At 42.9% G+C, this 68,958-nt stretch overlaps 5 protein-coding genes, 1 long non-coding RNA gene and 1 other non-coding gene across 11 annotated transcripts in view; 3 read left to right on the top strand and 4 right to left on the bottom strand.

Moving 5' to 3' along the window:
* Window positions 1–7,285: 7,285 nt before the first annotated feature.
* Window positions 7,286–22,206, top strand: LOC147166601 (uncharacterized). The gene is made up of 3 exons (XR_015096500.1): window positions 7,286–7,492; window positions 13,238–13,321; window positions 20,864–22,206. It is a non-coding gene; the product is annotated as an uncharacterized LOC147166601 (long non-coding RNA).
* Window positions 22,207–25,143: 2,937 nt separating this feature from the next.
* Window positions 25,144–29,645, top strand: atpaf1 (ATP synthase mitochondrial F1 complex assembly factor 1). Its single transcript, XM_086089725.1, has 9 exons — window positions 25,144–25,374; window positions 25,778–25,886; window positions 26,426–26,488; window positions 26,565–26,627; window positions 27,248–27,298; window positions 27,446–27,493; window positions 28,318–28,413; window positions 28,546–28,653; window positions 29,095–29,645. Exons 1-9 carry the CDS (start codon window positions 25,160–25,162, stop codon window positions 29,278–29,280), a joined length of 939 nt encoding a protein of 312 aa, XP_085945851.1. The 5' UTR covers window positions 25,144–25,159; the 3' UTR covers window positions 29,281–29,645.
* On the bottom strand, window positions 29,000–42,266 carry rhpn1 (rhophilin, Rho GTPase binding protein 1). Of its 3 annotated transcripts, none has more exons than XM_086089723.1 (16): window positions 42,019–42,260; window positions 41,812–41,881; window positions 41,099–41,214; window positions 40,340–40,468; window positions 39,771–39,846; window positions 38,853–38,930; window positions 38,565–38,689; window positions 37,011–37,177; window positions 36,553–36,740; window positions 36,317–36,473; window positions 34,857–34,973; window positions 33,906–34,100; window positions 33,759–33,835; window positions 33,537–33,683; window positions 32,756–32,947; window positions 29,000–30,453 (listed from the first exon to the last, which is right to left on the bottom strand). In XM_086089723.1, exons 1-16 carry the CDS (start codon window positions 42,039–42,041, stop codon window positions 30,244–30,246), a joined length of 2,067 nt encoding a protein of 688 aa, XP_085945849.1. In that variant the 5' UTR covers window positions 42,042–42,260; the 3' UTR covers window positions 29,000–30,243. The 3 variants fall into 3 exon arrangements, with proteins under 3 accessions (XP_085945849.1, XP_085945848.1, XP_085945850.1); XM_086089722.1 differs by having other exon boundaries at window positions 32,756–32,950; window positions 42,019–42,257; XM_086089724.1 differs by lacking the exon at window positions 29,000–30,453 and having other exon boundaries at window positions 32,762–32,947; window positions 33,759–34,100; window positions 42,019–42,266.
* Window positions 42,267–43,078: 812 nt separating this feature from the next.
* On the bottom strand, window positions 43,079–43,150 carry trnah-gug (transfer RNA histidin (anticodon GUG)). The gene has a single exon. It is a non-coding gene; the product is annotated as a tRNA-His (tRNA).
* A 2,136-nt stretch (window positions 43,151–45,286) lies between these two features.
* On the bottom strand, window positions 45,287–56,316 carry cherp (calcium homeostasis endoplasmic reticulum protein). Of its 2 annotated transcripts, XM_086090087.1 has the most exons (20): window positions 56,166–56,316; window positions 54,400–54,573; window positions 54,213–54,251; window positions 52,068–52,243; window positions 51,388–51,525; window positions 51,155–51,306; window positions 50,884–50,995; window positions 50,652–50,741; window positions 50,043–50,217; window positions 49,778–49,929; window positions 49,070–49,315; window positions 48,811–49,003; window positions 48,242–48,495; window positions 47,984–48,117; window positions 47,819–47,905; window positions 46,903–47,076; window positions 46,704–46,814; window positions 46,062–46,156; window positions 45,789–45,974; window positions 45,287–45,530 (listed from the first exon to the last, which is right to left on the bottom strand). In XM_086090087.1, exons 1-20 carry the CDS (start codon window positions 56,188–56,190, stop codon window positions 45,493–45,495), a joined length of 2,751 nt encoding a protein of 916 aa, XP_085946213.1. In that variant the 5' UTR covers window positions 56,191–56,316; the 3' UTR covers window positions 45,287–45,492. The 2 variants fall into 2 exon arrangements, with proteins under 2 accessions (XP_085946213.1, XP_085946214.1); XM_086090088.1 differs by lacking the exon at window positions 54,213–54,251.
* A 2,017-nt stretch (window positions 56,317–58,333) lies between these two features.
* On the bottom strand, window positions 58,334–61,054 carry rpl36 (ribosomal protein L36). The gene is made up of 4 exons (XM_086088719.1): window positions 60,941–61,054; window positions 59,726–59,820; window positions 59,504–59,638; window positions 58,334–58,451 (listed from the first exon to the last, which is right to left on the bottom strand). Exons 2-4 carry the CDS (start codon window positions 59,816–59,818, stop codon window positions 58,362–58,364), a joined length of 318 nt encoding a protein of 105 aa, XP_085944845.1. The 5' UTR covers window positions 59,819–59,820; window positions 60,941–61,054; the 3' UTR covers window positions 58,334–58,361.
* Window positions 61,055–62,400: 1,346 nt separating this feature from the next.
* The window catches only part of lmnb2 (lamin B2), a 7,810-nt gene continuing 1,252 nt past the window's right edge, over window positions 62,401–68,958 (top strand). The window contains exons 1-12 of one of the 2 annotated variants that reach the window (XM_086088717.1): window positions 62,401–62,894; window positions 64,572–64,708; window positions 64,970–65,126; window positions 66,122–66,247; window positions 66,343–66,441; window positions 66,515–66,586; window positions 66,735–66,860; window positions 66,948–67,168; window positions 68,274–68,481; window positions 68,550–68,657; window positions 68,737–68,856; window positions 68,941–68,958. The exon at window positions 68,941–68,958 is cut by the window's right edge and continues 75 nt beyond it. In XM_086088717.1, coding sequence (XP_085944843.1) covers window positions 62,676–62,894; window positions 64,572–64,708; window positions 64,970–65,126; window positions 66,122–66,247; window positions 66,343–66,441; window positions 66,515–66,586; window positions 66,735–66,860; window positions 66,948–67,168; window positions 68,274–68,481; window positions 68,550–68,657; window positions 68,737–68,856; window positions 68,941–68,958 — 1,611 coding nt within the window. In that variant the 5' untranslated portion in view covers window positions 62,401–62,675. The remainder of the gene's footprint in view (window positions 62,895–64,571; window positions 64,709–64,969; window positions 65,127–66,121; window positions 66,248–66,342; window positions 66,442–66,514; window positions 66,587–66,734; window positions 66,861–66,947; window positions 67,169–68,273; window positions 68,482–68,549; window positions 68,658–68,736; window positions 68,857–68,940) is intronic. The other variant, XM_086088718.1, reaches the window with a different exon arrangement.

Genomic DNA, 68,958 nt, shown 5'->3' on the forward strand with positions numbered 1-68,958 from the left:
GCAAAGTTTCCAACCCATCCGGCTTGCCTTCATCTCTCTCGAACTATCTCCCTTATTTGGTCTTCTTGAAATTCCTCTTAGGAGATTATCCGCAGGTAAGCTTGTTACCTGCGCCGGCTCGCGTCAGCAGCTCTTCCGCCTGCACTGACCACACGCGGATGAAGACACTCGCAGAGAGAAAAGGCGAAGGGGGGGGGGTTTGAGGGAGCGTCGGGGTGGGGGCTGGCGGGGGCTCCAAGACGTGACAAATGGTACGAGGGTGAAGGAGAGGAGGGGGCCGTCGGGAGAGGGGTTCGCTAGTGGCCACTAACAAACCATGACAACATCATAAGGCTGAGCAGATGACTCCAGTGGCTCGACACGGGGGGGGGGGGGGGGGGGGGGGTGAGGTGGGGGTGGGAGTGGGGGGGGGATGAGATGCTCAAAGCTGTTATCTGGCAACGGCGACCCGCGTGCCTCGTCTCATCCTCACCAGCTGCGGTCGCCGGCCTCGTCACACACGCTGCAAGCGAGCCCAAATTGATTGCAAACACTCAGCGAAAAAAAAGCAAATGGATGGAAATGCGCGTATGGATTTTCTCTCTGTCTCTGCGTTTATGACTTTTTGCATAATCTATTCAACATTTATCGGTTGAACAATTTTATATATATTCCATTATATTTTTATTTTTATTATTTATTTATTTATTTTATTTTTTTTGAGTATTTTATGTTCTTATTTGTTTATTCATCTATTATTTATTACATTTATTTATTTATTTTATTTTTTTTAAGAGCTCAGTATTGTTCATTCGGAAATGTCATCATCCATTGCTCTTTTTTTTTTTTTTTTTTTTTTTAAATATATATATATATATATATATATATACATTTTTTTTTTGTGTGTGTGTGTGTGGGTGAGTATGTGTATGTGCGTGCGTGCGTGCGTGTATTTGTTAGCTCACCAGAAAACCTATTAGAAAAAATCTCATACCGTTCACCTAAACCGAACACCAGGAGACCCGAGGAAGGACCAAAGAAAACCAAGGAAGGTGAAATCCAGCACCGACCCGACACCCCCCACCAGAACTCGTCCCCAGCCCAAGAAACATCCAGACCCCGACAAATCCCAAAAACATAAAATCAGGGAGGCCTCAAGAGACCAAAGGAGGATTACATTTATATTTGTTCATATTTCCATAAAAGCAAAGGGTTAGCCGCTTGTTTCTCTGCGACGCTGAAGTTTGCCGACTTCTGCCGTCTTCGTCAGGACTCGACAATTCATTTCGTAAAGCCGGGAACGCTTGTCAAGGCCAAGCCGGCATTGCGAAGCTCAACTTGAGCGATTTAAAGTGTTTAGAAAAAGCATTTTGTCTTGTTTCAAAATATCGTGACGTGTCGATATCAGAACCAGATTTCCAGTTACGGAACAGGAAGTAAGAATGCAGCTAACATTAAAAGCGCTGTCGTCATGTTTCGCTAGTACCCGCTTACTGCCCGAAGCCAGCTGGGATAGGCTCCAGCACCCCCCGTCACCCATGTGCGGTTAAGAAAATGGATGGATGGACAACCTTCAAAATAAAAGCATGTCATATTTGATGTTTTATTTTGACTTCACTGCGAGGGATGGTCAGAGCCCGTTTGGCCCGTGGGCCGCACTTGGCCCAAGTCTTCTCTGCGTGGATGTCGACGATGATTATTATTATTATTATTTTTTTCCTAAAGGGAAACGTCGCAAGAATGTTCTGAGGATTTTTTTAAATTTGGCAGAACGCACGCACGCATATTGGCAAGTCTGCTAAACGTGCACGTGCACAATCACGGCCGAGTGCGCACGTGAGACGCTTTTCCCGACTTTGGGATGGCGGTCTTAACAAGAGCGAAGAGAGAAAGTGAAAGGAACGCACGCTTTGAGAGGTTCGGGGAAAATCCGCTCAAATCTTTCCTCGTCAATGTTGACGTCGGACTCGGACCAACACTTTCTTTCTTTGACATTTCATTTTTTCTTGTCTGGGGGAGGAAAGATGGCGGACGCCTTGTCGGTTGAGATCTGCTAATATTTCTCTCCTTTTTTGTTTTCTTTGATCGGCCGCGACGTTCATTGGAGGAGACGATCGGCACTTGTTCAGGTTCGGTTTTTTTGTTAAAAATGAAATGTCAGCTCGATTTGACAACGCGACGGTTCGACTGCGAACCCGACGATCCTGAGGGAGAGAAAAAGACAATTGATTCTCCGAAGCATTAATTAAGCGTCCTTGTCCCTTTCGTGCTTTTCATCTCGCAGGAAAAAGCGAGTGGGGAGGCGACCTCGTCAACAAAGAGGCGGGGCTGAGGCCACCTGGGAGACGAGGGTTCGCCCGCCTCACCTGGCGGCTCACTCAGGTGAATTCATTAGCAGCCGCACGTCTGCAGTCCTCACCTGAGTCGCATTCTTCACTTCCAAAGGTGTGAAGGGTTTTCAAAAGATGTTTCGTCTCAACCGTCATTAAAATTCTCATCCGTCATCCAATTGTAAGTACAATTGAAATGTGTAAAGAAATTGTTAACCGCAATCAACTAAATAACTGAACGTGCGCCTTCCGTCTCTAAAACTGACTCTAATTGTTGTGAAAATAATTCCTTCATTTTCAACGTTGTCAGTTTGCATGCATGAGCTCGCTTTCGGGTTCATTTAAAAAGGTATTTATTTTGGTTTTGAAGAAAGAAGGTCAAACAATCATTTGGGAATTGTATCATTATTATTATTATTATTTTTATGTATTATTATATTGTGATTTTTTTCCCAACTTCAACTCATGAGGCTCGTAAAAACATGAGCTGTCATTATAATGCGCTGCCGATCTACAAGCACAATAATATACCGTTTAACCGATTGACGAAGGTTCCAAATTGTTAGCCACGCCCACCTGCAGTTTATGCTCAACAGACTTTACACCTCTGACATCTCATTGAACGTCCATTTTGATTCCACTTTCGCTCTAAAAGCGAGCAAGCTTCAGTTCTTTCATTGTGAATTCGAACCCTCCTGAATGTCAAGCGGAAATTCTCCGTCCATAATGACAGTAAATCCGCCTTTGATTGATTAGCAAATAAAGTTAAGTGTTGCCGCTAATGTAGCATTTGACGCTTCTGGTACGGAAGCTTTTCGCATTCTAATCACTAATGTGCAATTAAAGGCGGAATGAAAATGCCAGCAGAATAAACGTGCAAAGCTCGTAACTGCGGTCCCGTATCAGCTCGGCCAGGCCGGAGCAGTAAACGTCCTGTCCGTCTTCCCGCCGATCATTTTTCAATTCCGGCCTCAATCGTACGCAGCGTCTTAACGATGGCGGTCATTAGACGGCGGCTGTGGGAGATGATTTAAGCGTTGGCGAGCGAAAACAGGAAAATGGAGGAGAACGTTGATTGATCGGCGGCTCATAAAAACGGCAGCGGCGGGTTCGAATCATGAGCTTCCTTTTGGAGTTGCTTAATACAATGAGTCTGACGTTGCTGCCGGGTTTCACCCGCCGATAAATAGTCCCCGTGGCCCACTATTATTACACCAGGGGATAACCGAGGAAGAAACGCAGACCCGTGTGTGCGTGCGTGCGCGTGCGTGTGTGCGTGTGCGCATAAACAAGCAGGTGGAGAAATGATTAGATTTCCATCATTAATGGCGTGCGCGCATGGGAACATTCGCGTGCGCGTGCGCGTGCGCCGCAAGAAGTGCATTAAAGGCACATTGACGACGTGGCAGCTCGCGTCATAAATCGGATGAGGTCGACGGCGGCCGTTGGTCTCGTGCAGAAAGGGACCCCGCCCCGCCCGGCCCCGCCTCCATGAAGACCCAACATGGACACGTCTCACTCCGCCAGCGACGGCGATTTTACGGCATTTGAGACATTTTCAACTCGCGCGGGACGTCGCGCTCAAAGGTTGCGCTCAACAATCCGACGGTCAAACGTGCTTAAGCGTACTTGCAAATACGTTCGAATGTACTCGTCGGCTAAATGCTAAAAACGGATCTTTTTTTTTTCCCTCATGATGTCACTGACTTGCGCAGATGCTCGCCCAGTTGCATTGTGGGAAACCATTCCGAGCGCAAATCATGAAAAGCAGACATGATGATGAAACCATTAAAAATATGAATAAACGTTGTTGAATTAACTTTCAAACATATTGGTATGCGCTAAAAATGCTACATTTTTAGCATTTGATCCACGAGTACAGAAACGTATCAACATATTGAAATCGGTTCGAACGAACTTACAAATACACTCCGACGTGTTTACTCCACTTTGGCAGTTTCGCACGTCTTTATGTTTTTTATTCTTTTCCAATCAGTAGCAGAAGAAAAGTAAGAAAAGTTTCACGAAATGCGGCCATGTTTTTTCCCAGTGGACGCACAAACTGCGCTGACCTCATGTCGCAAATCTGCGTTATCGACGCCATCTACTGGCGGTTGTGCATCAGTAAAGTTTGAAGATCGTTTCGTAAGTTATAGACACCAAAAAATACAAGAAATAAAGTCACCACGCAGGAATATTCGTAACTTGCTTCATGTGATCTTGTTCAGTTTCTGCTATTTTTGTTTCGGGATTCAGAAGTGAAACGCGAAATGCTGCCAGCTCAGGACTTAATTAAGATGAAGGCACACTTTTTTTTCAAGGGAATTGCTGCTGAATCTTTAACCACCATTTTTGGCTCTCATTTTATATATGAAATTCCCTGGCGGCCATTTCAGAGCAATTTTCACATTTTCAGAACTCACAAAATATTGTGCTCAACGAGTGAATCTGCGCATCATCGACCAAATGAACGAATAGATTCTGTCCTTTCACCAGAATTTTTTTGATTCTGCCTTATTGGGTTCTTTTATAATCATCGGCAGAAAAAAGGTAGGCTGCTGAAAATGCGTCCGTTTCTGCCAGCGGACTCACAAATCGTGCAGTTCTCATCTTGAAAATGGGGCACCGACGCCATCTTCTGCTGCTTGTGCGTCATTGAAGTTGTTTGAAATTTGTAGTGGAACCTCCGCTCAACGCCATTGAAAAAACCCACAATGGACGCAAGCATTTTTATCAATGGCAGAGAAAGCGTTTGACTTTCTGACTGCAAATTCCATCTGCGTGTATTTGCAGGGAAGGTTGTCACACGTGCACGTACTTTCATGTTACGCATCAAAGTCGACAAGCGTTACTAAGGTGAGACTTTTTGGTCCCCCCCCCCCCCCGCAGTGGCGCAGGGCCGCCACATGAGCGTCACCGTCACAACAAGCGGACGCTCGCAACGGAGACGGCGAGCGCAAGTCGTCACAATGCGCCGGCGTTCCGAGACGGCCGCGCGTGAGGTCGCGGCTCGTTGCGGCGCAGCATGTTCGCCAGTCAGCGGCTGTCTGCCAGAAGCGACGGGTGCAGCGGAAGACGAGCGCGGAGGGGGGGGGGGGGGGTGGTTGGTTGCTGGCGGTCCGCGTCTCCGTTCGCTTTGCTTGACAACATGCGGGAAAACGACGACGGAATTTGGAAGTCAGCTGTTGCAGGACGGAAGAAGTTGCTGTTGTTTTGTAAATGCTTAGCGACGATGAAGTCGGAATGTTGCAGAACAGTTTTCTGGCGGCGTGGCGGGTAAAGCCCGAATCGCACTGGCCGGCGAATGCGTGCCAATGTCGCAAATTGTTTTTGTCTTTGGTTCGTAAAAGCTTGCAAACGTGTTCACAAAAAGTTTTACTCGGCACAAACGTTTGTTCTTGTCGGATTGGCGAGGAAATGTTGAGCATGTTTGAGATTTCGCTGTTTCTTGCACGCGCGCAAGTCAATACCCTGTTGCATTATGGGAGGAAAATGCCAACGCGCACTCATGCACGGTAGACATAACAAACCAGAAAAGTTGCAAGCAAACAATATTTTGTACTTAATTCTCAAACATTTTCCGTTTCGTTCGTGCAGATGTTCGTAGCATTTCGCTGCTCGCGTACGTTCAAAAGCATTTGCAAGCACGTCTGCGCATAATTCATAACGTACAAAATATACTCACAAATGCTCACTCCACGTTGGCACGTTGCTTCATGCTTATTTGTCCTTGTTTTAGTTCAAATAATTGTACAGCCTGAAACAAAAAAAATTTGCTTTTTAAGCTAACAGTAGAAAGATTTCCATCCAAAAGTTTCAAAAATTGGAAGCGAATTTACTGAAAATGCGCAAAACGAACATGCGACTTCTGCCCGTTTGCATTTGTTGTTCTTTTGCGAATATTGAGCGCTGACTCCGCCGCTGTAGGTGGCGCTGTGCACCATAGAGACGTGATCCACCGCTCATTTAAAAGAAGAAGAAGAAGACGACCAGGAAGCGACTGCGCCGTGCGATGACGTCGTGTGAGTTTCCGTAGCGTTTCTGAATATTCGCTTCTTTAATTCATTCCAAAAAGATTTTTCTGTTTTGTTGTCCACCAAAACAGAACTTATTTTATCGTCCGCCGTCGCTTCGTGACTATTCACGTTTTCCTTTTTTTCGATACGCTTCAAAATCCCTCCAAGCGTAAAAACGTGTTTGCCAATTTTGGGCCCTTTTTTCAAATTTCCATTTCAGTTTTATTTTCACATTTCCTGAAAATGTGGACAAAAATGGGTCTCACAAATCCCCGGCTTGGACAAAAAGTCTTCCGGTAAGTACGACAATCGACTGAGTTGCGTCCAAGCGTCAATTTTTGCTGTTTCAATTTCCTGATGTTTGCTAAAGCGTCGTCTCGTGAGCTTTCGGCCGACAAGCGAGTTCAGCCGCTCGTCTGCGCAACTTGCTCAAAATGCTTCGTAAGCACTTCATCACAAATGCTTGTTGTTTTGCCCCCCCCCCCCATTTCTTGTTGCCCCCCCCCCTTCTTTATTTAAAGGGAAACCTGTATTCTGACAGCCATTAAAAGAGCGAAGAGGGAAAACATCAAGCCAGAGAAGCTCGGCACTCTAACGCTGGCAAACCTGCGGTCATGGCGCACGCGCGCACGCACGCACGCACGCACGCACGCAGGCGGGCGGGAGGTGCGCTTGTTATCCGCTTCAGTCTCGTTTGTGTTTTCTCCTCAGCCGCCATCTCGTATCAAGACAATCAATTATGGATCAAATGCCGGCTTCCTTTGCATTCATCGCAGCTGTTTTATTCATGCGTGATTTCCTCCCGCGCTCCAAAAGAGCGAAATGTCTCACAATGACTTTTGTAAAGGTTTGTGTTGATTTACCCACAATGCACCACAAAACGATAAGCAAATCAAATGCAATGCTTTTCAACGATTGGTGATCTCAGTGACGAGTTTGAGCAGATTTGACGGTCGATGTGCGTTTGCGGAAGAACGAGATTGACGTGCACGTCGAACGGCGTCCACTCTTCGTCCGTCCGTCCGTCCGTCCGTCCGTCCGTCCGTCACTCTCATTCATAATTGATGGCCTCGGGTTCGCCTGCTGCTGCGCGGCCACTTCCTTCCTCTTTGCAATAGGAAGCAGGTGTCGATAAGGACAGGAAGTGAAAAGTGCCGGCAACCTCAGGTGAGTCGCGCACTTTCGGTGTTCGATATCCCTGACACACGTTTTTGTTTCTCTCTCTCGCGCGCGCGCGCACACGCAGGACGTAAACATCGCCACGCGTGTCCTTCTGCTGACGCTCCGAAGAAGTAAAACGTGCCTGACGTGTCTGCATTCTTACATTCGTGACGTCAACGACCTTCCAAATGGCACCTGCCGGCAAATCAAATGACATCAAACATATTCACGCTGATCTCGAACCGCGGCTGCACGATGACTTTTTTTTTGTACACGATGTTGTTTTTTTTGCCTTTTTCCATGCGACCCATTCCGATGTGGTGCCGCCACGTTTTAATCAGAACGGCTGTTTTGCAGACAACGTGCAGATCGAACGTTCATAATAAATATTGACGAGGTCAAGACACAGCAACGAAAAGCCGTCGTTCATTTCATGCAATGAAATTCTGGAATTTGCAAGACCAAATAGCGGAAATGGATTTTCTCCCTCCTAAATTCTCCCAAGCTGACGTGAGATCAAGTTTTGGGAACTTGGTAGCGGATTGTGATTGACGAAAGGCGGAATCCGTCAATGCCGAAGCATTTTTCTTTTCTGCTCTTCCTACTCGAACCCACGCTCGTATTTTCAACGCATTCGAACGTAGATTTGCAAAAAAAAAAAAGGTCTCACTTTTTCCGTCCAAATTTTCTGCTTCTCCTCCTTTTGAATGTCTTCCGGGTCGTGACTTTTACGTGAGCGTGATGAGATCGACTGCGACGCGCCGGAGTTGAAAAGCGCCGGAGTTGAAAAGCGCCGGAGTTGAAAAGCGCCGGAGTTGAAAAGCGCCGGAGTTGAAAAGCGCCGGAGTTGAAAAGCGCCGGAGTTGAAAAGCGCCGGAGATGAAAAGCGCCGGAGTTGAAAAGCGCCTGCCTCAGCGGCCGCCGCCGCGCGGTCAACATCAAAATATCAATAAGCTCTTACAGCATCGAAGAAAACGCCTCAATGTGACACTTCGCCTCGGCTTTTTGTTCGCCGATATCACTCAAGCACTTAAAGTTGCCGTCCGCCGGCTGGAGACTTTCAAGCGGCCATTAGCGGACGCTTTTGGCCTCGATTTGCCTGCTGCTTTTCTTCGCCCTCTGCCGTAGACTGCGCCGATTAACGCTCGATATAAAGTGGCCGGACGGTGACGCGTCGTCCATCCTCGTTTCTTTTTGACCACGTGAGCGACGCCGGGTTTGAGTTATTATCGCGGTTAAATAAGAAGCCTGCACGAGTTGTTCCTATTTTATGAGGGAAACGGATACCAAAGCCGCAGAATGTTTTGCAATCTTAAAAAAAAATGTTCATAACCGCAACTTTCATGGAACTTGAAATAACAACTTCCAACTCTCGGGATTTCAAATGCGCCAAAGTCAGAGTGAGAGTTGGAGTTCGTTTTGTTGGTGATTGTCGTGTCGTAATTCCCAACTGTGAGCCAGACCAACACATTATCGAGTATTGAGACCGAGACGAGATCAAGACTTTTGGGAATTCCAGACTGAGACGATACCAAGACTTTTGGTGGTCTGGACCAAGACAGAACCAACACTTTTGGGAATTCCAGACTGAGACGATACCAAGACTTTTAAGGGTCCAGACCGAGGCAAGGCCAAGGCTTTTGGAGTTCTGGACTGAGACAAAACCAAGACTTTTGGGGGTCCATACCGAGACGAAACCAAGACTTTTAAGGGTCCAGACCGAGGCAAGGCCAAGGCTTTTGGAGTTCTGGACTGAGACAAAACCAAGACTTTTGGGGGTCCATACCGAGACGAAACCAAGACTTTTAAGGGTCCAGACCGAGGCAAGGCCAAGGCTTTTGGAGTTCTGGACTGAGACAAAACCAAGACTTTTGGGGGTCCATACCGAGACGAAACCAAGACTTTTAAGGGTCCAGACCGAGGCAAGGCCAAGGCTTTTGGAGTTCTGGACTGAGACAAAACCAAGACTTTTGGGGGTCCATACCGAGACGAAACCAAGACTTTTAAGGGTCCAGACCGAGGCAAGGCCAAGGCTTTTGGAGTTCTGGACTGAGACAAAACCAAGACTTTTGGGGGTCCATACCGAGACGAAACCAAGACTTTTAAGGGTCCAGACCGAGGCAAGGCCAAGGCTTTTGGAGTTCTGGACTGAGACAAAACCAAGACTTTTGGGGGTCCATACCGAGACGAAACCAAGACTTTTGGCGATCAAGACCAAAACAGAACCAAGACTTTTGGGGGCCCAGACTGAGACGAGACCAAGACTGCATACCAAAGAAAAATCACAAAAACAACAGAACAAAATGACCATTATGTTGTTTTTGATCACGTTTGCAACAAAAACAAGTTCTATGTTTTTTTTTACGGTACAACGAAACGAATGTCAAATGTCGGCAACGTGTCATTCAAGACCACCACAACACTGTTTATTAATGCCTTCCCTTCCATATACATATATGAAGGAAATGAGTTTTGGACTGGACAGACCGACCAGGATATGATGAGGGACAAAATGTGACGGTGAACGATTGCTCTGTGAGAATTATTATTGATGATTCAGCCCGTCAATTATTCATGCGGCGTGAAAGGCGCGGTGTCTCCGACATTCAATCCTGACGAGATCAATGAGCTGGCGTGCGAGCCAAGCGAGGGAGGATGAGCGGCGAGAATGCACAGGAAGGAGAGTTGACTTTGACCACAGGAGTTCTCGGGATCCCAGTTTGTCGGAAAAGCTGGAGAAGGCCGGCGAGGCGGCCATCGGCGAGGCGGCCATCGGCGAGGCGGCCATCGGCGAGGCGGCCATCGACGAGGCGGCCATCGGCGAGGCGGCCATCGACGAGGCGGCCATCGGCGAGGCAGCCATCGGCGGGGCGGCCATCGGCGACGCCGAGCGACGATGCTCAAAACCGTTGGCCGTCACGTCGTCTTCCGTTTGATGCCGACGCAAAAAGTGGCCGTCGTGCAGTCAACGCCACAATTAGTGAAGCTGATTAGGATCACCTGGGGGACAAAATAGCACATATGACGGGAATGAGCTGCGGGTCAGACAAACAAATGCGGACTCGTCAGACCACAGCGCACTTTGATGTATGGCTTTGGTTTTACATTTGTGGCAAGTTGTTTGAAATTGAAATTGAGATTTTCATGCTTGAGGGATTGAAAGTCACTCGCATTCAACGTTGGCGTTTTTGGCCTGAAAAGATTTCTGCCGATTCTCCAAATCTTTTGACGGACCCGAAATGAACAAATCTCTCAATTCACTGCAATTGCTTTTAAACGGTTGGAATATTTCACCAAATACTGAACTTGGCTCCATCCCCGATTGTCACCAATTTCAGGGATGCTCCTTTCGTCCAAAATCAGGACGCGTCCTTTTGACATTCCTTCTTTTTGTCGCCCCTCTGCCATCTTTGTTCGGCACGTGTTGCAGGCGTCAAATTAAAAATGAAAGCATGTTTAACAAAACAATAACCGTCATCGCTTTTTCTGTAGCGCATTCAATTGTTTGAGAACGATTTTCCAATCATTGCATTTGGCTTTTCTTTACATTCTACGCATCATCGCAATTCGATCGTACGTGTGCGCGCCGAAGCAAAATGCGATCCTCAGCGACAGACTGCCAAGGCCACTCGACTCCCGAAATTCCGCATCCTCCGCATCCTCCACGTTCGCTGTTGTCGTGTTGTTGTGGCGCTAAAAGGGGACACGTCTCATGTCCGGCTGTCCCCCGGCAGAGACGGATGTCCGCAGCCGCCACACCTGATGAAGACTTCGCCAAACAACAACAATCAAAGCCACCTTGACTTTTGTAGGCTGAGTTCGTCCGCTGACGTCGTTTAGTTGTGTTTTTATTGGCACTTCGCGCGCTGCGAGTCGTCAGACGGCGTCGCATGCAATCAGCGTGCGCGCACGCACACGCACGTCTCGGCGGGTTGGAGGCGGTCCGCGCCGTCAAGCAGGGTTCGTGTCTGTGCAGCGTTTCTCCACAAGTGACACGCAGACGCGCACGTTACCTCGTTGGGCACTTTTTCCACCGTTTTTTTTATATCTTTTTGTTTGCGTCATCATTTTACGCCGTTCATAATATGATACAAAAATATGACACAAAAATATGACACAAAAATATGACACAAAAATATGACACAAAAATATGACACAAAAATATGACACAAAAATATGACACAAAAATATGACACAAAAATATGACCTTTGTCTATAATGACGGAGAATCTCTGGGTTGCTTTAGTTGGGTTATTTTAAAGCGGTGCTAAAGTTGCTGGTATGCAGTGCCAGAGGAAAGCCATAAATTACAGATAGACCGATTTTTTTCTGGGCTGATACCGATTATTAGGAGTCAGGGAGGCCAATATTGGAGCTGATATTCATTTTCAGCAAAAAGAGGGGGAAAGTATCGGTGTCAATTTTTTTTAGAATGTAGCTAAGTTTCATCATTATTCACAAATCCATTTAGAAAAGTGAGTAATTGGGCTTTTTTGCAACATGGCCCTGGTTGATCTCTTATACTTTGCTGCCACCTGCTGGCCGTAATAACTACCATTGCTGTAATTGTCCTCTTCTGGTCACAGGCTGCATCAAAGCCTTTTTTATGCTATAGCATTAAAAATACGTTTTTGGGACAATATCTAAAATACAACGTTGTGTTTGGGAGCAATTGAGTTAAATATAAATATCAATATTGACTTTGTTGTAATGTCTTCAAGCAAAAGCATTTTTATTGAACAATTTTTCTGACTTGTCAAAATGTAAAAAAAAAAATTAAAATCTTAGACAAAATCCTTTTAAATGTTCCGAGAGCTTCCAAGGTTATCGGTACGTCTTAAAACGTTACATGGGAACTTAAACTTAAACTTAAACTTAAAGTCAATACCATATCTTGCTATAGATTTCTACAGTAAATATTTCAAAATACCCGAAGTCTTAAACGTTCACATTTCTTTGCCGAACAAAAACAAATTGTTCAGCATCAGCATTTTTTTATAAAAAAAAAAAAAACTGAAAATGTAAATAAATAGTTCCCTGACATTAAATTGCTTTTAGATGTACTTTTTAATCAGCTGACAGATTTGCCGGGCTTCCCGTGGAGACGTCCGACCTGCCCGTCAAACGCGAGGCACGTTTATGGTTGCGCAACGTTGACCCCTTTCAATATTTCATGTCTGCAGTTTTGCTGCTTTGTTGTTAAACTTCGCTTCAGGTTGAAGCAATAAAGATGATCAACGGTTGATGATTGCCGCAAAATGGAAATCAAATCGTCTGCTTTCATTTTTCATGAATTGTATTTGATTGGAGACCATTTGATTGAGTGCATACAATTTATCAGAGACAGAAGAATATTTGGATTCCACCTTCCTTGGTTTTCTTTGGTCCTTCCTCTGGTCTCCTGACGGCGGTGTTCGGTTTCGGTGAACGGTATGAGATTTTTTCTAATAGGTTTTTGGTGAGCTAACAAATACACGCACGCACGCACGCACGCACGCACATACACATACTCACCCACATACAAAAAATATATAATATATGTGTATATATATATATATATATTTTTTTTTTAAATATATATAAAAAAAATACAAAAAATAAAATAAAGAGCAATGATGATGACATTTCCAAATGAACAATACTGAGCTCTTTATAGAAAAAAATAAATAATAATAAAAATATAAAAAAAAAAAAAAAGAAGAATATTTTCTAATGGCCTCATTTTCTGTGTTCTTTTCTGCGCTCGATCAGACTTTTGTGACTCGCAGCGAACGACGTCATTGAGGCCAACGCGGATCACAGAACTCCGTTGAGTGACAGCAAGGAAGCCGCCAGGTGAATTCCTCCGTCTATTTATTCATAGCTGAAGAGTTAAGCAGGGTCGGTCGGGGGAGGCCTCAAGGGCGCGCTTTGAGTCAAGAGGCGTGTCTGCAGTATTTGAAATGAAAGCCACGAATAGTTGGTGTGAAGTGGTTCCGTATCGGCCCAGCAGGCTCGCCGGGCCGCCGGGAACGGGCGACGCGGGCAAACCACGATTGGCTTCATTTGCAAGGAGATGCCGACGGGCGCGCCAGACGTCTCCCCGAGAAGCTTGCGCAATGGAGGTGTCACGCATCCCCTTGCTAGCATGCTGGCGCTAATGCTAATGCCGATGTCAAGGACCGTCGGTCGGTCACGAAGCAAGAACATTTTAGTTAACAGAAAAGATCAAACTAAAATTCAAAAAACACTCGTTAACAAAATGGAATAAAAACGGAAACTACATTTTATGTTTACAAAGTAAAACTAACTCTGATTATAGCGAAAATGTCCTGCCCTCATTTGCGCCCCTAAAAACGTTCTATTTTAAATATTATCACGCTCCCAAAAACGTATTTGTACATTTTTTATATATTTTTCTTTTTATGCAAGAGCATCCAGAAGGCTTTGATGCGGCCTTTGAACTGAATGCTTGAAGCAATGGTCGTTATTGCAAAAACGGCCAACGGGTGGCAGCACAGTATAAGAGATCAACCAGGGCCATGTTGCAAAAAGCTCATTTGGTCTGTGTTTTCAACAGGAATGTGAATAATGATGAAAGTAAGAAATGTGTTTTTCATGTTACCGCGGTGTTTATTAATTATTGCGCGCAAGTAATACACTTTAAAAATAATAATAATACCGAAAGTAACTAAAGATAAATAACTAAAACGAATCCAAACTAACAGAAGCAGCCTGAAACCTAATTGAATGAAATAAAAACCGTCCCAAACGAACGATTCCGCACACGTTGCAATTACTTGCGCAACACTTATTGTGCTGTGACGTCAAATATTTCTTTCCGTATGTTTGAGCGAGAGAAAATTCAAGCTATAATGTGAAAATGCGAAGCAACTTTCTGATTGTCTGAAACGTCTTTGCCGCCATTTGTAGCATGCGTCGTGTATTGGAGCTGCCGGTTGTGGTTCGAAGCTCAAAATGAAGAAAGCATCGAAGCTGCCATTTTTGGACAGAAAGTCATCGAGCGACCAAACCTGCAAAATATGTTTTGTCCACCGGCGGCCAAATGTTTTGTCGTTGAAATCTTTTTTCTTTCTTTTCTTTTTTTTTTTGCTTCTTCCTCTCCTTCTTTTCGTTTCTTTCTGTGAAGTGTTGGTTGCATTTCCGAGGGTCGTTTGCATGTTAAAATGAGATTATGAGTTATAAGGGACGCGCTGTGGATGCTGAGACAAGGAGAAATGACCCCCCCCCTTGCACCCCCCCCCCCCCCCTGCCCCATGCAGATGGGGTTTGATGTTTAGTCGATAGCTTTTCTCCTCGGGAGAGCGAGAAGGTGCAGACGGGCGTCCATGGACCTTGATATTACGTTGTATGGAAAAGGCATTATTTTGGAAGATTAACTTACCTGGAATGGTCGCCCGGAAATCATTTGGGCGTGAACTCACCTTGAACATCCTCATTCTTATGTAGATGATCGCCATCAGCGGTAATCAATGAACGGACCGAGAGGCCTTGGGGCTCTGGAATGTTACTGCATGCGGACGTTTTCCATTTCGAGCGCGTTTGCGGATGTCGGCTCGCTTACGGACAAAGAAAAAAGGCTTGTATTGATGATCAAGCTGGTTTTTTTTCACGATCGTTCCAAAGAGATTGCTTTCATATCTTGCTTGTAAAATGCTTGAATACCAAAGCTTTTCATTTCCACTCACTGAGACATTCAATATTGCGCACAAAAAATGTGTACAGTCTGAAGACATGGATTGTCCAAATTTGGGTTAAATTTCCGGTTTCGGAACAATTCCGGATCACTTGTTTACATGCATGAGTTCGTTAATCCCGTATAAATATCTCAATCTAAACCTGCAAACAACATTTTTCAAACGTATCAAATGACTTTCAAATAACAGAAAGTCTCCAAATGATTTCCTTGACTGCAGTAAAGCCGTCAAGAAAGAAAGAGAGCAATGAACCGACCTTGGGCCTGACGTCAGCCGTCGGCGCTGAGGGCCCTTTTCTGCCTCTTGCAAAGCGATCGGTGAAATCGAATGCGCGAATGTGTTAAATGTGACTAAACGTGCGCAGTGAGCCGACGCAACGTGCGTGGCCGCACTTCAACGATATCCTCCACTCATTCATATTTATCTGCAGCAGATATCTGCGCCCGCCCGCGCGCAGACGTTCCGCTGCAGCCAATCAAACGCTCAGCAGAGCAACCGCAAGTTTCGCAGTCGTTGATGTTGTGATTTCGCAGCAACGTGTCCTTTTATCGTGTTTGCACTTCAAATCTACGGTGTGATAAAATATTACATTCGAGCTAAATATTCCAAATGCTATTCATCTTAAACTAATATTACACCATGTGCATGTGGATGCGCTTACGCCGTCCTGCCAGTAGGAGGCGTCCAGCCAGCGCGCCGCTGTGCGTACGTTCGCCTTAAACGGACTTGACATCGAGTTGACAAACAATCTCTCAGTGTTACTGCTCTGCTTTTATGTTTCTCCCCCCCACACGCAAACATAAGCTAACATTAGCCCCGCCCCCTCCCCCGCCATTGCCCGCCTCTGACAGCCTGATCAATTCCCCATCAAATGCTAATGCCGCGGTTTAACTCAAGTGTGGCATCTTAATTAGAACGATAACTGCACGCTGTCAGGGTCATCGACTGCGGCGGCCGCCGACCGGCGATGCGCATTGACAGACTGCCAGCGCGCGAGTCGGCTGGGGGAGAAAAAAAAAACAAAAGAAACAGCAGCGAGAAGCACACGACGTCGAGAGGGACGAGCAACTTTGGCGACAAAACATCCCCAAAATGTCTGCAGCGTCGCATGACTCGAGGTGACGGCATCACTCGGAGAAAATGTTTCATTTGAAGCGGTAAAAAAGTTCCAATGCGGGACGTTTAAAAGACGTTTCTTTGGGAATGAATGATGCTTTTAACATTTTAGTGCCAAAGATTTTGCCATCGAACCGACTCCCTGTCAAAAAAAAAACACTGGAGATGCAAATATATTGAACTCATTGACTGGCAGCCATTTTCAAACCCCTTCACTCCCGACAGAATATTGTGTTCTATCGCTACAAAAACATGGACACCTACCAAAAGAAAGATTAGAGTCTCCTCTTTCTTTAGGAAAAAAAAAGTCTATTTCTATCTGTTTCCATTTTGCAGCCATTAGCATTAGAACGTAGCTAAGTTTCATCATTATTCACAAAAACAAAGAGTGGGGGAAACAGCTTGTTTGCAACGCGGCCCTGGTTGATCTCTTACACTCTGCTGCCACCTGCTGGCCGTTTTTTTTGTGATAACTACCATTGCTTTAAGCGACCTCTTCAGGTCAGAGGCTGCATCAAAGCTCTAGCAGAAAAAAAAAACATTTGTAAAAACAAAACAACATATCAATGTTTTTAGGACCATGGCAATATTTGAAATTGAATGTTTTTAAAACATTTTTGGGAGCAAACGAGTTAATTTAGATTTTCACAGTGAACCGATGGATGAATTTCTTCCTATTAGTTCCCGTTTCCATTTACAACATTAATGACCACACTGTAAAAAGCACAACTTTTTGAGCAAATCATTTTGCAACTTTTTTTTTTTTTTTGTGAAATGCGGGAAAGCCAATTTTCCAACATTTCATCGACTTGCCCAACTTCAAGTTTGACCTTTGACCATTGTGGAAATATTCCTGTTTTTGTAATCCACATCAAATCTCGCATGAGTTTGCGACATGATCACGCAAAGTCTTACATGAGATTCGCGACCAGCGCCGCTCATTTTCATTTGCTTCGTGTCACGGACAGAAAAAGAAAATGAGGAGCCGACGTGGGCCGCAAATAAACATGACGTTTGTTCTCATGTGGGAAAAAACCATCAAAAGAATCCGTCATTGCCGGCGTTTGTCGGCTCGCGCTTCGGAGGGGATTTTCCTCATGACGTATTCATGAAGCTGCGGCGGCCCGCGTGTGTGCGTGCGTGCGTGCGTGCGTGCGTGCGTGCGTGCGTGCGTGCGCGCGCGCAAGAGAAGCGTCTGAAATATTTACACCTTTGCGTGCATTTCACACTTGACCCGCGAGCCGTCGACAGCAACGACGTTACGCAAAGGCGAGACTTGAACCCGCTGAAAAGTCCACGTTGTCTCATTGTCACCGTCGACCGTCAAAAGAAAAAAAGATCCGATGAGTTGGTTTGGGGAGAAGTGTGCTTGAATCCGCACTTCGGCGTTGATGCCTCAATTTACAGTCGGTTCAAAGGTCGTCCTTAAACTTCTGTAATCCAACGAGAAGAAGATTATTCAAATATTCGTGACTCCGACGACCTTGAAATGTTTGCTTGTTGAATGCGTTGTTCCATTTTAAGTTGGGATCATCCTCAATTCAGTCTCATTATCCCTTCAAAGTCTTTGGGAAAATTACGGGCATTAAGGCTCTTAGCGCCGAGCGTAGCCACCCGTTAGCATCTCAGTCGCTAATGAATTCAAGTATGCTGACTTAAGTCCGTTCTTTGGAACGCCATCTTGCAAGAAGCAAGTTTGATGAGAAACCGGGGCGGGATTCCATCACGCTTCCTTCGTCCCACTGCTTTTCAGCCACGATTGCAAAGAGGAGGCTCAAGTCACATCTCTTCGGTTTGGATTGTAAGTCACTCTTTTAATTGATCGTTTTTAGCTCCTTTTGTCCTTTAGCTTTGCTTTTAGCCTTTTATTTTGTTGTCTCCTCGCTTTTAGCGCCAGTGTCGGGCCGGAGGATGTCATCCCTCTCAGCGTGAACGAGCTCACCTTGGGTGCTTTTCCTCACATGGTTTCTCTGTGCCCTACCGTCAAGACATTTCCTTTCATTTTGTATTTTGGATGTTTTAATTACACAACACTTTGAGTTGCATTTTTATGTATGAAAAGGGCCAGATAAAGAAAGTTTCATTTGATTTGATTTTTTTTTTTTTATGTGAAAAAGTTCTTTATTTGTAGAACATAAATTGAGCTATGTAATTAATTAATTATCTCTTGGCTGAAATAAATGGAGGATAAAATATCAGCAGGGACACGTGCAGGAAGTGCCAACCTTAATGTCAATTTTAACCATCCAGCTCAGCGGTTAGAAAAAAGAATAATGGTTTCGTAGTACAACATTGAATTTCAACCCTGTTGGGTATTTGATGACAAAGTTCGATCAAAATAAGAAAAAGTCAACAATTTGTGACGAAGGTTTTAGGAAAAACAAAATCTGTACATTTGTGCGTGCGCGTGAAGCACGAAAGCTCGTGGCAAGACCGGGATTTAAACTCATTCTGTCGACAGCGCCGTCAGATAACAAGCTGAATCAGCACACGTGGATACGCGCACGCGCGCGCACGCACACACACACACACACACACACACACACACACACGCTCACCTGCGAATGCAAAGAGTGACAGCCGGCGGTTTTCTAATGAGCAGCAGTTCCAACTGACAGCTCACTTTAATGCCTTGCTTGTTCTTTGTTCGCTGGACGCCGCTTGGAAATGTGAAGATGGAGATCTGGCAATTGTGATCGGCCACAAGATGTTCCTCATCAAGCAAGTCTTCTTCATTTGCTGATTCGGGTGCTGCAGAGGTTACCGTGTCCTTTTGAGGGAAAAAAAAAAAGGTAACCTCGGCTTCGTTGTTTTGTTTGCGTTTTCGACATGAGTTCGGAGGTGAGATAAGAGCAAATGAAATTTTGGAATTTGAAATTGTCGACCACATCCGTCGTGGCCAGAAATTCTGCAGCACCTTCAATGTGACTGTTGGCCTCCATCGGTCGTTTTCTTCTCGTCTTTTCATCCATTTGTTTGAGCCGGATTGCATAAAAGCACTCACGTGAGGTGAGAAATTTGGACCCAAAAGCATAAAAGACAGGAAAGCTAAAAAAAAACAAAAAAACATACAAATCGTCAAAAACAAAAATACAAAGTAACAACAGAGAGCAGGGCTGGATTTGGATGGCCCGGAAGAAAAATCCTGACCAAGAAACCTCAAACGTGTCCCTCAACAATCTTTCTTCCTCACTCCGCCTCGCCCGACCCGTCGGGCCGGCTTCGTTGCCTTTCCTTTCTGCAATGTTGCAGCTGGAGGTCGTTTCTGTTGGCGCGAACCACAGCGTGACCCCGCTGACCTCTCTCCTTATCTTTCCGGTCCCACTTCGGCCGCTGAGCCGCTCCCTTTCCCCACGGAGGAAGCAGAAGACGAGGTGCACGTGCGTCCGTCCGTCCGTCCGTCCGTCCGTCCGTCCGTCCGTCCGTCCGTCTCTCTCCATTTCACTTGATCTGGTGTGCATTAGCGGCGGCCAACGTGACAGCTGTCAGCGCCGCCGCTGAGCGCGCTCCAAATGCTCGCCTTCCCTTCGACCTTGAAGAGAGGCAAGGACGCCGTCGCAAGGAAGTCAAAAGAAGACCTTTTCTCGGTCTCTCCTTTGGTCTCTTGAGGCCTCCCTGATTTTATGTTTTTTGGATTTGTTGGAATCTGGATGTTTCTTGGGCTGGGGAGGAGTTCTGGTGGGGGGTGTCTGGTCGGTGCTGGATTTCACCTTCCTTGGTTTTCTTTGGTCCTTCCTCGGGTCTCCTGGTGTTCGGTTTAGGTGAACGGTATGAGATTTTTTCTAATAGGTTTTTTGGTGAGCTAACAAATACAAGCACGCACGCACGCACGCACGCACGCACACAAAATATATATATATATATATATATATATATATATATATATATATTAAAAAAAAAAAAAAAAAGAGCAATGATGATGACATTTCCGAATGAACAATACTGAGCTCTTAAAAAAAGGAAAAAAAAGAAGAAAAAAAAAAAAGGAAGTCAAAAGTGATGGAGGAGATTGTGGAAAAACGAGGAGGAAAACGGGATTGTCATTCTCAGCTTTGATTGTCGTTCTTTGTCGAGATTTCTTTCGAACCCAAACTTCGAGATGTCCTCGACGCCAGCGCATCAGCAAACACCCCAAAAACTGTTGGGTCAAAAATAACCCCATTTTTTGGGGCTAAATAACTCAAATGAATAAAATTTGGGTTGGTTATTGATTTAATTTGACCCAATTTTGGGGATTAATTGAATAACCCAATTGAATATGAGTCAAAATTGAACCCAATTGAACCTTTTGAGTTATTTCACCAAACTTTGATTTGTATCTAACCCAAAATGTTGGGTCCAATTCAATTAAAAACAAACCAGTGGTACAGATTATTTTGTCATTTTGTTTATAATTTGGGGGATTATTAGTTTAACCAAAAAGTTGGCCCAATGAATAACCCCAACAATTTGCCCTGTGCCTTTTTGACCCAGGCTTTTTTTTTTTTTTTCACTCTGCTGTTTTTTTGAATGAAGAGATCTTGTGACAGGTCTGACTCCTGGTGATTTCTCCAACTTCCCAAAGGTCAGAGGTCAAGGGGGTCATCAAGTGTCCTTTTGTGAAGATGCAGACTAACTCAGGATGCCTGCGACGTTGAAGCTACGGAGGATGACAGAAGAAAGAAGAGAAGAAGAGAAGAGAAGAAGAGAAGGCTGGGAAAGGGCTTGACTTCAAATTAAGGGAAAAACTTGAAGTTTGGATTTGAAGTTTTGACTTTGTGACGTCAATCTTGAAAGTTTTCCCACATATATTCAATATTGTGTTAAATCTTTTGACTCTCTTTTATTGGTAAATTATGCAAGCTACCTGAATATTGTTTTTTTTTTTTTTATCTCAGTATGGTGTTTTATACAAACCCATTCGAATTTTTGGATGAAACAGTTGAATTATCATGTTCTCTATTTGGGCTGCAGGTGAGCTGAAATCCATCACAGCTGATTTTGAACTGCTCCATTTTTTTGGGGTCAAGATAATTATCATGGTTATCATTTATTTATTTATTCATGAATTGCCAAAAGCTGCAAACAAAATTTTTGTTTTCTGTTTTCCAACCCTTGAAAGTGCAGTTTGTATAATTTGGCCTCCCGGTGCCCTCAGAGCAAATTGTCGTTTTTTTTTTGTTGTTCTTGTTTTTGTGTGAGCAGCGCCGTCTGCTGGTGACTAGAAGAACTTTAAAAGCCACCTTGGACTATTGGCAGCATTCAGATCAAATGTATCTTGCAACGTATGTATATTAAGTATGAATTGAATAATTGACTTGGTATGCATTGCTCTTGCTAAAGTTGTATTTAAGTTTTTCTCAGTGTTTGACTTTCTGTGTGTAAAAGAAATGTCTAATATTTTTTTTATTATAAAAAAATAAAATTAAAATTAAAATAAAATATATATATATATTTAAAAAAAAATGTCTAATAAATTCAGAAATGCAAATAATGAATTCAACATGCAAGTCCATCTGGACTTTGAATTTCAAAAAAGGATATTTTGAATTCATGTCAAATAGAAGGACAATATATTTAGACCTTGTTTGATCTTTTTCAAGCTCCACTCATTTACTTTAATTTATTCTTACTTTTACAAAAATTGCCGAGGGTTCCGTCTGTTCTCTTGAAGCATAATGTGTGCAAGCTTAATTGTGTGTCCGGATGTGCGAGAGAGGCGTTTCAAGCTTCCGGAAAAAGACCCATGAGGGCCTCCTGCAGGGCTCCTAAAATCCCTCATCGATGGCAGCAAGAGGCCATTGAAGACACGGACGGCCCCTCCTCCGTAAGCCCCGCCTCCAAATACCGAAAGGTCAACTTATTGACCTTTCCATGTACGCTCAGCCCTGCAACAAAGAACAACAACAGCATGCAGCTTCCACGCCACCTTTCACCGTCATCTGAAGATTGTACTAATAAGTGTGTGCATCAATAAATAACACACACACACACACACACTCAGAGTTGTCGGCCGCAAGTGCGGCAGAGTCAGTGTCTTGATTCCTAGACACACTCATGCACTTTTAATGGGATGCTTTTCGAAAACGCTGGGACTCCGCCGCCGACCGACCGACCGACCGACCGCAACCTTTTCCCACTCAGTGTGCATGTGAGGGAGAGCCGAACTGCGTGTGCGTGTGCGCGCGCGCGCGCGTGTGCGCAGGAAGTGTGAGTAACGATCATCTGTCGACCCAGGGGTACGATTTCAACTTGCCAAAGGGAAGCTAAGTGAATGGTCCCAAGACCCCGCAAACCCCAAGGCCTGACATGAAACCGCAGCCGCCACGCATGAAAATCTCACTTCACTCGCCGCGCCAACATTTCACATGTGCTTCAACCTTCTCAAATGTTTGCATTCATTAAAAAAAAACACCAATTCCTCACGTTGTAATCCATTCTACAATTTTTTTTAATTTCATAATACATTTTTATTTATTTATGAAATGATAGCACTGACAATGATAACATCTCGAGCTGTTTCTGCACTTTTCTAGAATAATCATTTAAAAAAACAATCATTTGGCAATTTTTCCTTTTATCTGAAATGGAAGTCATAAATTATTATTATTATTGTAGTTTCCTATGGTGGCTTTTTTTGCACAGTATTAACATTTATGTAATTTAAAAATGTTCCATTATCCCCCAATGCAAAAGTTGTTTTGACTTTATCTCCGACAGCACTTCCTATTTCCATTCATGTTTGAGCAAAAAAATAAATAAAACAATTCAGCTCTTAAAAACTTCCAACCCAAAGGTTACAAAAAAAAGCTGTTATAGATGTAAGTGATTTGTTGGAATACTTTTGAAAAGCAGGCTAAATAAAAAATGAAAGAAGCCAGCAGCTGCTGCTCCATATTTTTTTACGAGAGCACTTAGAGGGAGAATGCAGAGGAAATACAGTAGATGTGTGTGCGTGTGTGCGTGCGTGTGCATGTGTGTGTGTGTGTGTGTGTGTGTGGACATGAGCTTACACGAGCAGAGGACCAAATGTTTGTGGTTTTGCCTTTTGCTTTATTTATTGATTGATTTATTTATTTGTTCTCTTGCGAAGGGGATTCCATCTGAATTATGGAACAGTCCCCTTTCTCTCCTTAAGTAAAAAATAACATCTGTCCGGCAAATGGAGAGCTTAGTGTTTCTGTATAATTAATGATAAAAGCCTCCAGAGCCGCACATAAAATATACATCTTCTACATGGGGACCCCCCCCCCCATAACAAAGAGCAAGAGAATGAAGACAGGAGGAGGAGGTCAGTACAAGGAGAGAAAGCCAACGTAAATGCAGAAAGCCAATGAAGATAATTGTTTGTTTCTATTAAAAGATTTGTAATCGGGGATCATCAAAAAGCGTTTTGTAAAATGAAGGCCTTGAATGTATTAAAAAGCATTCAATACGATGTCCAAAGGGATGAAAACTGAAATACAATTGATGTACACAATGCAAGTGATCTGAATTGAAATTTAGCGTTCCTGTCATCGACGTCCAGCATGAAACACTAATGCCATCTAGTGGCAGTCAATTACCTCAACACAAATCTATGACTGTGTTTCACACTCCTTTTAACTTTTTAGTAGATCTTTTTGACTTCAAATAATTTTATGAATTATTTGTTATAAAATAACTGAATCAATGAACTGAAAGATACAACCGCATTTCTTTTGGTAACCATATTTGTCCATTTTTATGTTAATTAACAAGAGTATAAAAAACTTGCAAACAATATTTTATTAATAAATCCCAATATAGGATAGATCTTGTTTATGATTTTAAAATGTGTTAGTTTCAATTTCGGCAACTCTAGCCATATTCTCTAAATACTTTATTTATGTTAGCTGAATTTGCTCAATTAAAACCCTGACAAACTGTCCCTCTACTATAGTTGTAAAATATTCTGCTTTCAAAATATCTTTCCGTAAAAAAAATGTAATCACATTTCTTATCAAACAGATTACAGTTATCGATCAATAGACTTGACAATACCTTCAAAGTATTATTATACACCAAAAAACTCTCAATCAAGTGAATCAAAGGCAAATTGATTACACTGCAGACTTTTGTATACTCGAAAACAGCTTCACTGATATTTATCTATATAGTCTGAGTAACTTGATCAAGTATTTTGAATATGCAGTAAATCAGTTTCAAATGTAAAAATATAACACTGATTTTCTATTGAAAATCACTATTGTTCCACAAAAACAATAATTTATGAGAAAAAAATGTGTATCATTTCCATGGAGAAAAAAAAGAATTTGTTTATGAAACTTAATAGGGATTATTTTCACGTGACAATCACATTTGAATACAAAATCCAAACATGCGATATTTTTAAACAAAGACTTTGGAATGTGGTACCACAAACATGGAGTTGGGCTGTGACAAAAAAATATTTGAATACAAAAACAGACACATTATTGCATTGCATTGTTGGAATGCGGGACATATGGTTTATGGACCTCAACTGCCTTTATTTTATTTTATTTTATTTTATTTTATTTTATTTTATTTTATTTTATTTTATTTTATTTTATTTTATTATATTTTATTTTATTTTATTTTATTTTATTTTATTTTATTTTATTTTATTTTATTTTATTTTATTTTATTTTATTTTATTTTATCTTATTTTATTTTATTTTATTTTATTTTATTTTATTCTATTCTATTCTATTCTATTCTATTTTATTTTATTTTATTTTATTTTATTTTATTTTATTTTATTCTATTTTATTTTTTATACTTTTATGTACTCTGACGGCGATCAGGCGAGCTGTTTTCGCTTTTGCTTTTCGCCCGGAACCTTTCAGACACGAGTCGGCTCGCCGCCGGAGCGAAATTGATGTCGGACAGAAGCGATGGCAAGATGGCGGCCGCCCTGCTGCAGATGACTTGTTTGTACAGGGGGATGTTGGCGGTGAGGGCGACCGGGATCAGGCCTCTGATTCCTGGCCTGGTCCCGGCTCACTTTCGGGCCTTCTCGGTGCGAAAAGAGCCGCAGTTGGAGGACAATCCTTACTACAACAAATACCAGGAAAAGATCCAGAAAATGCGCAGGTCAGTCGGCGACGCAGGACGCGGAACGCGGTCGGGAAAACAACGTGTGGAAAAGGAGGCGGAAGATGCAAGAACGTAAAACTGGCCAGCATTTGAAGACGCTCAGTAGAGAAATGCACGTGAATAGGAACGTGATTGCAGAGCAAAAAAAGTGGCATTGTGTTGCTGACATTTGTCAGTTGGTGTTAATTCTTCAAATGCGGTGGATTTGTGAGGCATATTTTTAGCCGAGAAATCTAGTGTCTTAATAACGGAAGTTACAGCCATTTAATGAACTCGAGACTGTGGCGGAATTTTCCGCGTCATTCACGCGAAGCTCCAAAAAATGCGAGGCTTGCTCGGTAATCGATACTGAGGCTGCACTTTGTCTGATCAGTTATTTTGTGGGCGTGTCTATTTTCAGGTCCGATCCTCAGGAGTTCAAGACCCGAATGGAGAAACGCCAGCAGTCCAAGGAAGAAGTGCTGGGACACTCCAAGCAAGCCGACTTTGTCCGAGCGATGGAGGAGCAGGTGGAGCAAAATCAAAGACGCCACAAATCCGGCATTCGACTCTTATCGGTCTCAATATTTGGCATTTTGAAGAGTGTCGGCATCAAAATGATATTTTTTACAAATCTGTCTGCCGATAAAATCTCACTGAGCGGCAAATGTTGGCCAACTTTGTGAGTTTTTTTTTTTTTTTCAGGTCTGTAAAATGATCACAAAGAATTTTTGAACCTGTTCAGACAAATTTTCATCTTTTGTAACCTTTTTACGACGAAAACTCCAAATTGGCTTCATTTGCAAGCATTCGTCACTCGTTGAAGGGAGCAATTGTTGTCTTCATGGAACTTTTTATTGACGTATTCATTTATTTAACTCCCTGCACTTTTTGTTTTTGTTAGAAATTTAAACTAAATTAAGAGAAAGTTTAATATTTCAGTTATGTAAAAAAAAAAAAAAGTGTTGACTGGTATGCCATTTGAAAATGTTCATTTTGAAAGAATTCTTGATGCTGATTGTTCAAAATTCCCACAAATAATATGAGTGGACGTTTTTTGTCTTTGCAGTCGGAACGTCGCGACAAGCTGGCGGCTGACCGTGAGACGTCGGGAACGTTCGCCAAAAATAAGGTGTGGCTTATGCTTTTCTTGGTGATGATGATGATGATGATGATGATGATGATGATGGCGGCATTCTGTGGTGTAGTCGCTGGACTCCATCCTCAACCTGGAGCTGATCCGGGACAAGACAGGTGAAGAGATTGCGCAGGTGAGACTCATTCAAGGCGCATCGCGGTTGGTTGGCAAACTTTGAAAAAAGAAAAAAACTCATTAAATGTTCTTCTTGATTTCATCAAGCGTGCGTGCGTGCGTGTCCGGCAGATGGAGAGAAAAAAAAAGAGTCGCCGTTAGTGCAACACTGTCGTCAATGTTTTAAAAAAAAAAATTTTTTTTTTTGTGATTACATTTTGGTGCCAATAAAGTTTTTGTGTGTGTTTTGGACGAGATTGCATCTGTCTTTTCAAGCCTGCAGTATTTTATTTATTTTTTTTCAATTTTGGTGAAAGACGGCCATCGAGCCTTCGACATGCAAATCATCTTTCCAAAAATCTGAAAATAAGGCAATATTATTATTCGTAAACCAATTTTACAGCACAAATCTGTAACTTTTAAGAACCATCCAAGTATATTTTGTCAAGTGTTAAAGCACATTCATTAGCAATCAGTTAATTGTGAAAAATAACAAGATCTCAAACGAGCCGATTTCAAGAATGGTGTCGTCACGGAAACCATTCAAACGTCTTCAACAACTTGTCCGGCGTTCTTGCGAGAATGCGTTGTGTTGATTGTGTTGATTGTGTTGATTGTGTTGATTGTGTTTTGTGTCAGCTTTGGATGACATATTTTGCCGCCAAGGACACCGTCAGCGCCGTCATCCCCGTGAGTGCCAGTCCCGACCGCTTCCGTTTGATCGTCCGCATTTTATTTGCGGAATGTCCTTCTGTTCGCTTAATATGCAAATTGAGTTGATGGTTTGAAAGTGGAACTTGTGAACGAAGCGTGACAGCGTTTGCGTTTGTTTTTCAGAGGCACGCGTTCGAGCTTATCAAGACTCGGGCCACGTCGTGTCCCATGGTAAGATCACGTCAAGCATGTTGCTAGGGGTGCGAACCTTTGACTGTCTCACGGTTCCATTACCGTTTTTGGGTCTGAGATTCGATTCAAAACCATTTTTTGATCCAAAGTGAAAGTTTCGATTTATTGATGTGCATAGAATCGTCATGATCGACTCCAGTCTGGCTCGCTAATGCTAATTAGCGCGCTACTTCAGGAACGTTTACAGAGAAGCTTGTTAACGTGACTCGCCGGCATACGCTCGTCCGACGCTGCAAAAAAAACTACTTTTATTGGCATACCTTGATCGTGACTTTTTCCTTTTACTCTCTAATGTGACTACGACTTAACAGTGTATCAGAACGAGCGGAACCACACTGCCCCCAAGTGGCCAAATCGTGTACAACATGAACAGCGCTCCCAATAAAGGCGCACACAGACAAAGGCAAGACCGTATGAAATAATTAAATGGATTTGGGGACATTTAAAATGGATTCTGAATTGTACTAAAGGAGAATCGTTTTTGCCAACAAACTTTATTTGGGCTGAGTTGAGAGGAAGAAGTAGGGAAGCTATTTGATCATAATAAAATAAAGAAATACTTTTAAAATCCACCCAAAGGCTTGTGTATAAACAAATATGAAGACAAAAGATGGCGTCGCTGTGGATTATGATTGTCTAAGCATAAAATTAGGTTTCAGTTTGTTCATTTTTTTAACATGTTCTATTTTATTTCATTCATGAAAACGTTTTTTTTCCCCCCAATTTTAGTTTACGTTAACTGAAATAAAGTTGCTAGTTGCTAGCTGACGTGTACTTTTGTGTTTTCCTCTTTTGTGCCGCAGTTCTTGTTTGCGTTGCCACAGAAGGAAGGTTACGAGTTCTTAGTGGGTCAGTGGTCCGAGCACCAGCTGCATTTCACCTCCCTCATTAACATACAGGTGAGCCGCTTCATTAAGCATTTAACGCCAGCGCGCTTGTCAAGCCAAGCGCATGGTAAAAAGGGGGAATTGACAGCAATTGTCCGACCGCGCCCATTTGTAAAAAGTTGACTTTTTTGCGTAACGCCGCAGACTCACGGCGCCAACGCTCCCAGCCAGCTGATCCTTCATCACTACCCCGACTTGGCGCAGCGCAAAGGCATCGTGCTCATGACGGCAGAGTTGGACCCCAAATTCATCGTGAGTTAGCAAAGCAACAATTGTGAGCGGTTTACAAACTCAAAATGGCCCCAGACAAATGCAAGGAGCTGATGAAATTACAAATCCTGGTCCAGAAAGTCAAAGTCCTGCCACAGTTTGGCTTTAGCCTCAGGTGCTAGCTAGCTAGCTAGCAGGTAAACCAGCACCATGGGAGCTAGCTAGCGAGCAGCTGAGGCTAAAGCCAAACTGTGGCAGGACTTTGACTTTCTGGACCAGGATTTGCCACCTTTGGCTGGAATCTTCTGAAAAAGATTTGGAATAATACATTTCAAATTCTCAAAGCTGAGAAATGATTTGACCGAAACATTTGGAATGCGCAGGAACCTTGAAGATAGCACATTTATTTACATGTCTTGCAAGGAATTGATTTCAACTCTCCAAAGTCCATTTGAATTCCATGTTTTTCTTCCCTCCCGCCAGACGGTGGCGCAGGCGCAATGTTTGGCCAACCAGGCGCAACTCTTCTACGGCACCAAGCGGCAAGAGACCTTCGACCTGGTGGAGACGTTCAACCGGCGGCCGGCGGACTTCAAGCACATGTCGGTGATTGCAGAACTGGAACAGAGCGGCGTGGGGCCTGCGCTCGAACCTCCGAGCTCAAATTGAGCAAAGCGTTGACATGGACGGCGGCCGGCGACAAACCATCCCGCCGAAGATTCAAACGGATTCTCATGCTCGTGTCGACGGACGCGCTCATGCCTGACTTTCAAGCTTTCTTTTTTTACCCCCCCCCCCCCTCCAAAAAAAAAAAAGCGAGAAACACGAGTGCATCTTTGCATCAACATGATGTCAGTCAGTCAGAATTAAAAATTGGTCCTGAAATCTTGACAATAAATGACTTGTCACATTCATTTTGCAAAATGTAAACATGACATCGTGATTTTCGAGAAATGGAGTGTATTGCATATTTTGTTTTGAAGTGTTTTTCTTTTTTTCTCCATTTGTTTTATGGAATAAATGTTCCCAATTTTTTTGCGTGTGTAATATTTTTTATGTCAATTACAAAAATATTCAAAAAAGCAGGGAAGAAAAATATATTTCTGGAAAACATACCCCCCCCAAAAAAAGATAAATAAAACTGAAAAACAATACAGTATTCCATAAAACAGGAGGAAAAAAATGCTAATAAATGCAATGTTGTTCCATGTAAGGGTTATCATTTGAAAATGTAAACAATGGCAGAATTTATGTTTGTTAAATAATTGTGAAAATCATTCATATGATCGGCATCTTCAAATAAATAATCTGCCAAGTCATCACTAATGAATCTTTTTAGAATCAGTGAGTCGGGTAATCGCGCTGCTCCAAATTTTTGTCAAGCCATTTTTTTTGCGGCCGACTCGATTTATTGATTTATTTTTTGGGGTGTCCAGCCATCCTAATATTGTAACGATGTATGAACGTGTTAGCCCTTCACGCTCATCGGTAGGCAAGAAAATGTTGCTGAGCGCCGTTGAAGAGTCGCGTGCTTGATGACGCAATAAGAAATAAAGCTGAAAAACGCTGTTGCCAACGTTTGCACCAAGTTGTTGACAAATTGCGAGCGCAGCTCATCTTTCTTGCGTCCCGTCAGTACATGTCCTGGGCGTCCCGGATGGTCCCCGAGGACCGGTTGAACGCGCTCCCCGCTTTGTCACACGTCCTGTCGCCGTCCCTCTTCTTCCGGTTCCACTTGAGGAAGGAGGCCGAGCTCCGCCCTTTGGCCGCTGACGTCGCCCGCTGACCGCTCTTCTCTTTGCCGCTGACGCCGGGAGGAAGCGCTAGGAGCCTTTTCTCCGCCTGCAAACACGCGCGCGCGCGGTGTTGGTGTTTTATGATCAAATGATGTTGAGCATTTGGAGGCCTTGGTTTTTTGGAGTGTGAAAAGCTTTAGCAAAAATCAAAAATCGCCCTTCGCACTCAAAAAAACAAACTTTTTTTTTGGGTTTAAGCGCTTCTTTTTTTTTTTTTGAAGTGTGAAGAGCTTTTTTTTGTGCACTCAAAAAAAGCTTTTAACACTCAAAAAAGCTATTCACTCAAAAAAAAAACTTTCCGCACTAAAAAAAAAACCTTTTTTTCAGCGTGAAATGTTTTTTTTTCCTTTAAAAAAAAAACTCTTCACACTCAAAAAAAAAACTTTTTTTGAGTTGAAGCGCTTTTTTTTTTGAAGTGTGAAGAGCTTTTTTTTGTGCACTCAAAAAAAGCTTTTAACACTCAAAAAGCTATTCACTCAAAAAAAAACTTTCCACACTAAAAAAAAAAACTTTTTTTCAGTGTGAAGAGCTTTTTTTTCCTTTAAAAAAAAAAAAAAAAAGCTCTTCACACTCAAAAAAAAAACTTTTTTTCAGTGTGAAGCGCTTTTTTTTTTGAAGTGTGAAGAGCTTTTTTTTGTGCACTCAAAAAAAGCTTTTAACACTCAAAAAAGCTATTCACTCAAAAAAAAAACTTTCCACACTAAAAAACAACAACTTTTTTTCAGTGTGAAGAGCTTTTTTTTCCTTTAAAAAAAAAAAGCTCTTCCCACTCAAAAAAAAACTTTTTTTGAGTTGAAGCGCTTTTTTTTTTTAAGTGTGAAGAGCTTTTTTTTGTGCACTCAAAAAAGCTTTTAACACTCAAAAAAGCTATTCACTCAAAAAAAAAACTTTCCACTAAAAAAAAAAACTTTTTTTCAGTGTGAAGAGCTTTTTTTTCCTTTAAAAAAAAAAAAAAAATAGCTCTTCACACTCAAAAAAAAAACTTTTTTTGAGTTGAAGCGCTTTTTTTTTTGAAGTGTGAAGAGCTTTTTTTTGTGCACTCAAAAAAAGCTTTTAACACTCAAAAAAGCTATTCACTCAAAAAAAAACTTTCCACACTAAAAAATAAAACTTTTTTTCAGTGTGAAGAGCTTTTTTTTCCTTTAAAAAAAAAAGCTCTTCACACTCAAAAAAAACTTTTTTTGAGTTGAAGCGCTTTTTTTTTTGAAGTGTGAAGAGCTTTTTTTTGTGCACTCAAAAAAGCTTTTAACACTCAAAAAAGCTATTCACTCAAAAAAAAAACTTTCCACACTAAAAAAAAAAACATTTTTTCAGTGTGAAGAGCTTTTTTTTCCTTTAAAAAAAAAAAAAAAAAAAGCTCTTCACACTCAAAAAAAAAACTTTTTTGGAGTTGAAGCGCTTTTTTTTTTGAAGTGTGAAGAGCTTTTTTTGTGCACTCAAAAAAAGCTCTTTACACTCCCCCAAAAACTTTTCACTAAAAAAAAGCTTTTTTTTCAGAGTGAAGAGCTTTTTTTCTTTTGTTTAAAGCTTTTTTTAGAGTGAAGAGCTTTTTTTAGTGCACTCAAAAAAGCTATTCACTCAAAAAAAAACTTTCCACACTAAAAAAATACTTTTTTTCAGTGTGAAGAGCTTTTTTTTCCTTTTTTTTTAAAAAAAAAAGCTCTTCACACTAAAAAAAAAAACAACTTTTTTTGAGTTGGAGCGCTTTTCTTTTAAGTGTAAAGAGCTTTTTTTTGTGCACTCAAAAAAAGCTCTTTACACTCCCCCAAAAACTTTTCACTAAAAAAAAGCTTTTTTTTCAGAGTGAAGAGCTTTTTTTCTTTTGTTTAAAGCTTTTTTTTAGAGTGAAGAGCTTTTTTTAGTGCACTCAAAAAAGCTCTTCACACTCAAAAACAAACTTTTCACACAAAAAAAGCTTTTTATTCAGTGTGAAAAGCTCTTCAGTCTAAAAAAAGCTTCTTTTTTTGCATGAAGAGCTTTTTTAAACAAAAGAAAAAAAGCTCTTCATGCAAAAAAAAGAAGCTTTTTTTAGACTGAAGAGCTTTTTTTAGTGCACTCAAAAAAAAGCTCTTCACACTCAAAAAAAACGATATATATTTATACATATATATATATATATATATATATATATATATATAATATATTTTAATTATATTTTTTACATCCGTTTTTATTTTCACGTCTATTCATTATTATTTTTTATTTAGTCATATTATTATTAAATTGCGATTTTATAGAAATACATACGAAAACCAGCACCTTTTGTCTACCAGTTGATGGCTTGATGGATTTATCGTAATAAAATTGCTGATGTGAAATGAGGTGAACCCTTTTTGTTGTGTTTTTACCTGCGTTTGTTGCGAATGTAACGTGACCACGGCAAGCTGCACTCCGCCGTTGCCGCCGTTGCCGCCGTTGCCGCCGTTGTCGCCGTTGTCGCCGTTGCGCTTCTGAAGCAAGTTGACCACTTGGCCGTGTTTGGCCCACTTGCAGTCGTGACCGTCAACCGACACGATGTAGTCGCCTTCCCGCAGTCCCGCCTCCTTCACAACAAGCACATCCACGACTTTCATTTCATTCGCAAACAAATCAACTTTTCTTTCTCATCACGCTTTTCAAAATCACTTTTTTGGGGGAGGAAACTATAAATGCTGCGCAAATGCCATTCGTGCGATAAAAGAAGTTCAAGGCAAAAGTCATTTTTTACATTTTCACACCCTTCAAAATGTTCCATTTATTTTTCTATTTTTGGCTGAAAGAATATAATTTAGCGTATAAAACTTCACATATTAGCATTCTTACATCTTTTGAACTTGAATTTTCATGATGGATAAATTGGGAACTTTTTTTGTTATTATTATGTTAAATACATCAATGGAAATTGTAATTTTTTTTATCCAAATGATCGATTAATTGAGGCAATAAATCGACAGACGGATCGATTATTGAAATAATGCTTCATTGCGGCTGATGATGAAAGCAACGTCATTTCACAGCAGATTCAAACACAAAGAGAAAAACGTGCAACTTCATTTATCGAGTTATTTATCAACTGGGGAAAAAAACAACGCAGAAATGTCAGTGAGGTCTTGTCGCCGATTGCTACGTTTGCAAAAGTTTTTGTCTCACGTCTGCGCATCCTCCGGCGAGCACGCCGGCCACCAGGACGGGCGAGTCGCCTCTGAGCGTGACGCCGAGTCCGCCCTCCGTCGCCGGCAGGCGGATGACGCGCGCGGGGCCCCAACGGGCCCCGGCGCAAAACACCGACAAGGGCCCCTGAAAAACAAGCAACCCTCTTTCGAAAAAGTCGTCGGGTGAAGAAAGCGGCAATCGCCGTCGATGCTCGCTCACCAATCCCTGGAAAAGATCTGCAACTTTTACGCTGGAAAAATCGAGCGCGGTGACGTTGGCCGTTCGCTGACTTTGAGCTGACAACGCAGAAGAGACGCACGATTATGTCACCGCAGCGCAACTCGATTCGTCCGACGGGAGACGCACGTCGGATGTCGGGCGCCTCGGCCGTTTGGTCAAAGTCGTCCTCTCGGTCCAGCTGCGAATATTTGTCCAACGAGCGCTTGTGCGTCGCCGTCAGCACGTCCTGCAGGATGTCCATCTTCCGCAAAATTTTACACACGCTGTGCAGACGCAGCGCTTCTTCGTGTCTCATCACGGCGTGACGCAGGTGACCTTTGCCTTCAAACACAACTTTGCCGTCATTCTTTGTTGTCAACAACATCAGGAAAAAACGAAGAAGAAAAAAAAACATCTGCATATCTAGTACTAGTTAGCCCCCAGGGGAACATGAGTGGCCCACAGCTGTGTTCTAAAAATAGCTCACTGTGACTTGCTAAGAAGAATTAAAACAGAAGAAGAATGTTAACATGTATTCATTTATTGATTGATTGATTGATAAAACGGTACATGTTTCTTCTGTATTTTGTTCAAAAAATAAGAAAACGTGTTTTTTGTGTGTGTTTTTTTACTTAAATCCTATATTTCAAAAAAGGACATTTTAGAGCTGTAAATGAAAAATGGTGATACCTCGATATGTTTGCATAACATCCACAATTATTAATAATAATTCGTCATAATAATAATATAAATATAATTCATATTAATTAATAATAATATTATTAATATAATTAATAAAATACATTTAATTATTTTATAATAAAGTATATAATTACATTTATTTTAATTATATTAAATTTGAATAATTAATAAATTAAATGTTATAAATGTTATTATTATAATATATATATATATATATATATATTTAATTATTTATTTATTTCATTATTATGTATAATATATTAAATAATAAATAAATTAATTAATTAATTAACAGTATTCTATTTTGGGATAATCATTGAATTTGACAGCTGGACGTCCATTTTGCGTCATGTTTGGAGTGCGACAAACGTTCGAGTGCTGAATTCCGGAACTCACCAAACGTTCGTCTTTTTTCGGAATCCCGTAGAATGTGTCCGAGCGGCGTCCCCGCGCGTGCGCCGACGTAGAAGTCGAGAAAGACTTTCTCTGCGTCCTCGGTGACTTCGTCGCGCACTAAAACGTCATCAGAAGTCTCATCATCAAGTGCGGCGCCATTTGCAATCAACAACAGGACGACGTGCAATTTGGGCAGAAATGGAAAAGCTGAAAACATGTGCTTAATGACAAATGACTCCAATGTGGTCAAAGCGGGGTTCGAACCCAGGCACTCCGCGGTGGAAGGCAACTGCTCTAACCACAGAGCTAACTTCACTTGTTGACAATAACGACCAATGGCGTCGTTATTTGAAAAAGTGTCGTCTGATGTTGAAAGCGAACATGCATTTCATAATTTTAGTGAAATTAGAATGAATTTCTTGATACGATGATCACTTGGATATATTTGCATTGAACTCGAGACCTCCTAATTAGTAGGCCAGCTGCGTCACTGAGCAGTGGCAGACGGTGGTAATGATGATCAGTTGTATGGATGGAAGTGGGCATGGCTAGTGGGAGAATGGTCAATGCCAGTCGCATTGAAAATGAATATTTCGCGTTAAATTGTGCCAATACTGCAAGTAATGTGGAATCAGACGATATCCATTCCCAAGATGACGTGAATCTTCGAAGCAAGTTGAAATTTGAACGATGTAAATCGGAAGTCTTATGTGGGAATTACACGGCAAAAACTGTAACTGTATTGCTTCTAATAATTTAAAATTATATAATATAAATATAATTTTAATTAATAATTAATTAAATATTATTTTATAATAATATAATTATTAATAATAATTCGTCATAATAATAATATAAATATAATTCATATTATATTAATTAATAATATTATTAATATAATTAATAAAATACATTTAATAATTTTATAATAAAGTATATTACATTTATTTTAATTACATTGAATTTAAATAATTAATCTAAATGTGTACATTAAAATTAAATTAAATTTTATAAATTTTATTATTATAATATATATATATATTTAATTATTTATTTATTTCATTATTATGTATAATATATTAAATAATAAATAAATTAATTAAATTAAATTAAATGTACTTTATAATTATTTACAATAAAGTTGCCCTGAACAATTGGACATTGGTAATTACGAGGATTTTAGAGGAAAAAAACAATTACGGCAATTTTGGAATCAGCATGCCAGTTTTACTTTCAATTAACTTAAAAATTGAACTCAACGGATTTTTTCCCCCCAAAATTGATCCCCAATCTTATCAGATCACTTTCATGGAGGACGACAAAAATAATCCAAAATAATTCTCGATTCATTTGCTAATCAATTACTTGTCGATTGTTACATCTCTGTATTTGTGAGCGTGTTGTGATTTTTGTGAAGGACTTGAACGATCGAATGCCGTGCGTGCGTTTGTGTGACTTACGCGCACGTTCGCAGAGCGCGACAGCGGCAAAATAATGCGAAAGAGCGCAGAAATGTTCCGATTTGACCCGGACCATGGACGCCCACGAGAACGGTACGTAATCCTTCATCAGGGGCTGCCGCATGCTCTGTTGCACCAGCAGGTAGACGTCGGACACCTGCAGGACAACACGCACGTCAACATTTCGCAAAATCAACAATCCGGCTCAAGCGCCCGCAAACCGCGCGCTCGCTCACCCGGGCCGCCTCCTGCGCCAGACGCAGCAAGGAAGCCACATTTGTGTCGTGCGCGCCCAGCGTGACACTTTCGAAGACGCACTCCTGCACCTGGGCCAACATTAGCCGCACCAACATGCAAAGCGCCGGCCCGCTCATGTCCAGACTTGGTGCGTTGGAGAAATTCTCTTTCAGGTAATTGAATGCACCTGAACATGCAACGAATGGAAAAAAGAAATACAAGACAACAATGAAAATAAAATAAAATTCGACAGGAAGACCATCAAGACCGGGGTATTTTCCACCACGTGACTGGATTCGAGGAAATAAATGGCTTTCACATTTCCTCTCATCTTAAGGTTGACTTTCACTTTCCATTTGTCGTTACAACGACCGATCACAAGTACAACTGGAGTGCTAGAAAATAAATCTTTGTGTCTTTTCACGTGCACCAGTTGTTTTTGTCTTGTTTTCCTCACCTGCAGCTCTCTGAAAGGCATCGATGGCTCGTTCGATGCCAGCGGCCGCGGAACGATCCTGCCGCGCTCCCATTTGTGTGTACAAAGCGCCGATGTTGAACAACACGCTTCCCTTCTCGAAGGCTAACGCCCGCTGACATGACGGCACGCCTGTCAGGGAGTCGTACCTGAGACGCAAAACACAATTCGGAAAAGTCACGGCTGGCTTGGTCACTTGAAGACTTTTTGGTGAAATCGTCACACAAAAAACGTTCCTAATATTACATCTCCTGCTTAACCTATTGAATTTAAACAATTGTTGTTGTTTTCTACCGTCACCACCTTTTGAAAGAGTGACAAGTAGTCAATGAGAACGTCGTCTCGGAGATTCAAAAGGAAACGACAGACGAACACGCCAACGGTCAAATACGAGCATCGCCAAACCAGGGTTATTATAGTTTGGGAATTTTTCATTTGAATTTGTTTTCATTTCATTTGGAGTTTTTTTTATTTACTTTTCGGGGTGGTTCTGTTACTTTTTATTAGTTTTAGTGATTTAAAAAATGCTACATTTTAGTTTTAGTTAGTTTCCGTATTGCTTTTCTTTTCTTTTTTAATGTGCATAACTTGTGCGCAGAGGTGGCAAAACCAGGTCCAGAGAGTAAAAATAAAAACCCTGCCACAGTTTGGCTTTAGCCATTGATGCTAGTGTTAGAGTAGACAATATTTGTATTCTACTCTTTGCGTGTTCAATTTAACTGAATGGTGAGATTCTGGTGAAGAAGTCCCTTTGCAAAGGTATCATTATCATAAAGCTTCTGATCACACAAAATGAAGACACCCAAGCCGTGTTCCGTTCAGATTGTGTGTCCCTCCTTCTCCTGCACATCATTATTTATTGAAAAGTGGGTGAATACGAAAAGTCTCCTCTCCCCTCCCATTCAGCACAGAAAGGCAGAAGTTCCCATAAATACAAATCAGATTAGATTTGAACAATAATACATCAGCCTGTCTTTGGACTCTCTTCGACCGACTGAGACCGGTACTAGGCTATACTCCCTTTTAGATAATATAAAAAAGAAACTTGTTGCCCTTCTTTTCTCAGGCGAGAGAGACAGATAAGAATACAATAGACAATACTATTCATTGAGCTATACTGAGTTAACATAACTATACCCACATCTACACAGCTATAACTAAATTCAAAATGGTTAAAATATAAATTGAAACTGAAAAACAATGTTAATAATCCAACACTAGCTAGCTAGCTCCCTTGCAGGTAAACAAGCACCACGGGAGCTAGCCAGGGAACGAGCTAGCGAGCTAGCGAGCTAGCGAGCTAGCGCGCTAGCACCTGCGGTTAAAGCCAAACTGCAGCAGGGTTTGGCCTTTCTGCCGCGGGGTTTCTCCAATCTGTGCCGGGAACACTGAAGACCGTCAAGATGTTCTAGAAAGAAATGTGCTGCCATGTGTTGACAATTTATCAAACAGGCACAACATGCAAATGACGACACGCCGGCAATATAGAACCGCCATCTTTTTGAAGAGAAACGTTTCCTTTTTTGTCGTACGCACCAGTGGAAGTGCACACCCAAGTTCCGATGCGGCGGAAAGAAGCGCTGATCCAAGTAGTACAACTGCTTGTAGTACTCCATCAGTAACTCCAAACCAGTCTGGGTTCGACTGGGAGTTCGCATGGCCTGCGGCAGCAACAAAAACGCCTTCAATGAAATGATTTGACCTTCGACAGCTTTTTGACTCAAAGACAAACAATCTTTCAAAGGACGAGGAAATACATTTAAACGCAAGTTTGGGTTTTCTTGTTGCTGAGCGACAAGATAGAAAACGTTCAAGTCTTTGAACCTGTCTGAGGTCCATCAGCTCTCCGATGTGCCGATTGTACAGCGAGCTGTCCTCTCCGTAATGTTCGCAGACGAAGTCCTGCAAGCAAGTCACAATCAATCAACGTCAGCGCAACATTTCTGCACGGATCAGCAAATCGCATTGCATGCTTTTGAACGCCCCTTTTTTAAATGCGACTCAAAACTCAATCACATACAATTATGAATTTACTATTTATATATTAGGGATATCAGTTGATTACAATTAATTAATCTGTTCTTAATGTACAATCAAATACGGGAAAGCGTAGTTTTTCATACTCTTGTTGTTTAACATAAAAGTGGACAAATATGGCTCCCAAAAACAAACGTGGTTGCATCTTTCAGTTCAACGATTAACAGAAATAAATAAGTTAACAGTTATGGTTAAAAGGAGAGTGAAACATCGAGTCACAGATTTGTGATGAGCTCATTATTCTGCCACTAGGTGGCATTAGTGCTATTTCGATTGGAAGATGAAGCAACAGGTGGACTGCCGGCCATTTTGTTCATTGTAAATTACAATGCGTCACCAATCCCCACAAATACATACATTTAATTTCCATCACGTGTATTATTGCCAAATTGTCTTGGAGTGACTCCTTTGCACGTCGCATGCAAAATAAAGCATGAACAAGTATTTAACGATTAAATACCTCTTGACACCGTATTGAATTCTTCTTCATTACATTTAATTTGAGCAAAATCCATTTAATGATGGGAAGAATAAGCCATCGACGTTATTTTTGTACTATTTGCTCTTTTCAAAAGTGATGGAAAGAAACGTGTAACAGACAGCATGAAGTTTGTTACCGTAACGAATCCAATTCCTTCCAACGACCAATCGTTGGGTTATTTTGTGAATGAACGTGAAAGACCAAGCAGACGAGGCCACATTTACTTGTATGGGGATTGTGAAGTCCACTTCTTTGGTTTCTTTCAAACCCAACGGGATCATCGGAACGTTCACGGACTCGCTGGCAAAAAAAAGAAGAAGAAAAGAACATGATTAGGAATTCTGTGACTTGAAATTGTGTGTAGAAACTTTTTCTTTTCTTTTGGAGGGGGGCAAATAAAACGTTGTTGAGAGAAATCGTTTTTTATTTTATTTTCATTAGTCAAAACAGCAGAAAGACGACAACAATTCCAACTCGATGGATTTATGGATTTTCAATATGATGACAGGAGGGCCAAGAAATTCCTCAAATATTTGACAATTCTTTCTTTTCTTGTTTTTGCATCTGTGGGACTCCGCCCAGTATTTTGTGCGTTTGGGTGTGCAAAATGAACGGCGCAACTACTTTAGCAGGAGCTCCCCGTGGGTTTCTCTCAGGGCTTGATCGGCCTGGCGGGCCGGCAGAATTTTCTTGCTTCTTGCCCTTCGCCAGGCTAAGCGAGCGTGGTTGCTAATACGTGTTTGTGCACGTGCGTGTTTGTGCACGTGTGTGTTTGTGTGTGCGTGCAGGATACCTTTCTGTCTGGTAGACTTCCATGTTGCTGTTGAGATCCTCCAGCTCTTCCTTGAGCAACTGTAGATTGGAGTTGACGTAACTGAGTTCCAGAGCCACCGTCTCCTTGACTTTGTTATTTGTTGTTGCCCTGCAAAGCAAAACGTTGCTTTTGGAAAATCTTCATCTCACCCGAGCTCAACAGACTCACTCGCGTGAGGTCGCGTGAGGTCGGCGGACCTTTTTCACCTTTTGCAAATTGGTGCAAAAAATACTGCTTGTAAGTCATACATGCACTCTAAAAATGGATTGGTTAAAATGACTACCAGTCGAGTAGTTTAAGCTCATATTGGCTTGATTAACCAATCGATTGGTCAGACGTTGACCATTCCGGGTGGTTACGGGCAAACCCATTTTTTGGCTTAGCCAAACAACCAATCAAATGGGTTACAATGGAAAGTAAGTCTAGATAGATGACTTGGAAATATATTTTATTGTATTCTGAATGAATGTATGAATTATTATGTGATTACAACATATAGATATAGTTTAAAAACGGAAGTGTCAGACTCATAACTACCCGCTCGATTGGTCAAATGTAACCTTCTTTTTTTTTTGCGGTCATTTTGACCAATCTGTTTTTAGGGTGCATGTGGACAAAACTGTTGGTTCGTTTAATGTCGTATATGCGGTCTACGTATACACAGAACAAATGTGGAATTTTAAACATGTGCAAAAAGTATTTTCACCAGACAAGCGAAGGTTCGTGACAGCATCTCACCTGAACAAGTTCTCCGCACCAGCTCTCATGCGCATTTCTTTGTTGATCTGCTGATTAATGCAAGCTCGCCGGTTCTGCAGTTTACTGCGTTGAGATTGGGCGAAAGGCTCGCACCCCTGCACATGCGGGAGAGTTAGTTGAGGACAGGAAAGCAAACAAAGTATGCGTAGTCGTTTGGATATTTTTAGTCTTCAGCGTGAGGATTAAACTGTACAGAGAATGGATGAATGTTAACCGACGCTCACTGCGAGCTTTAACGCTAACGTGCATAATTAAAAACACCATATGTCATGTTACAATATTCAAAGCAGCACGTCGCCGTAAAAAGAAAGTGGCTTTTTGCTCACTTCGGCCAAACGTAATTTCATACTTGCGCCACTTTTTATGACATTATTGTTCCGTTGTTATGTTCCGGGCCGATTACATTTGGGCTGGAAATGCAGCGTTTGCTATGAACAAGAGCTTCTCCTTCCCCTTCAGATGTTTTGCATGCTACAGTTTACAAGCGTGCACACATGTCAAGTAATCCGCCAAGTGTTTGTGTGGATTAGTTTCCTTCCCCAGCTGCCTTCCTTCTCCAAAAACGATCAGGAGGTCAATTGAGAGCTACTGGACCGGATTTGTTCAGGAAGACGAGTTTGTTTGAAATTCTAAATACTTCTACCGTGTGAATGCAACGCGTCACTGTTGCTGGGTGAAAATGCTTCGCTTGCCTTTCGAACGCTTCCATCGCGGCTGCTGTCCTCTCCGGGAGACAACGCCGACATCGACGTCTCGGGTTCTCTACAACAGAGGAAGGAAGGAACCAGCTTTTTTTTTTAACAACAACATCATTCGCAGCATCTACTCACTCTTGAAGCTCACGGACGCAAACTGGCTACACGTTACCGTCAATACGGTCGAAAGACAACATCACTTGCCTCGTCGTATTTTGTTCCTCCATCGTGAAGCAACAAGAGTGGCGGGAAAAACGTTCTCTACGGTCCCTGAGAACAAAAAAAAGTTCCACATCGGCCCATCAACAGATGAAGTGAGCCCAAAGTTTGCAAACACAAGCTGAAGCTTTCCACATCATGGCTCCGCGAACAAACAGCTCCCACTCGCTTGTTCGCCATTCAGTGCAGCCAGAAGAAGTAGCCAATCCGTGTCAAGCATTTGCAGACGGCGGCGGGTCAAACCAATCGGATTAACATTAAGCGCTCCAAGTGACCAATCACAAATGACTCCAGGCGTCCGGCCAGCCCGTAGCGTTGCTATGGCGACGTCAGGTCTGAGGAGAGGCTCGCTTATCCATGTGCGGCCGAATATCCAAGCGCTGCACATAAATACACAAGTACGGACTTACTGCACTTATATATACACGCGATATACAAAAGCATTCCGTTTTTGCTTTGACAACAAAATGGCAGTATGTGCACACGAGCATATGCCATAGTTACGTACCATGGACGGGTAAGTGTCACTATACGTTTGAGTTCGACCAGGAGCGAGTTTGACTTGACTATTTTGCCGCTAAAGTAATACATTTGCTCACATTAGGCTACGTGGATGCGTTTAACAACAACAACAACAACCAAGAAAGGGTTACACTACTGGACCACAATTAAATATTTGTCCACACAAAAGTTGTGCGTAGGCACACAAACGCTCTACCTTGCCCCCAAAATGCTGTTGTCAGAAAATTCGACATTTTTAAAGCTCGACATTTCCCCACAAACGGCTAATGTAGATCACTAAAATAAGATCGATGGTTTCACTTGTTCAGTGTCGTTATGGAAAGACCACAACGCCCCCGTGTGGTAACTTCTCAAAGTGTCCATTTGTTGGTCCACAAACGAAATGATTCATTCTTAAGAAGATCAAGAAAAGCAGCGAATGATACGCAGATTATTTTCAAAGTTAACCGCTGCAAAAGAATGAACTGAATTCAAATTGGGATGGAAGTTTGTGGAGTAAAACAAGATCGCTGAAATATAAAAATGCCGTGACCCGGATTCGAACCGGGGTTGCTGCGGCCACAACGCAGAGTACTAACCACTATACGATCACGGCGTGCTATCCTGGCGGACGTCACACAAGGGCAATGTGGGCTATATGTAAAGAAAGGGAACGTTTGTCACGCAAATAATGACGTCAGTGTCCATGGGAAAAACAACCATGAACAAAACAATCATTTATCGTTACATTTTTGGCAATTTCGTGGACATTTTGTGGTAATTTTCTGATTTTCCTCTTTCTTTTTGGAGATTTTATGGTTACTTTTTGGACATTTACAGGTCATTAAGAAAAACGTAATCTCCCTTTTGTCCTCTGAAATTTTAAAAAATATTTAATGATTCATTTCTCATTTAATCATTAATTCATTGAAAGAATATTTAATCTAAAATATACAATTATGTAATAAATGAATAATAATTTCAAAAAAATAAAATAAATGGCTCTGCAGGGAGCCACATGTGGCTCCAGAGCCGCAGGTTGCAGACCTCTGATGTCGATCAAGAGACTAAACGGATTCAAATGTATCAACTTCATTTTTTTTTTTTGCTTTTTTACTACTAACCTCATAAATCATACAGCCTACATAACATACTGCAATGACCGTCCGGCGGTCAAGTTGCATCGCACGGACGCAGGCTGAGCCCAGCCCACCTTTTGTTGTTGCAAGTCGGTTAATTGGTTAATTGGACTTTGGTAATTGAAGGTGAAAATTCCAATTCGCTTGATGCGACCAGTCGCTTCCGCGAAACCAGCTTGGCGACCGTTGAAAATGATGTCACATTGCTCAGGTGTTCTGGATGAGTTCTGAGATTTTGGAGAGAAAGTGGAGCTGCAAGGAGGAAAAGGAGTCAGATGAAAAGTTGAAGTTGAGCTGCTGGCTCGATCCAAGGTTGTGATGAACGTCCTTTGAAAAATGACGTGATGGAGGTTGAGGGGGTCCTGAGCTCGGGTGACATCGCTGAGCACAACAAACACGGACTTCGCTTTCTTGTTGAACAAACGTGTATTTCAGTGGCGCGACGGTGTTGGGGAAGTCCAGTATTGCAGTGTGCGACATCAGGACTGGATGCGTTCCAAAATGAGATTATGCGAGTTGTTTTGGGGATGAACGGCAAAGGAGAGGAAAAAGTGGGGAGTTGATCAGTTGGACGTTCCGAGAGGGAGACACCAGAGCGCCACAACGTTTTGCCCTTTAAGGCGCTGCACTCGTGTTGTCACGATAGCGCAATTTTGACTTCGATACTATACCTGCATAAAATACCCCGATACCGGTACTGAAACGGTACCTCGTCAAAAATCGAAAAAGCAGCAAAATAATTTTTTTTATTCATTCAAAATTTTAGGATATATACATGTTAATTTATGTAAATACTGAATATATTGATGTTTATACTGTATGTGCTTTCACGTTGCATGCCATATTCTTGAAGTACTGTATTTGATGTCATCCGTTTGAAATATTGGCAATAGAGTGGCACTCGCATGACTCAATGTAACGTTGCTCGAGTGTGCGTGCGTGCGTGCGTGCGTGCGTGCGTGCGTGCGTGCGTGCGTGCGTGCGTGCGTGCGTGCGTCGCTGCTCTTCTCCATTTCGCTCCCAATTCGTCATCAAAAACTACAAACTGGGAACAAAATAATTCACACTCCACTTATTTTTTAAGGAAAGTGTCAAAAAATGGGTCACAACCTGTTGCTCCGTCAGTCGTCTGGGCTTTTTCTACGCACGCCTGTGATTTCCTACGGTGTGCCTGTTCATTGAACGCACCTCGAGTCCACTGCAGGAGTGATTGTTGCTTTTTCTTCTGCTTCTCCGCGAAAAACATTTGCTCTTGTTACAAAGCGTCATGTCGGTTGGCTCGCCGTGGCTGTCGGCCATGTAAGAAAAAAAGTTCCATATGAAACTTTGCTCGTCATACTTCTCAACGAAGCTTTTTCTCAATGTTAAAAACGTGTTTTTCAGCACATGCCGATGAGCTGAAAAAATGCTGCTCTTGATCACTATAAATTGCTGTTCGCCATGTTGAGTGATTGATTATGTTGATAAACCAGAAAAATCAATATTCAGAGACTGAAATGGGGACGAGCACAACTGAAGTAGTGTTATAAAAAAAGAAAGAAGACATTTCCTTATTTTGAGGAATTGTGTCACAAGTGTCCAAAAAAATCCAAATAAGAATTGAAAAAGTCGACTTTATGAGTGCAAATTGAATTTATTTTAGTTTCTCTATGCACACTTGCTAACATTCTACAACGGTATTACAAATAAACGTCATGGGAACTCTGAAAAAAAAAATCATCATCGCACTGAGAAGCAAAAAGACAATTCTGTCCTTAATGACAACGTGAGGGTGAAACGTAAAAAAACGGCGACAGTGGCGTGGCGCTCTTTGATGACATCATTCTGCGGGAGGAGCCTCCTGAGGTTCTCGATTCACTGAAGCAAAAGAGAACCACAGTTGGACTTTTGTGCGTTGACAATCACTTCCCGTTCACGTGACGGCAGAATGTCAATCCATCTCGGCCCACTTTTCAAAAGTAGTGATTCGGGAGTCGGGATGAATCATTTCCTCATTCCCGATACCCGAATCACTACAAAGCCATTGTTCAAAGGAATTGCAGGGTGTGTGTGTGTGTGTGTGTGTGTGTGTGTGTGTGTGTGTGTGTGTGTGTGTGTGTGTGTGTGTGTGTGTACCTTCCTCTCGCGCCTTCATGCGCGCCACAAAGTTGAAGCTCTTGTTCCTGCGATAGTTCTCGTAGGGGTCGTCCAGGGAGACGCCGACGCCCTTGTACTGGTCCCACTTGTCGCGGAGTTCGCCTCCTTTGATGGGGTCCTGAATGCCTTGCTCCTTGGCACCCAGACCGCCGGACCCACTCCAGCCTGAGGCCACACGCGCGCGCGCACAAGCAATCCGTCAACGGAAGGCCCCGCGCATCCACGAGCGCACACGCGGGCACGTCGTCTTACCCATCTTCATGAGGAGCTGATGTCCTTTGTTCTCCTCACCCAGGCGGGAGTCCGGGGGACCTTTGGATGCGGCGCCGCCCGCCGCCGACGTGGAGCTGCATGAAAATGAGTTCATACTTAACAAGTCTTCTTTCTTTTGCTATTTTGCTTGACTGGGGCAAACGTTGCAAGCCATTGAGGGACGGAATACAGTCGACTCCAAGCCAATTGAAGCGTCTCCCCACATTAATGCAATTCCATTTGACCGAGGGAAGTGCACGGGCTACATGCGGAAGTACTCGCTGGACCGGATTTTTTTCCATATAACTTTACTGAACAATTGTAAATGGATCAATTGCAGCCAATCCTGTAGCGTGACGTCATCGGTCGGCGACCCGGATGCAATCCGGCAGCCCGGTCACATCTGGTACAGACAGCGGCCATTTTGTCACTTGCCGGCGACGGAAAAATGACATCACAGTTGCCAAGGGCAATGACGGTGTACCTGCTTTGTAAATTTGGTCATGTGACAAGATGAGCTTACTAAGAGTTGCGTCAATCCAGTCAAAGTTATGATAGAATGTGTTGGAAATGACGTTCCTCGAAGCCAATGTGTTATTATTGAAGTGTTGCAAATAAAGTTCTGAGACAGCATGTACTCACGGTGGTGAGGAGCTGCGTGACTTATGCCCTCCTCTGCGCCTCCTGGCAGGCGAACGCGAACGTGAGCGGGAGCGAGAGCGACTCCGAGACGACCTGGATCCACTCCTGGACCTGCAGCCGCCAAAACACACCCGACAGGTAACACTTAACACAAAGCATGTCGATCGCATCTCATCCTGCAGCAGTGAGTCGCTCAAACCTGGAGCGCGAGTAGGATCGTGAGCGGCTTCTGGAACGTGAGGAGCGAGACCTGGACCCGGACCCGGATCTGGACCTGGACTTGGACTTGGACTTGGAGGAGCGAGAGCTGGAGCGTGAGGAAGATCTGCCCCGGCTGCCCGAGCGACTCCTGGAACGACTGCTCATGCGATTGCTGAGCGCCCGCCGCAAAACATCAAGACAATCGCAAGTTATGTTGTTAACTTTTGCAAAATGGTTTTATCTTCTAAATCTCCCCTTTCCAAAACAAAACAAAAAATGGAGATTTTATTTTTGGCTCATATCGCCCAGCCCTAACCCACAGCATAGTTGAGGTCACTTTGCCCTGTTGTGTAAGTGCACAAAAATACGTTTACTCAGTGAGCTTCCTTTTAACTCATTGACTGGCAGCCATTTTCACTGAAGCAACCTCCTTCGCTCCCGGCTGTTTTACTGTATTTTGACTGATTTTGCCCATAGAATATTGTGTTCTGTTGCTATAAAAACATAGCAAAAGAAAGAAAGATTAGACTCTCTTCTTTCATCAGGGAAAAATGTATAGTTCTATCAGTTTCCGTTTTGCAGCAATTAGCATTAGAACATTGCTTAAGTTTCATCATTATTCACAAATCTGTTGAAAACAGTGTGGGAAACAGCTCTTTGCATCATGGCCCTGGTTGATCTCTTATATGCTGCTGCCACCTGCTGGCCTCTTTTGTAATAACTACCATTCTTCAAGCGTCCCTCTTCAGTTCAGAGGCTGCATTAAAGTCTTCTGTATGCTCTAGCGTTTAAAAACAAACGTATAAATACGTCTTTGGGAGCATGGTAAAATATAAAGTACTACATATTTATAAGTTTTTGGGAGCAAAGAACCACCAGCCAAGACAAGAAGCCCGTGTCACGTGTCAACGCACCTGTTGCGCTTCTCTTGACCTTTTTTCCTGCGCGCTCTCATCTTGGCCCGGAAGAACTCGTAGAGGCCGTTCTGTTCCCATCCTTCACTGGTGCGACGCAGACAACAAACATTTCACGTTGGGTGCAGAAACTTCTGAATGAGTGACCAGAGCAGACGTGCGGACCTGTTGCGGGGCCGGTCGTGGGAAGGGGGGCTGTAGAAGGCCTCCACGGCGGCCAGCAGCCGTTCGCTGGGAGGCATGGGGGGCGGCAGGCGGATGTCTTTTGGATCCAGAGGTTTGTAGTCGTAGTCCTCCAGCTGAGAAGAGAACAAAGTTAGTCAGGGGTTGGAAAACGCTCTAAGTTAGAAAAGTTTCTCTTTCTGGAAATTTTGCAGCCCGAAAGTTCCGTCAAACGTGATATTTGACATTTCCTCGACTCACTTTGACGAGCGGCGCCATGAGGCCGGCAGGGAGGTCGAAGTAGGGGACGTTGGGCACCAGGCTGGGGTCGTCCTGGATGGGGACCGGCGGCTGCCGGTGGCGCAGGTGCGGCGAGTGGCCGTTGAAGCCGTGGGGGGGGGGCGGACCGAAGTCTGGGTGCTGGGCCCCTCCCCACGGAGGATGGTCACCACCCATGCCGGAGGGTGGGAGCCTCGGGTTAGAGTGGTGGGGAGGGGGCGGCGGGCCCGGCATCTCTGATGGCAGACCAATCAGATGCAAATACAGAGGAAATACTTGTATTGTACACTTTATTGTGCGTGTCTTTCATCTGGACCTGAAGTCTAAAAATGACTTAAATACGAGTATTGCGTGTGCATGAAGTAGCAATTGTTTTAAAGTTTAAAATTATCGTAACATTGCTCATTTCCGTTAGCGTAATATGCTAGCATTAAGCGAGCGGACTTTCGTGAACGTGACAAATAGCTTGAAAGTCTTATTCAAAGAATTGAAGAAATACTTGAAAATGTTGACTAAGTTGAAATGCGTTTAAAGTGTGCCGGCCCACCCACCTCTGGGGAAGTCCCCCTGAGAGTAGTCGAAGCGGTGGGGCGTGTAGGGCGACCGGTCATAATGATGTCGCGGAGGGAAGTCGTCCTGCATGAAGCGCGAGGGGAAGCGTCCGAAAGAGTGTGGCGGCGGGGGCTGGTTGAAGGGCGGCGGCTGCTGGTGGGGGGGAAAGGGACCTCTGAAGTGGGGGGGCCTCTGTTAAAAAAACAACAACAACAATTAGATGAAGGTTTGTTGTAAATGAAAGCGTCTGTCACATGCCTGCATGCGGGGCGGGAAGGGCGGCTCCCTCTGGCCCCAGGGCGGCTGATCGGGCTGGTTCCCCCACGGAGGCTGCTGGTCGTACGAATTCCAAGAAGGGGGACCCGGATCGGGGCCGCTCCAGGGGCCCCCTTCTCTGGGCGGGCCCCCGCTCCAGTTGCCCGGCTCCCTCTGGTCGTTCCACATCCCCTCGTGGCTGTTCCAGGGCGGACACGGAGGGGGCGGCTGGTTTGGGTCGAAAGGAGGCTGCAGGGGGACAAATGAGGTGAAAGTGGGCCCTGTCAGGACGACCTGACCCATCCATCCATTTTCTTAACCACTTGTCCTCACAAGGGTCGCGGGGGGTGCTGGAGCCTATCCCAGCTGGCTTCGGGCAGTAGGCGGGGTACACCCTGAACTGGTTGCCAGCCAATCGCAGGGCACACAGAGACCAACAACCATCCACACTCACAGTCGCACCTTTGGACAACTTGGAGTGTTCAATTAACCTGACATGCATGTCTTTGGAATGTGGGAGGAAACCGGAGTACCCGGAGAAAAGCCACGCAAGCACGGGGAGAAAATGCAAACTCCACCCAGGAAGGCCGAAGCCCGGACTCGATCTCACGTCCTCTGCACTGGGAGGCGGACGTGCTAACCCGTCATCCGCCGTGCCGCCGACCTGACCCAGTTGATCAGTTTTAACTTCCGTCTGTTGATGCTTTTTACCGGTTGGTTGGGGTTCCACGGGCCCATGTGCTGGGAGTCGTACCACCCGGGCTTGGGGGGGAGGTCCGAGGGTCCGGCGGGATCCTGGGGTCTCGATGGAGCTTCGTCAAACTCCCCCGGCGGGGGAACCGTCATGGGGGGCTTCACTTCAGCTGCAAAAAACATCAGCGTCACGTCGTTACATGTCATGACAACACATATGACATGACAAGTCATTACATCGCATCACATGACGTGAAATCACACGACGAGATAAACGCGTCACCTGATGGCGCGTTGACGGGCTTTTCGGCGTCGGCGGCCGGTGGCAACTGGGGGGCGGGCTGCTGCTTGAGGCTGGCCACAAAGTCATCATGCTGGCTCTTGAGGACTTGGACCTGCTGCTGGAATGCCAGCTGGACGGGCTGCACCACTTTGGCGTATTCGGTGATCAGCGAGGCCTGCAGGAGACGCGTGCCACAAACGAGGTCAGTGTGACGTCACTGACACGGGTACAAATATCACTCATTTGTGGCGATGGTTACGTCACTGACCAACTAAGCAACGGATGCCACGTAGAGACCAAGAATTTATTGTGTGGTTTATGTGGTTCATTTTCAAGCAGCTTCATGCATACATTGTTTAACCAACAAACTATCTTTGCCCAAATAAGGTCATCTTCCACACATTCTCCACTACAATAACGGAGACTAACTGTGTGTACGAGTTTAAAAAACGGGCCTGGTCTGTTGAGTGACAACGTTCACTGAAGTGCAAGTGACAAAACCTTCTTTTTTTTTTAAGCTTAGAAGGCGGGAACTAACATTGGATTTTTGTCCAAATAAATCTGAGGTTTCATATTAAGGCCCTATCGGTCAAGTTGTGTCGTTGTCACCTGGTACTGGCCCAGACCAAGAGCTGGATTCTGGAGTTGCTGAATGGTCTCCTCATCAAAGTAGCCGTTCTTCTCCCAAAGTTGCAACAACTGAAGATGGGAAGGAGCGGGACAACCAATTAGTCAAGCTACTAAAGTCTTAGACACAGTCACCAGCGGTGCACGCTCAAAACAAAAACAGAACAGAACAAAACAAAACAAAAACAAAACAGAACAAAACAAAACCCTCTACCCTTGTGATCTTCTGCTGCTTCTCCTCTTCCACAGCCAAGAAGCTGGTGCAGTAGATTGGAACCACAACCTTTTGCAGAGCCGCCAACAAATCCTTCTGATGCTTGCGCTGACTGCAAAGACAAGCGCACCGCACATCACGACACGCTAGAGCTGCATGATGCAATGATGCGATATTCAAATGTTTAGCGTCGGATATAAGAAGTAACTTTTAGCTTTTCGTCACATTTCCCTGTTAAAGACTCGTGATTGGACTGCTGAATGTTGCCTACCAGTGATGTAGCACGTCATTGGTCAGGTAGATGAGATGTAGGCGGAGTTCAAAATGCGCCCCGTCCGCAGTGATGCGGTTGCGAAGGTGCGACGTCATCAGCTCGCAGTGCTGCGGCGTCTTGGCGTTGTTGAACATCCAGTTTTTACCGGCCTGACGCACACAACATCATTTAGCGCGACGATTCAGAAGCTGGACCGAGTTAGCGCGGCTACGTAGCGCATGGCCGCTTACCGAAATGGCGTCTTTGGTGCACGTGTCGATAATGGGCTGCAGCAGGTTGTCCATTTCTGCGATGTCCAGCTGAGTTTCGCCGGTCAACTTCTGGATCTGCTGCTCGGCTGCCGCCGCGATGGCCGTGCTCACTTGTTCCTACGTGCACAAACGTTGATGAGACGTATGGAATGTCAAGTAAATATGATACATACGAGATATGAAACCATCAGTCAATGAACAAAAACGTATCGATTCTCAAATGAATTAACAATTATTTTGACACTCGAGGAATCATTTTGAGAGCAAATTACATCTAGAATAGTTCAACTCTTCCAAATTTCAGCCTCTCGACAGTAAATATTCTCTCATTTTTGTAGTCCTTCATGGAAGGAGACTGACCATTTTTGTATTTTTGTAACAATAACACATTTGCAAACATCTGGTTGTACACGTCTAATTTTACTTCGGAATATTTTTAGCGATTTTCTGATGGGTTCTTTAATAAAAGGATGGGAAAATAAAAAGATCCGATTCATCAATTAATCTACATTGACAGATGAATCGATTATTTATATCATTGTTAGTTAGTTAGCCATAATACACACTGGTGAAAATATGCTACATTATAATAATAATCAAGAAATATGCCACATTAGAAACGTCGAACGAATAAGCGGGGTCTATTAGAAGGCGTGTACCTGTCTGAGTGTGTGCAGGTGTTGCTCCTGGTGCTGCAGGTTCCACAGACTCTGTTGGATGAGGTCATCCATGGCGGGTGTGGTAGTGGTGGCGCTGGCGGAGGACGGCGGCGCCATCATGGCCATGGGCGGCGGCGGGATGTCCAGCACGTCCAAGGCGCCCGGGTTGTAGAGCTCTGCACATACAGGAAGTGCGCGCAAATTGAGCACTCGTTCACCCAAAATGGCGACGAGGAGACAACCACATGCATTTAACGCCTGCGGCCGTCTGAGTGGCACGGCGGCAGCAGCGGTCAACGCGTTTCAATATCCATCAGATTTAAGATGGAATCACTTGCATATCATATTTATTTAGCGATAATATTTTGGATGCTGCTGAACCAATTGTGTTCAATCCATTGCTTAAGTGGTTTAAGCACCACAACACAGACGCCGTTTAGTGTTAGCATTAAGCTAACGGGACTTTTCTTTCAACAGTTTAGCTTTTTCAAACACACGAGGAGTCATTCTGTGCTCGTGTCTCAAGTATGTGCTCAAAGCAAAGCAAAAAAACATCAACAACAGCTCATATCATGAGAAAAATTGTCTTTGGGGTCATTTGCATCTCAAGGCAGACAGTGAAATTCCACACTGGCCACTGCCAGACTTCGTACGTGTTGCTGCTCCAGTCATGTTAAAATGGCAGTCTAACGATGTAATATCTTCACTAATTATTTTTAGTGTTGTTCCGATACCGATACTAGTATCGGCAGAGGAACCGATACTGCATTAAAACAGTGGTATCGGTGAGTACTAACAAGTAACATGCCGATACCATTAATTCTGGCGCTAATATAGGACTTTGGATGCAGCATCTTGTGTCTTGCTCATGTACGACATTCACTGATGTGTGACATGTTCACTGCATGCCGAGCTAAGATATCCTATTGGCCCTTGAATGCTCTGAACCAATGGCAGAATAGCTTTTTCATATTGACAAAAAAAACCTTAGGTATTAGTTTGGTATCGGCCGATACTGCAAATCTGGGTATCGGAATCGGTATCAGGGGCCAAAAAACGGTATCGGAACAACACAAATTCTATTAACTCATCACGGTGCATGTTAGCATTAACTCATTGACTCGAGGCCATTTTCACTGAAGCAATCCCCTTCGCTCCCAGCTGTTTAACTGGATTTTGCAAGGCCCACCACAGAATATTGTGTTCTATCGCTATCAAAAAATGGAACCTACCAAAAGAAAGATTAGAATCTCTTTTTTCATCAGGAAAAAAAAAGTATGTTTCAATCCGTTTCTGTATTGCAGCAATTAGCATTAGAATATAGCTAAGTTTCATCATCATTCACAAATCTATGTGGGGAAATCAGGTTGTTTACAACATGGCCCTGGTTGATCTCTTATACTCTGCTGCCACCTGCTGACCGCGAGATGATTTTGTAAAGTAGGAAAAAAAATTGTAGTTGTACTAATTATCAGATGGCCACAATGAAAACATATACATTTGTAATTTCACAAGCAATCCTTAGATGAGCAATGCAACTTGTACATGAAATTTCCCTGGAAGTCATTATTTTACCACCACCACCTAAAGTTATGGTTTGTTTGTAAAAAAAAATAAATAAAATTAAATCATAAACGTTTTGGGGAGCAATTGGTTATACAATATGATTTCATTGAAAATGCTGCTGTTTAAATGTACTATGCTTAATTTTTTTCTGTTTTGTGTGTCAGTTTTTCAGTAAACTTCAACTAGGACTGACAAACATGTTGAAGCAAGCACGCTCTGCCTCGTTTGGAGAAGTGTGCGAACAGGCGCAAAGGAATATTTGCAACACCTTCAAACTTACTGTAATATTTTGAAAGCATGTGGGAGGGGTAAAACTAAACCAAGTTGAATGTGGTGTCAATAATTGCATATGTTTAACTATCTTGGCTGGATCTGGAACAGATTTGCAGCAATAAACACAGTTCACTCTATTGTATGTCCTCTTTGAACCAGAAGGCATGGCCGAAAAATAATACAGAAAAATCATGCCATGATGACAAAAAAAAAAAAAGCAACTGAAACCAAACCAAAGAGTTGCCAAGCACAATTAAAAAGCTGAAACGCTGAATGGATCTGGCAGCTTTGTGTCCAAATAAATACCTTCAGATTTATACTCCTCCCCATCGCGGGTAGAGGGATCTAAGTGGAGAAGAAGCACATTTTAATGCAAACCCGCACGCCAACAAACATGACACACAAGTGAGCAAATGTGGCCGATGTTTCCAGGCGTCCGAAGTGAGCAAAATGTGCGTTTAGGACGGAGGACGGGCGTCGCGGAAGTACATACGCTGCTGCTGCGCCAGAGCCAGCTTGCACTTGTAGTAGCTGAAGTAGTCGCCGCCAAACAGGAAGGAGAACTTGGGGTTGTCCTTCTGCTTGTCCATGGTCATCTTCTCAAACTCGGGACCATTGCGGGCCACAAACTGGGCCAGCTTGTCGATCACATTGCGTAGCTCTTGATCTGCGAAAAAAAAAAGAAAAAAGCATATAGGTCATTCTTTTAGGCTTGGAAAATGCAATTACTGTAGGAAATTGCACCTGACGGTTGAAGGGCTGGACCAAAATGCTGAGAATTAATTAAATAGGGAGAAATGGTAAATGTCAGACTTGGAGAATTACAGTACAAAAATAATGACAACTGCTAAAATGCAAACAGTTACTTTGCTAACAAAACAGGAAATGACCGTATTTGGAAAGTGCAAAGACTGCAAATGTCCTGAGTGAACTTAACAACCTGAAGTTTGAATTTGGGCCAACCGATTCGTTGGTATATTCTTAACCTCTCTTGAAACGATGAATGCTGTAGTGTTCAGTGTTGGAGATGGAGATAGACTGGTATAGTTTTTCAGGGCAGTTACCGATTATTCGGCATCAAAGTGGCCGATACCTGATATTTGTAGCCAATATTCACTTTCACTAAAAGGAAAAATATTGGCATCGCAATTTTAAAAAAAATACAAACTCAAACTTGTTGACTTTTCAGATTTGCAAAATGTTTAATTATTACAATAGACATCTTTATTTTAAAATTCTAACAAAGTTCAGGGAGCTCCCATTGGCATGTCTTAAATGAAAGCTTTACCATGTGAATAGTTCCCTATCGTTTTCCAAAGTAGATCGTTATCCAAAATGTTTAGGTGTCTGAAATATTACATTTTCAAGAAAACAGTCGGCCGGTCGAGAATCGATCTACCCCAGTTGGAGTCACTCAGACTGATGTCCTTACACTTTTTGTAAACTAGACATTGGATTTGACGCCTGATATTGATGCCCTTGTGAAAGCGAAAGGATGCTTTCAGGGACACAAAAAAAAAAGCTTACTTCATAATATCAAATGCTGCTGTACCACCTTTACACTGTGAATAATAACGCCTATGTTAAAAGGAATGCCTACCGTGCAAATATTTCAGGACACTGAATATTGCAAATCATCAGTCACCAGATTCAGTTCAACACAGGTTGGTGTGGTCGAACTATTTTGTTGTTTTCATGTCTACCACAACTTGTTTGTATTTTTATGTGGACATTTGCAAGGCAAGGGGACCACTGTGCTCTCATTTTGAAAAGTTCCCACATTAGTTTGGATGGTGTGATGAGTCACATGATGTAGTCAACATAAACAGATGACGAAATGTCAATTTAAAATGAGGTCTACATCTTAAATTGTTTCATAAATTGTGTATGCCGCATGTGTCAATAACATTGCAAAATATTTTACAATTGTCATCGTTTTTTGTTATTTCAAATTTCTCATTTGCACAAGATAATAATAAATGCCGATATTTTCCGATTGTACTTGTGATTTGCATCAAAAAAACTAAATTAACATTTTGAATTGTCGTTATTTATGACGTATTCCATAACGAATATATTTCTCCGTCCCACTTGAGATTAAATTGTGGTGAATGTGGCCCGTAAACTCAAATGAGTTTGACTCGTTTAGACGAGTTACAAGCTTGAATCGCGTTAGCCGAAAAGCTCCAAAGAGGGGTTAGCATACGGGCTAGGCACGACTCATTGGATGTCACGCAAAACCGCGGCAGGATTCCTCACCTTCGGGGGGCGTGGGGTTCTCCATAATCACGTTTGCTTATCGGAATTATTGTCAAATTGTGCAGTACAGTCCAAAAAGTCGGTGAAATTGCCCTGCTAACTCATTTAGCGGTAAGAACGTTTAGCAAAAACAGCCGCATTGTGGTTCGCTGGCGTGTAAGCGGAAGTGGAACACAGAAGACTCAAATATGCCTGCAGCGCCATCCCAGCCCAGACGGTGGCGGGCGGTAGAACTACAAGCAAAGGGTCGCATGTTTTTTTGTTTCGTTTTTTTTTTAATAAAACCAGACAGAACATATAAATACAACAGGCTGTGGCTAACAAATAATGAGAAAACCATGCAGAAACTTATACTACACAAATATATTATCAAGAGCGCACACATACAACGTTTTACATACTGTCATATTTGTGGATTGTCCAAAAGATTACTTCATCTTCAAATATACAAAAATTAGGTTTCTGGTTAGTGTGACTTGTGAATATGCCATTTAGTTTTCCAAGATTATCCATCCATCCACTTTCTACTCCTTATCTGGGGTCGGGTCGCGGGAGCAGCAGCCGCAACTTCAACAGGGAAGCCCAGACTTCCCTCGCCCCAGCCACTTCTTCCAACTCTTCCAGGGGGGGTCCCAAGGATATAAAAATAAAAATAAAAAATAAAAAAATATGACAAATACAAACTTGGAGACTCTTCATTCATCTTGAGACAAATACAACTGTATGCACACAACTCCGAAACCGTCCGTAACAATCTGCCGGGTTTGTATGCTCGTCAGGCAGAAGCAATACAATACGCCGCATCCACTTGTTTTAATTCATGAAATGTCCATTCCAACTCATGGTATAAAAGAATAACTCGGTGGTGATTAAAATAATATCAATAATAATACTGTAGACGTAAAAATGTCAACCCGGCCAAAAACGTGAGAGGCAAGTGTGCACCTGTCAAAATTTGTGACGTGAAGCTCGCGGTGAGGACAACACAGCTGGGACGGACACGGCTCGACAGTCCAACACAGAGGGCCCCAACACAAACGTTGCGGACTCGACACGTACCTCAACAATAACCAGTGACCATCATCACTTCATCACTTCGGTATCGTAACTAGCTGACTAGCTAGCCTGCAGCTAATCAAATGAAGGGCTCACATGGACGCACACAAGACAACAAAAAACATCCGAAATGTTCGTTTATTCATCTACGAGGTCCAGCTGCCAGGTTAGCCGAACATGCCAACGTACACGACTGTCACAGGGTATGATTTGTACTCTTAAAGCAAACGCACACGGGCAAACATAACGTCTCTAGTCCAAATCACCTGAGGCAAAACAAATGGGTTAGTTAGTCGCTTGTAGGCTAGTCCTGAAGGAGATGACTGACAGCGACCTCGGCCAATCTGAGCTCGCGTCAAGCCTCTCAGCCAATCGCGGCGCTGGATCTGAACGTGAAGGGAGGGGCTGAGCGAAACGGAGACGCGTCGCCATGGGCAACGGAACACATGCCGTAAAACGCAATCAAAACTACCACATTAACGCCAAAATTTAACACTAGTCATTTATTTAGTCAGGGAGAACTTTTGAAGGACTATTTACTGCCATATAGACTATTAATGTGAATTATAACGTTTGCTACAGCAGTGCTTGATTATGCTTAACCTAGAGTGGTCCCCAACTCGGTATTTGCGGACTGGCATCCATCCATCGATGGGGGTGGAGAGGTGACAACGTTGACGTTTCATGAGGGACGTGATTTCAGAAACGTAGCAGCAATGCATCAAAATGGTAGTGCTTGGCATTAGACAGTCCCACAAAAGTTGCTGTCACTCTTAAAAAGGTTGCTGACTGCTGAAATATACAGGGAGAAATTCCGTCTCACAAATATACTTGTGATTTTCACGTGTTTTTCAGATCCTCAAATATGCACGATAGCAAGTCATGATAAATGCACACTATATTTAGATGTGAAGAAGAAGAAAAAAAAATCACACTTTTTTTTGCCATTTAAGTACACCTTTAGGAAGAACTGTTGACTCCAGAGATAACACATCAATCTGTTTGATACGTTTGTATTTTTCCAAAACGAGTACAAGGCATCAAAAACAAACATTGCCTGGGGGAATTGGACCTAAACTTGATCCCCGCCCCAAAAAACAAGAGGCTGTTGATGCAGTTAAACATTTATTCAAAGACAAATTAGTCCTTCTTGGCGGCGGCCTTCCTCATGGCAGCCAGCACGTTGCTCAGCTCTTCACGCTTTCTCTTAGCGCGGATGTGGGTGCCAATCTGAAGAAGAGTTGACAAGGTCAGACATCATCAGCACCTCAACTTAGTAACCTTTGAAAGGAAGTGCTCTTGCCTTACTTGTAGTGTCACGCATCAAGATGATAATTCCACGTTATTCCTTCATTTAATGTCAGAGTAATTAAATTAATTTAGTATTTTTCATTTATCTTTTCCCAACACTTGATTGACTAATAAAAAAGTCAAATAAACTAGGGATAGAACGATTATCGGTGCCGATATTTGGCATTTTGACAAATACCGGCATTGGCCTTTTTACGAATCTGAAGGCCGATAAAGCTGGTATCTCACTGAGCAGTGAATGCTTGCGAACATAGCGAAATTGAGGGTTTTCATCAGAATGTGTAAGATGCTCACAGACAATATTTACTTGTGGCAAAGACATTTCAAACATTGAGATACAGGTAACTTTTCACTTATGGATTTAATTAAATTTCCACTTAATAAAAAAATGATGCTGACACTGGGAACTCCCTACACTTTTTATAAAATAAAATAAAAAAGTTTGGAAAACTTTATGGAACTATTTACTTGTTAGTTTTAAATTTAGTTTAACGCTGATGTCCTTGAAGCTCCCTGCAATTTTTGTTAGAATTTTTAAACAAACCTGTCAATTATTTATATATTTAAAATAAAAAAATAAAAAATGCTAATATTTTCTCTTTTACTGCAAATATCAGCTTAAAAATATCGGTTATCAGTGCTTGACTACTAATAATTGGTATCGGCCTTGAAAAAAAAAAACATCGGTATATCACTAAAATGATCTATTATACATTTGACATTTATAATTAAATAATGGGTTAATTATTCCTTCAAGTGATAAGTCAGATGAAGTCGAGAGCAGGTGTGCCACAAAGGCGGCTTCAACAAGTCTTTAAAATTTAGAGTAGTTAACTTATTTGCTAAATGGCTAATTATTTGGATTGTCTCTTAAGGCAATCGGAGGTCAAACACTTGCTGATGGTTTGACTTAAAAGTTTTTGAACATTTCCTTCCAAGTAAAGAGCGAGCGAGCAGGAGTTAATCGTCACCCTTTTCTTGATGAACTTGAGCGCCCGCTTGTCCTTGGACACTTTGAGCAGCTCCATGGCTCGCCTCTCGTACGGAGCGAAGCCGCACACCTCGCGGATCATGTCCCGGACAAACTTGCTGTGCTTGGTCAGACGCTGGGCAAAGGCAAAAGAAAAAGTGAGCGTGCTGAAGGCTGTTCAGAAGGCCCAGACTCAGATCTCGCTGCATCAGGAGTAACTTACCCCACGTCGGCGGCTGTGTTTTGGGGCAGTGACGTTTTTGGTGACTCGGTGGCCTTTATTGAGGCCGACGGCCATCGGGTAACGAATAGCCATGTCTGCAAAGGACAACCACACGTCAGCTGGGTTGTAATTCCTCGACGTGATGGACGGCGCCCAAGTAGTGTTCCAAGACCATTTTTCCTTTGACTAATGTGTCAACTATTTTTCAACTATTTGTCCACTTGCATGCAAATTCGTATCACACCACTGTTGCAGCAGTAAAACATTCATGTGCATTTTAAACTTAACTGGAAAATAACAATTATTCCACCCTGAATCATGACGTATGGATCATTAACTATCTCGTTATACTGAATAAAAACAATTTTCATTTTGTGAATCCAATTGTATAGGTAGCGTTGTCCATAAATCCTAAATATTGGGCCGTATATTCTAATATTTACAAATGTTGCTGTGGGCATGAGGAGAGACGTGCCCATGTATTTTGGTGACGATTGATAGCGGGTTGTTTGGACATTAACTGTGTTTTTTTTTTTAAACATCTGATTCAGGTTCAAGATTTTTTTTTTTCATCGTCACAGAAAACTTAAATATGTTTGGAGTATCAACAATATTTGATGTAAAGTGCCACATGTGCACAAACCCCATTCGTTCCCATTGTATACATTTAGTAACATCAAATGTTTTCGATTTAGATTATCCCCAAAAAATGGAGCTACACAAAGCGCACAGTATTACCACATTACGCTCATGCTACGAAGCCTGCAAAGTCGTGGTGACACTGCCGATGTCACTTGTTTAGTTACAGTAATGCCCCATTCAAATTTCACATGGTTAACCTAACTTAACAGTGCTACACGCTTGCAGACATCCCCGCGGCCCAACTCCACCGATAAAGTACTTGTAAATGTAAAACGATATAACATAAAAGACACACTACCTATATCGAGTAAGATACACCAGGTTTGTCTAAAAACAACACCTTATATCGTGTAACGTGTGTGTTGTCTAATCGCTTAAGTATTCCAGTAGCCTATTCTGGCCTCGGTGTTCAAGCACATCTTTATTATCCGAAGTAGGATTCCGCACAATATGCAACGCAGGGTGTAAGCAAAGCCAGAGGATGGTTTTACGTTCGATTCATCAAAGATAAAAAGATGGATGGCTGAGATTCGAAATGGATTTTGTTTGGGGTAAATCTCGGTGAATTCGTACCTGCTCTCTGTAATGGCGACGAAGCCGGAAGGGCTGTTGGCTGAACCAGGCGGCCAAGTGAAGGAGTTCATCCGGAACACACTGGCACCCCCACGTGACAGCGCCCCCGTCAGACTGGAGGAAGAAGCGTTGTTCAATTATCTTTTCTAAAGACATCCGAGAGAAGTTATTTTTTTATTTTTTTATTTTATCATTGAACCATAGAATAAGTACAGAACAGTATACCCGAAATAAACAAAATGAAACATTATATATTAGTAAGCTAGACAACATAAAGAAAACAAATCAACACCACAAAAAAACCCACAATAATGCCAGGGGTTTCATATACATCCAAATAGCTTAATATTGAGTTTTCAGAGCCTTTCTGTTATGACAGTCATTTATAAATCTAATATATGTGATGAACGTGAAAGTGTGTGAAGTTGGGTTTTTGATTTCCATACTTCAAAGACTTCTTCATTAACGTATTTCCTAAAAAAAAAAAAACGAAAAAAATATTTTGCCATTTCAACGAACATCCGAGAGAAGTACTGTAATGGGTAAAACCGTACAAGATCTGTAGGTATTATCTGAAATCCATTCTCTAGTACATTGTAATAAAAATCCTGTGAATCATAAAATATTTAAACAGTTTGCATTATTATTTGTATGTAATTTTTATAATCAAATTTAGCTGCACAATAAAATTTATTTTAATACTTAATTTAAACAAGCCATTTACATCTTATGTCAAACAGTAGTACAACACGGCAGCACAGCGGCGACTGGCAAATCTGGCTAGTCTGCTTCACAGTAAGGTTTGGGGTTCAAATCTCTGCTTCCTGTGCGGGGGTTTTCCCACATTCCAAAAGGATAAAGACCATAATCTGTCCATTATAAATGTGTATGGGATCTTGTCTGTATGTGCCCTCACTGACCTGCGACCAGTTTGAGCCTGGGGTGTAGCCTGTCTCTCGTCCGGTCTGCTGTGTAGGCTATGACACTATGAGGATAAGTCCTACAAACAAAATGATGGATGTAAGACTAAATAGCATCAAATGTTGGGGAGATGACCAAAGTAACCTCAACAAAATTATTTCAAAATTTTATTTCATATTCTTTCTATTTTTAAGCAAAGCCACCTTATAAATATTCCTAGCATAAAGCAACACTTTTAACTGTGTTTATTTGGTTGCCATATAGAACATCTCCTCAAACATGAAAAAAGGTTTCGAATGACTATGTTTGGATTTAGGAATATGATATTTCACAAGAATAAATATAATATTTTTAACATGATTATTTATGTATTTATTTATTATCAGTATTGAAGAAACCAAACTATACTAAATGTATTAATAAAAAAATTCTTATTTGGCAAGTACTGAACGTCGACTGCGTTGTTGAACCGTGACGTCAGCTCGGTGTTGAATGTTGTTTTTTTCCCATCGTGCATTGCCCGACCGGATATACTCCCTGCTTTTGGCGCGGTGCTGGCAGCTGCGGCGGCCATTTTGGAATCTCTTCGACCACTCCACACGAGCGAGCGAGAGAGAAACTGCCGCCGCGTATGACTAACCCGCCGCCCGCCTCCCATTGATTCCTCGCCCGTTGTCCTTTCGCTCACCGAACCACTTTTTCTCGTCCCAATTCCACGACGACGGCGGACACGCGCGAGCTCCTTTGCCCGCCGAGCGGCCAAACGAACGAACGAAGGAAGCGTCGAAGAAAGAAAAAAGGCGACCGAGCCGTTATGGCGACTGCTACCCCAAGTCGTGAAGCTGGCCGGCCGGCGGCGGCCTCCTCCACTCCGCTCTCACCCACCCGCATCTCTCGCTTGCAGGAGAAGCAGGACCTGCAGCACCTCAACGACCGGCTGGCCGTCTACATCGAGCGGGTCCGCTCCCTGGAGCTGGAGAACGACCGCTTGATGGTCAAAGTGTCCGAGAAAGAGGAGGTCACCACCAGGGAGGTGAGTGCCGCGATAAACGAGTGCCATCGACGCGGCCATGTTCCCTTGGTCTCGTTTATGCGTTCATATCCCCTAAAAGTAGAGCAAAAGTATTCGAATGGATCTAAGATGGTGAAACGTGGGTGGCAACGGGCCAAATGTACGGAACGTTTACTTTCGTATTTTCCTCCACAAAACAAACAAACCAGTTTGACTTCTTCAAGGCGAACTCGTTGATTTGAAAACGTTTCAAGGGGCAAAAAGCTGTTGGGTGGTTCAAAATTTGAAAAGAGAGCGGTTGTTCGTGCGCGCCATTTTATATCGACGCCCCCTCCCTTTTGAACTCTATTACTTCGCTGATTTTTTAATTCCCACCATCTTCTCAATTGGAACTACTTCGACATCGAACAAATTTAATGACTCTTTTGTGTCAGTTTAACTCTTTTAAGTAGCTTTTGTCTCGATGGATGTGTGTAAAATTCCAAAGATTAATCGAAGTGGTTATTTTGCCGTGACTGGAAACTTGCCACCTAGCGTTATTTTGCCGTGAATTGCGCAAGAACTACAAGTACATTATTATAGTATTCTGCACCGGTGAATGAATGTGTAGGTCGTGGCAAGAGCAAATGCCCTAGTTGCCCCTCTATACCTCTACAGTATTTTTAGTCAAGTAATAAAACTGCTATTCAAAGTCCTCAAATATGTAACGATTGTTAGTTTTGAGCAAGAAAAAAATAAAATATGTAGTAGTTTGCATTCGTCCAGCATTAAAGTCTTGTTTGTGCACACGCTGTATACAAGCAGCAATGTTTGCATATAATAAAAAAAAAAGAAGAAAAACGACAGCGACAAGCTATAAGCAGGTGGTCAGCAGCAATCTACTCAGGGGTGATGTAAATAACCATTTGCGACTTATGTGTTATTTATACTTTAGCGGTTACGTGGTGGATGTCAGAAAACAGTTGGAGCTCGGGGGGGTTTCTTATTGAGCCAGTCGTTAGGGTTGAGCCATATTGAAATTTCACCGGGGTGCACGGGTCGGTAATACTGTCACTAATGTTGTACTTGTGTTGTTTCTTGCACTGACCACCGCCAATCTGTCTATTAGTTAATGGTCACAGATGTGTTCCCTGTTGCATTTGTAATAATCTTTTGTGTGACAGACCCTAACCCCCAAGCTAGCAAAAATAAAGTTAAAAAAAAATGCTGAAGAGCTTTTTGTGGGAATGTCCATAACATGCAGACGTGTGTGCCAGTTTCATATGAGTAATTTATGTTGCAACCAAAACAGCTTTGGCTAACATTCAGTCAATTCGTGTTGAGGAACCAAAATTGAGGAATTGGGATGCCCGGCACCATCTTTAGATGTGCTTCTCGCATGTGAAAGAGAAAGGAGCTCGCATACAAGAGCTGACCACGACACAAGTTGAATTACAGCAGGCGACGCAGTATAGCATTTATGAAAAGTTACTAAAAAATAAAAACAAGTAAACACACGCGTGCCTGTTTTGCTTTGCATTTATTTGAAAACATTTTTAAATAAATGACTTGTCAGCCATTGCTTGTTGCAGACAAACGTCATATTCCCGGTTAAATATTTTGCACATGTAACGTTTGGAGCCCGACTTTGCTTTTCATTTGTAGTTGATAGGCGGAGCTTATCACGTTATTTCCTGAATGTTCCCTTTGCTCCCTTAGGTGAGCAACCTGAAGCATCTGTATGAGGCAGAGTTGGCGGACACTCGCCATGTTCTGGACGACACTGCCAGGGAGCGCGCTCGACTGCAGATCGATCTGGACAAGGTCAAGGCTGAGTTGGTCGAGGCCACACGCATGTAAGCGCTCATCTAAGCAACACGCTACGGAAATCCAATAAAGCATTTCATACACTGCCCAAGGGTCCGTTTACTTTTGGTCCTCACAGAAGGACAACTCGGGAACTGATAGCTTATTAGAATTTATGCCGCTAGTAGTACTCGTAACACGTAGTTGTCAACTTGTGCGCCGTTTTCCTGCCGGCGAGGTCATAAAGCCTCTTGTAGTCACTGGTGGTCAGATGATTGATGATGGCGCTTTCCTTTGTCTGGTTGTGCTAGTGGCAAGAAGAAGGATTCCGACCTGGCGGCGGCCATGTCGCGAGTGGGTGCGCTGGAAAGTCAGCTGAACCAGAGCGAAGCGGCGCTGTCCACGGCCCTCAGCCAGAATGCCGCGCTCACCGCCGACCTGCTTGAAGTCAAGGGCCTCCTGGCTAAGGTGCGCAGCTTGGCGCTTTCGCATTTAGTCTTTTACATGTTATCTGTAAAGTAAAAAAACAACACATATATATATATTTCTCTAAAGTTACAAGTGGGGGAGTATCGTTTCAAAGCTTGATTGGTTACAGGTGGGGATTTGAAATCTTGTTATGAGGTCATCATCACCCATCCCTTGTTAAATGCAGACCCAAATTGTTTGCTCATTGGTTGACGTAACGACATCGTGGCGGCTGAAAATGAAAAGTTTGAAAATGTTCTCAAAAGCATTGCAAATTCAAAATGTGCAAATGTAAATAATTATTCCTCCTGTTTGGTTCATGTGTACGTTATTGGGACAACGCTACCCATTTGATGTTAAACCATCAAAAAAATAGATTTTTCAATTTTGTTGTGCACTACAATGACAGACTTCCAATTTATTCTATAGAATTACAAATTAATGTACTGGTGTACAAAATTGACACAATCGTAAACCAGAATAAAAGATTATTAATACAGATTTTGAGTTGTTTAAATGTATATATTTGCACCTTTTTATTTTAAAATGACACATTTAAGAAATCATGTTTGGTTCAAAAGGAACTAACATAATTATAGTGTTTCAAATAATTGTATTTGTCTTAATAGTTTTAAATGCTTTTTAAAAAAACTGCTTGAATAATTGTGATTTCAATTATTACCAAAATAATTGTGATTATAATTTTTTCCATAATCGAGCAGCCCTATTAACCGGAGTGACAAATTGGATGACTTTCGTGCTCAGTGCAAAATACCAAAAGAAAAACACAGCTGGTTCACGCCACCAACGATCCGTTTTCCGAACCTCTTAGTCCTCGTGCATGGATATTTCCCATTTCTCAAACATCTTTGCAGCTGTGCGAACAGTTTGCCGCCACCTGTCGCCAAACGCGGCCCCCCTCCTCAATTCCCGCTTTGTGTGTTGAAGCCGAGGAGGCTCACATGGCGCCGATGTTGATTTTAAACGGTTTGCAGGCGGAGGACAGCCACGCCGTCAGCAAGCGGCAGCTGGAGGAAGAGACCTTGAAGCGCGTGGACTTTGAAAACCGCTGCATGTCACTTGCCGAGGAGCTGGAATTCAGGAAGAACATGTTTGAGGAGGTGAACATGTTTTCATCACACTCGTCACAGGAAATATCTTTTGTGTAAGGAAAATCCATGTTAAGTGGGTCGTTTTTTGTTCAAATATCTGCTAGGAGGTTCGGGAGTCTCGCCGCAGACAAGAGCAGAGAATTGTGGAGGTGGACTCGGGAGTCAGACAGGACTACGAGTTCAAACTGGCGCAAGCTTTGCAGGTGTGTGTGACTAGGGTGACCGTGTGCGTGCGTTTCCATTGATGTAACGCGTGCGTGCGTGCGTGTGTGTCAGGACCTGCGGAAGCAGCATGACGAGCAGGTGTCCCTGTACAAGGACGAACTGGAGCAGACCTTCCTGGCCAAGGTGAGCGAGTGCCACGTCGTCTTCATTTTGTCTTGCGTGGCTGCATTTACACAGCCAGTCCAAAGTCACATTTGTCATTTCAAAATCCAGCCTCGTGCCCCTTCTTTCCCCCAATATAATTGTTTTTGCTCTGAACCTCGGTGTGTAGCTGGACAACGCCAAGGTGGCATCCGCGATGAACGACAAGGCCATCTGCATGGCCAGGGAGGAGCTGCAGGAGTCCCGAATGCGAATCGAGAGTCTGGGCTATCAGCTGAGCGCCTTGCAGAAACAAGTACCCGAGCCTCCTCTGCCCTTCCTGCCATGTCTTGGCTGCCCACGCCCCGCGTCGTCTTAACGATATTGGCGTGCTCGTGTGCAGGCGGCGGCGGCCGAGGACCGCGTCCGGGAGCTGGAGGAGATCTTGTCGTCGGAGCGGGACAAGCACCGGCGCATCATGGAGGTCAAAGACCACGAGATGAGCGAACTGCGCGAGCGCATGAACGCGCAGCTCTCCGAGTACCAGGAGCTGCTGGATGTCAAGCTGACGCTGGACATGGAGATCAACGCCTACAGGAAGCTGCTGGAAGGCGAGGAGCACAGGTGGGCGGGCCCATTGGGGCTTCAACAGCCAAACGGTTGAGTTGAAAGATATTGACATAGCCAGGAATGCACGGTATTCTTAGGGACAGGCCAATTCGGTGCCGATATTTGACATTTTGACAAATATCGGCATCGGCCTTTTTACAAATCTGAAGGCCGATAAAGCTGGTATCTTTCTGATTGGCGAATGCTTGCAAAAATAGCACATTTGGGATTTGTAAGATGTTCAGACAGTTTTTACTTGTTGCAAAGACATTTCGAACATATTCAGACAAGTTTTCACTGTCTGTGAAGATCTTTTGAAACCTTTTACGAACCCTTGACAAAACCCCAAATTAGCTACATTCGCATTCATTTGTCGTTCAGTGAGATACAGGAACTTTTCATTTATAGATCTATTTAAATTTCCACTTAATAAAAAATGATGCTGACACTGGAAACTCCATACACTTTTTATTTATTTTAATTTAAATTAAGAAATGTTGAAATTTTGGGAAACTGTTTACAGTAAAAAACTTAACAAAGCTGTCAATATAGTTTAAAATTAAAAGAAAGTACTTTTCTTTCTTCTTTTAAAAAAAAAAATTGATGCTAGTATTTTCTCTTTTACTGCAACGCAAACGAATATCGGCTATCGTCTTCCTTGACTACTAATAATCGGTATTGACCTTGAAAAGTCGTACTGGTCTGTCATTACTAATTATCAGCTCGCTATTGGGAGACAATTATGTCCCTTGGATCAGTCTATTTGAAAATTAGACTGATATTGAAATCTGTCTCAAATACATTAACGTTGCTCTTGTTGCTGTCACCTTAAGAATCCAAACCCTCTACTGCAGGGTTCACCAATTCTAGTTTTCAAGGTCTGGGGCACCACTTCATAAGTAACAGTGAGCCATTTTTTCCCCACAGCACTTTATTTGAGCCAGGGCTGTGCCCAATCTGTTAAGTTTTGTTTTTCACGGTGTAGCGACCGGGAAAAATTCTAGGTTATAAAAGTCAGTAACTTCTATCTGGTGGCAACGCCGAACACGACAAATATTCGCCTTAATCCGGTCGAGTGAGCAGAAGTTGATGTTTGTGACGTGTCTCGTCCCGTTCGCAGGCTCAAGCTGTCTCCCAGCCCGTCCTCCCGCGTGACCGTTTCCCGGGTTACGGGCTCGTCCTCGTCCCGCACCACCAAGCGGAGGAGGGCGGATCTGGAGACCGGCGACATGGGGCACAGCGAAGAGCACACGGCCACCGGCGCAGTCTCCATCTCGTCCACCGACATGGACGGGAACTCGGTCACCCTGGGCAACGACACGGAGCAGGTGTGTGCTCGCTCGCTCGTCCGCGTTGTCGGACGCTTTGCCGTGTTAAAACGTGCCGTCTGCTTCAGGACCAGCCTCTGGGGAACTGGAGACTGAAGAGACAAGTGGACGATGCGGACGAGATCGTCTACAAGTTCTCACCGAAGTTTGTTCTCAAGGCTGGGCAGACCGTCACTGTAAGACTTTTGTGTGTGTCGCGAGTGTGTTAATGCATCTGAAAAGTGTGTGAATAACATGTTACTGTCATGTATGTAGGTGTGGTCTGCAGATGCTGGCGTGGCCCACAGTCCACCCACTGATCTCCTGTGGAAAAGCCAGACTTCCTGGGGGACAGGAAGTGACATCATCACCAGCTTGGTCAACTCGGATGGCGAGGTAATGGCGTCTGCTCATCAAGCGACGGCCAAAGGGGAGCCCGCGTCCGCATGTCACGCTCACATTGTCGCGTTTGTCACGCAGGAAGTGGCCAGACGGCGC

Source organism: Leptonotus elevatus, chromosome 11 (genome assembly GCF_054856555.1).
Source record: "Leptonotus elevatus isolate MCC_2025b chromosome 11, RoL_Lele_1.0, whole genome shotgun sequence".
Lineage (NCBI taxonomy): Eukaryota > Metazoa > Chordata > Actinopteri > Syngnathiformes > Syngnathidae > Leptonotus > Leptonotus elevatus.

Excerpts from the sequence above, each read along its gene's own strand:
- atpaf1 (XM_086089725.1), top strand. The coding sequence starts at position 25,160 with ATGTCGGACAGAAGCGATGGCAAGATGGCGGCCGCCCTGCTGCAGATG. Across the intron at positions 26,489-26,564 it reads GAACGTTCGCCAAAAATAAG|TCGCTGGACTCCATCCTCAA; the intron begins GTGTGGCTTATG and ends TCTGTGGTGTAG. Across the intron at positions 27,299-27,445 it reads CCGTCAGCGCCGTCATCCCC|AGGCACGCGTTCGAGCTTAT; the intron begins GTGAGTGCCAGT and ends TTTGTTTTTCAG.
- rhpn1 (XM_086089722.1), bottom strand. The coding sequence starts at position 42,041 with ATGGAGGAACAAAATACGACGAG. Across the intron at positions 36,741-37,010 it reads TGCCTTTCAGAGAGCTGCAG|GTGCATTCAATTACCTGAAA; the intron begins GTGAGGAAAACA and ends TTGCATGTTCAG. Across the intron at positions 30,454-32,755 it reads TACATTCGCAACAAACGCAG|GCGGAGAAAAGGCTCCTAGC; the intron begins GTAAAAACACAA and ends GCGTGTTTGCAG.
- cherp (XM_086090087.1), bottom strand. The coding sequence starts at position 56,190 with ATGGAGAACCCCACGCCCCCCGAAG. Across the intron at positions 51,307-51,387 it reads GCACCAAAGACGCCATTTCG|GCCGGTAAAAACTGGATGTT; the intron begins GTAAGCGGCCAT and ends TGTGTGCGTCAG. Across the intron at positions 49,930-50,042 it reads GCCCGTCAACGCGCCATCAG|CTGAAGTGAAGCCCCCCATG; the intron begins GTGACGCGTTTA and ends TGTTTTTTGCAG.
- rpl36 (XM_086088719.1), bottom strand. The coding sequence starts at position 59,818 with ATGGCTATTCGTTACCCGATGGCCGTCGGCCTCAATAAAGGCCACCGA. Across the intron at positions 59,639-59,725 it reads AACACAGCCGCCGACGTGGG|CGTCTGACCAAGCACAGCAA; the intron begins GTAAGTTACTCC and ends GCCTTTGCCCAG. Across the intron at positions 58,452-59,503 it reads TCAAGTTCATCAAGAAAAGG|ATTGGCACCCACATCCGCGC; the intron begins GTGACGATTAAC and ends ACTCTTCTTCAG.